This window comes from Adiantum capillus-veneris, chromosome 6, assembly GCF_014529385.1.
Source record: "Adiantum capillus-veneris isolate H3 chromosome 6, ASM1452938v2, whole genome shotgun sequence".
NCBI lineage: Eukaryota > Viridiplantae > Streptophyta > Polypodiopsida > Polypodiales > Pteridaceae > Adiantum > Adiantum capillus-veneris.
In genome coordinates, this window is record NC_140936.1 from 130,084,103 (window position 1) to 130,156,191 (window position 72,089).

The 72,089-nt window shown below is 42.5% G+C and overlaps 3 pseudogenes; 2 read left to right on the forward strand and 1 right to left on the reverse strand.

Moving 5' to 3' along the window:
* Positions 1–33,684: 33,684 nt before the first annotated feature.
* Positions 33,685–34,676, reverse strand: LOC147456277 (uncharacterized; annotated as a pseudogene).
* A 58-nt stretch (positions 34,677–34,734) lies between these two features.
* Positions 34,735–45,779, forward strand: LOC147456278 (pentatricopeptide repeat-containing protein At1g11290, chloroplastic-like; annotated as a pseudogene).
* An 18,335-nt stretch (positions 45,780–64,114) lies between these two features.
* LOC147456279 (uncharacterized) lies at positions 64,115–65,115 on the forward strand (annotated as a pseudogene).
* The last annotated feature ends 6,974 nt before the right edge of the window (positions 65,116–72,089 follow it).

Genomic DNA, 72,089 nt, shown 5'->3' on the forward strand with positions numbered 1-72,089 from the left:
TAGTTTAAAGTGTTTAGCATGTGCGTATGCTCAGATGATAAAAAAATATGTAAAAAATTTCCAGAAGTAAATAATCGCAATTATTTACTTTTGTTCTATTTTTAACTTATACCACAAGTTTTACCATCTTGTATTGAGCACTCACATCAAATTTGGTAAGATTTGGATCTATAAAGTGGAATTGTGGAGAGTTTATCCAAACTTGGTGAAAATTGGCTAAGGAGCTTAAGTTGAGTTGCTTTACCTGTTTGTAACAACATTTTGGCAAAAAGTTACAAAAATTTCCCATAAGTAAATAATCGCGATTATTTACATCTGCTCCAGAATTGAGAATTTTTGCACAACCGAGTATAACGCAAAGTTAAGCATATCAATTAGACTCCACATATCAATTTTGGTGAAATTTGGATCACAAAAGTGAGACTTAAGCCAGATTCTCAAAAATTGAGCCTGTGGACACTTAACAGTTGATAACTTGGGCAAATCTTGTTCAAATTCAGTGAAACTTGTCAAAAGACTACAACAAGGTGGTTATATGACAAAACAAGCCAGAAAAGTGAGTAAAATTGAGAAAAGTAAATAATCAAATTATTTACTTTAGAGCCCCAAAGACAAGATTTTGGACTTTTGAGCTTGTACAGTGTTAGAACAATATAATACAAGGCCAATGGTCAAGTTTGGATTCCATTGGGTCCAAATTAGTGCATGTTAACTCAGTTTCCAAGTTGTAGATTAGTCCTTTAGCTCTTTGCAAGAGTAGAATCTGAAAGTCTCATTTACTGACTCACTTAGTTCATATTGAAGTGTATACATAGACCAATCACAATAGTTAGCAAAAGTTGTACAAGTCTTTGAGAGAAAATAGCTAACTTGGTTACAATTGACACAGGAACCAGGTTGCAGGCAAAGAATTGAGAGCTTGACAGGAGTTGAATTCAAGTCAAGTGGAAAAATGGATACCAATTCAATCCGACAGTAAGTACTCTATTCAGGGCTTAACAAGTCTATATGAACCTTAGATTTGGTCGTATATTAGCAAATCAAGGCATATTTGGAGAGACCGCTAGTAGAGTATCCACCAAAGAGAGTGTGAATCTCGGGGGTTCACCTTTCAAAACCCCCTATAACGTGCGTTCGCGGGGTATTAAAAAAACCCCTCTTTTAACATGTCTGAATGAATAAAATGACCCATTATTGAAGGATTTTTTTCCAAAATTGAATATAAAAACCCCTTATTTTAATGTATTTCTATTAAGCTGCCTAAAATGTTTTCATTTTAAAACCCCTCCTTTCGAACTCACATTATACATTAACATGATTACATAGTGCACCCCCCAAGGTGTGAATCAAGGTGATCACTTGGGCACTATCTTTGAAGAAGTCTTAGATACTTATTCAAACTCAACATCTGAAATGTCTTCCTATTCAACTCAGTCAGGAATCGGACGACAGTGCGATATAAGCACATACTCATCTTTTATAAGACTAATGTCCATGGAGCACAGGTTTACATGGATCCTAATGAGGAGTATGCCATTCGCATTGATGACCATGACATAGAGTTTGAAGAGGAAATCAGGGCAAACAAACAAGGAAAAATATATATGGATAAAAATGGGACTCAGTTTGTAAAAGTTGAAAATCCTAATGTGATAGACAAATGGGGGTTTAAAGAAGTGAACACAGTAATTTCGGATATATTAGCAAAAGAAGGTCCACCGACTTTAAAATTCAAGGGATACGATCAAGTTGATCTAAAACCTTTGAAACGGCTTAGCATTGATAATCCTAGGATCAGAGTCTATGGTCGGGAGGATAGGAATGTCAAGGATCTTTTATGGACCTCTCATGCCAAATCAAGGCAATTAACACCCATGAAGATCATCTATATCTTCCAGCTCAAAGACAAGGGTGCATCATATCTACCATCTTATCTATTTAGGGATTGTTATAAAAATAACTTTGTTATAATGAGTGTCCTAAGGAGGTAGAGCATACCAGATATCAAGGGTACTCTATAAGAGATTGGATATTGGGCCAAGGACCAGAAACTATTCCAAGAGAGGAACTCCGTGAGAAATCTTTTGGGAGCAATGTTGAAAAACCCGAACCTACCTCATCACAAAGAAAATTGAGTGACATTAAAGCCAATCCAGGGCTACATGAGTCAATGTTTCCAATAAATTGGTTTGGAGGACTCGAGACATGACCAATTGCCTGAAAAAGTTGGAGATGAGCCAAACGGACATGTCAGACCAGTTGATTTTCAAAAATGGGTCTGAAAATACAGTGAATCTGGCGATCCATATGACCACTTATCAAGCTTCAAGCAAGTGCTAAGAGCAGAATGCATATTTGATTTCCACACTCAATTTGAGGGATTTGGAATGACTTTAGAAGGAAAAGTTTTGACATGATTCCAAAACATTCCACCAAGGTCAATCATGGATTTAAATACATTAGCTGGATTTATAGTTGCATGTTCCAAAACCAGGATCAAACATAATATGATAGCTCAAATCTATAGCTTCAAATAGAAACAAGGTGAGTCTGTTAGGGATTGTGCAACTAGGATGAAGCAATACATTGCAAGATGTCCGGAATTAGAAATACCAGTAGAAGAAAGATTCGTGTCATTGTTTCTAGAAGGATTGCTCAACAAAGAACTTCATGCTATACTGTATAGTAAGAAGCATATGACCCTAGAAGAGTGTGTATCAGATGCTATTGACTTGGGAGACAATTGTGATATTTTCAATGAAGAAGATGTCCCTAAGGATACTCATAGTGAGAAAACAACATCCACAAAACCAACACAAGTGGGAACGACTACTGCAGCACCACTTATAGCCATAGAATACATGCTCAAAAGGATGAACGAAATGATGAATAATATGCAAAAAGCACCTATCAGAGGACCACCAGTGCAAGGGATACCTCAACAGGGACAACCGATTAGGTTGCAAAAATGGTGTGCTATTGAGTGTAAATGGATCAACCATGATACCAATGAGTGCTATTACTGACCAAAGTACTATTGAAATATTCAATATGTGTTTATGAGGCCACAAGGACAACCCATGTATAGATATCAGCCTAACATGGCCCCATCACAAAGACCACCGTTGGGTATGGAAAGACCACAACCATTGTTGGGTCAGCAACCTCCATATCATGGACATAATGCAGTGCCTCTAAAGTACGTGCATTCAGAAGGAGTCATGGATGAACAAGCACTATTGTCTTTTACACCTTATGTTGAGCCTAGTCCATCTACATTAATGGTAGAAGGAGAGTGGTATAATTCACAGCCACCTTAAATGGAAGAGCCTATGACTTATGATAGACCAAAGCTTACACCGATGTACTTTGTAGCTAATCAAGGTGTGAGACCTCCAATGGTAAGACCCATGATTAATACAAGGACTAAAAACTATCATAATTATGGTGAGAATGATCATTGGAAAAATGAATGCCCAGAAAGGGATTGCATAGATGAAGCATATCTACATGAACCCTTTCCGGAGCATCTCTTTGAGCCATTTGAATGGACTCAAATTTTAGCAACAATGGATGTATGTGTGAATACGTCTATGCCTACTCAATTTTGCAATGAGGATGGCTATGAAATAATTCCCATACAAATGATCTCAATCCTTCACATTGAAGATGAAGTTCAGAAAGCCAAGGACTTCGTAAAAGCTCAACAAGTCTTTTTAGACCTCTATTATGATACTACTGACGATTTTGAAGAACATCTGATGATTTTGGGTCAGAAAAAGAGCATGTGAGAGCACAATTACTCCTAAAAGGAGGAGAGGAAAAGTTTTTGACTTCCCAAACCAAAAAACAAGAAGGTAGAAATGGTATAGAAGAAAAAGAGACACAAAAAACTTGAAATCTAGACCTATGCCATCAGTTTCTAGCCAGTTTCCAATATGGATAGATGCACATGATTGTGTCAAAGACAAAATCACGGGTAGATATACTTCAGACAACAAACAAGGAACATTAAAAACACCGAGGAAAACAAGAAAGGAAATTCAATCAAAACCTAAGCACCACGATGATGAATCATCCATGAAAAGAGTTGAACAAAAGAAAAAATATCAAGAGTTGAAGAAAACTCTAAAGGAGATGTATACCACTGAAATGGAAACAACTGAGGAAGAGAGTAAAGATGTAATGAATGTTCCATCCCACTACAAGAAATATGCTCTCCAAGACAGAAAGATCATAGTCGAACAACTTGTAAGGGAATTAAGAAAACAGGGTGAGTCATATGAAGGACCTGAAAATGCAAAGAAAATAGATCTAGCCGAACCAGGAGAAGAGCCTAGACGTGCCTACATTGCGAATGACTTGACAGTTCAAGAAGAAGAAGAGATTTTGCTAAGCTTAGTAAAAGAATACCAAGATATCTTTGCTTGGTCTTATAAAGATCTCATAGGTGTGTATCCAAAAATTTGTCAGCATACAATACCTATGAGAGATGATGAGAAGCCAAGTAGACAACATCCATATACTTATAATGAAACATTTGCCAAAAAGATCAAAGAAGAGATAGAAAAGCTCAAGGAAGCCAAATTCATTTATGAAATCAAACACACAGATTTAGTTTCTCCTATTGTGGTGGTACCCAAGAAAAATGGAAAATTAAGAGTGTGTGTCATTTTAAAAAAAGTGAATGCAGCCACCATTAGAGATAACTACCATCTTCCAATCATCGAGCATGTTTTAGAACGATTTGCAGAAAAGAAGCTTACAGCCTTTTAGATGGCTTTTCAGGGTACAATCAACTTTTGGTTGATCCCAAAGATCAGCATGAAACTGCCTTTGCAACAGAATGGGGTATTCATTAGGGAAAATTTGGACTCTCAAAGGGGCCCTATAAGAAGGTTTTCTTTTTTCCGAGAAAAATCTCCTTCTATTAGTTAATGAAAACTGCCCGTAGGGCTACATCCACCTCTGCAAGAGAGGGCTACAACAAGCATGATGGGGAGACTCTCCCAATGAAAAAACAACATATATACAATGAGGCTAAATCAAGAGATGGGAGGAGGGAAGAGCCACACAGGTGTACAGTAGTGCCATCTGAGCACCCCCTGGACTATGGTGTAGAAAGGCCCAGGGCGCCAGAGTCGAAGGACAGCCTTGCGGCGCTCCCGCATGCGGTCGGAGCTACCCTGTAGTCCCTCAAGCTGTCCTCTGAGAGTATGGATCAGCTCTAGCCAAAAGTCACGAAAAGTCTCTACTGGTGGCACAGGGCGAGCCTCAAAGATGCAGAAACAGCGGGCCCGCCAGATGAACCAAAGTGTCAGGCCATTGATGAGCTCCCAACACTCCTCTCTCTCACTGCACCACTCTTGTGGAGTAAGCTCTGTAGCAAGCTGGAGTGTAGGTCGCCCCCCCTGCATCACTATCATCCTGCTGGTGGAAGATAGCTCAAACTGAAGTGCCGGGCTCGTGAGGGTGAACCAAGCCGCTGCCCCCCAAGTGTACTGTCGAGCCGTGGAGAGGGCAGGCATCAGCCAAAGAACTCGTAGCCACACCTGCTGGGCCTAGGGACAATCCCAAAGAGAATGATGCTGACTCTCCACCAACTAGTCACAGGCTGCACATGCTGCCGAGAGACCACTATGCACTAGCCAGCTCCCTACTTCTGTGGCTCTGTGTGCAACCAGCCACTGAAACAAAGTGACGCGCCTCGGCTGTCTGGAGTCCCACAGCCTCTGCGAAAAGGCTGCCAAGAACTCGACTGTGAGGCCTTCCTCCTGCTAATGACGTGCTGCAGCGGGGCGGGCCTCTCTCTGTGCTGCAAGTATATGACGTCCAAGCCGAACAGTGTACTGAAAGAAGGGGACTCTTGGCCCGATGCACAGCAGAAGGTCTCCAAAGCCTGCTCACATCTGTGTAGATTGGCCTCCTGGCCCTCTAAGTACAAGGCTGAGTCATCGGCAAACTCAGCATCCAGAAGCTCATCTCCTCGTACAGGGAGTGCTAAGCCCCTCAGACCAACCTGCTGTGACACCAAAAATCTGCTCATCGCCTCCGCATAGAACAGAAAGAGAAAGGGGGAAAGAGGACAACCCTGTTTGACCGATCGTGTGAGCATGAAGCGCTCACCTCTACCTCCTGCCAAAAGCACCTGACTGTGAGTCTGTCTGTACAAAGCTGAGACCCCTTTGATCCAAGCATCTGAGAAGCCCATCCTGCGTAGAGTGCCCTCTAGAAAGTCCCAGTCAACTCTGTCGTATGCCTTCTCAAAATCGAAAAGAAGAATCACAAGGTCCTCCCCATGGAGCCGTGCCAGGGCAGAAGCCTCCTAGAAAGTGAAGATGTTGTCAAGGATACTGCGTTCCTTGACAAAACCTGTCTGAGTCCCATGTATAAGGCTCTCCAAAAGTGGTTGAATCCTCAAACTCAGAGACTTGGCAAGAATTTTGTAGACTGAGTTGAGGATGGTGATGGGGCACCACTGTCGAATCTCATCCAAGGAGCCACCCTCCTTTGGAATGAGGTAAATCAGGCCCTCACTCATGCTATCCGGCATCACTCCTGTGTGCATAATGTACTGAAAGGCACTACAAAGATCTGGGCCAAGCAGGTCCCAGTACTCCAAGAAGAAGCTGGGATTCAGTCCATCCTCACTTGGATAACTGCCACGAGGAAGGGCCCTAAGAGCCGTGTGTAGCTCCTCAAGTTGAAGAGGAATATCTAGCCTCTGGCGCATCTCCTCAGTCACAAGACAAGGCATCTGTGCCCAAACCTGCTCCCTGCATGCATCCTGCCGCTCTGACGGGGGCTCAGCCGATAGTAACTCACGGTAAAAGTCAGTAGCGACTGCACGCATATCCTGGGGCTCACAAACAACTGACCCATCGGGTCTCCTGAACTGATTGACCTTGGCATGCGAGTGCCGAGGTCCCACTGTCTCAAAAAAAAGCACTAGTCACTCTGTCACCCACCTGAGTCCACTGAGATGCCTGGCGGTGAAAGGCAAACTCATGACGCCTCTCCTCTGTGCAAGCAAGCTCCTGTCGAGCCTGCTGTAACTGCTCCTCCAACCATGGACTGTCTGGATGTTGCTCCTGCATCCTCTGTAGTGAAGCAATGACTCGTCTGAGACGCTCCTCCTCCTCTCTCGCTGCAGCCCGTCGAGCCAAAGACTCCTGGAGAAAAAAGTGGCTAAGTTGAGCTAGGCCTAAGGCCACTCTGTCTGCAGGTAGAGCCTGGTTGTCCATGCCCTCTGTCCAGAGAGCCTCTACACTCTCTCTGAGTGCTGAGTCCATCAAGACCCGCTCTGGGATGTGAAGCATCGTGCTCCCACTCCTCTGCCTGTCTACCACTGTGAGGATCACTGGTGCATGGTCCGAGAAGGATGTCCCTGCCAGGATGCCCACTGATCCCCCCAAGTCACTGAAGTGGTCACTAGTGTAGAAGCGATCTATCCGCGATAGATTCACTCCTCCCACTCTGTGGTACGATCTAGAGAAGGCAAGACTCTCTGGAGGCCTCACAAAGCCAGAGTGCTGCCATGTATCCAAGACCCTCAAAGTCATACACAACCTCTCCCAAGCTGCTAACTCGATTCCATGCACAGTAGCATGGCTGCCTCCAATCCTATCAGAAGGGTCCTCCAACATGTTGAAGTCCCCTCCTACACACCAATGGTCAGCCTGTGGCAAAGAATCAACAATCTGTGACCAAAACTCTGCAGGAGCACTTGCCACATTGGGCGCATAGATGTTCAGGAAGCCCACAAGGCCACCCTGAACCTGCGTAGTAATCCACTGAGCCCTGCCTGACACAATAATCCCTCTGCCCACAATGGCCTGCTGCAATGAGTCCGCAATAGTCATATATACCGCACCCTGGATGCCTCTAGGTCCAAAAGCAGCTGACCAAAAGGTATCATATCGTCCATGCAAAATCTGACCACATCGCCGAATGCGGCTCTCAAACAGATGGTGCTCCTGAAGCATAAGGAGATCAATCTCTCCTCCCACAAGGCAACGTTGAAGCTCCTGACGCAATCGGCCCGGCTTTCGTTGAAACTAAGGCTCACCGAGTCCTTGCACGCTCCACGAGACGATCCTCATGGGGAGCGAGAGAGAACAGATGTTGCCGCAGTAGCAAGACGGGCTATCTTCGAGGCTGGCTTGGATGGGGAGTAATCCGCATCCGAACGTCCTCTAGATAGGCGAAACTGGAGTGAGTGCCTTGCCCAAGCCCAAGCAGAGCGAGCCGTGCGTAAAGCAACCTCCTCTGTCCAGGAGTCCTCATGAATGTATACATAGCAAGGAAAACACTGCGTATCAGCAAAAAAGTACACCACAATGTGCCTACATCCTGCCGAGTCTGGGGGTGTCACCGCAAACTTGGCCAATGGGGCCACAAAGTCTGCAGCAAATCTGTAACTCCAAGTCTTTCTCCCATGTGGTGAGAGAACTCGAGAACCTGTGTATGCAACCATCCCACCACTAAGTCGAGGGACCACTCTCTCTCGGTCCTACCACAGAGGGGGAAGGAGAAACCAACTACTGAGTCCAAGGCCTCTGTCCCCCTAGCGGCAAGGAACAAAGCATGGACCCTGACGCAGGCTGCCTCGTGGTCTGCTGCGGAATTGCTGAGAAAGCGAGTGAACCCGTAGTCAAAGAAATCCTAGCGGCGTCGGAGGTCAATGCTCATCAGACCACGAGGGATAGCTGCAAGGGAAGATGTCTGAATCTACAGAGGGGGCCGCAAGAAGGGCTGACCCTCTCGCGCTAGGCTACTCGTGGCAAAGGCGCTGCCAAGAGATCTCCTAGCCGCCGACGAGGGACTAGTCTCCTGAGACGACTGTGGAACTGGAGCAGGAGGGGGGGGGCGGAGGGGAGGAAAAGCGGGGTGGGGCGATAGAGGTAGAGGGGCGAGGTGGGGAGTGGACGGGAGCAGAGGGCGGGGGGGAGGATGAGGAGGAGGAGGGGAACTCTGAAGGGGGGGCCGTTGACGAGGGGCAAGCAGGGGTGGAGGCTGGCGTAGGGGGCTCCTTCTGCTCAAGAGGACCAAAGTGGTTCCCCGTGGGAATCCACTACTGCTGAGTAGGCACCTGAGGGCCACTCTGAGTGCCAGGATGTCGCTGTGGCCCCTGGCGTGGACGACCACGGGCCTGCTGCCACCCCTCCTCCACTGGAGCCCCAGGCTCGGAGGGTGACTCTGAATCTGTGCGTTGTGCCGCTGGCTGTGGCTGCAGCCCAGCCTTAGCAGGCTGGGGCTGAGGCTGAGGTGCAGGTCGTGGCCTCTTCCGTGGACAGGCCTTCGCTAGGTGGCCCATCTGTTTGAAAATGAAGCACTGGTTCGGGAGACCCGAGTACCCCACACTTAGTCTAAACCAACCCCCACTCACCCGAGGCAGAAGGATGACCTTCGGGAGCGTGTAGGTATCTCTGACCAAAACTCGAACTGAGGGGATGCCAGCCGCCTTGGCAGCTACTGATGCTGCCGTACGAGGTGACTCCAGGACAGTCCCGATGGCAGAGCCAATCCTGGAGATAAGTGGTAGGTACTCCCTCCGTAAACCCCGAAAGCAGACTGAGATGGGGATGTCTGCCTCCTCTACTAGCACATTCGAAGTCGGGTCAAAACCATGTCGCCACTGTCGAAAGTGGGCGCTGTCGTGCTGTGACACGTACATAGTGGGAACGCATGCTACAAGATCTATCTTGTAACTTTTTAGATACATAATTATCTTTCCTATAATGTACATATGAATATTTAAGTATAATAATAATCCTTCTATCTCATCTTATTATTTTTCTCAAGGGTAACCTATCCTTACTTTACCATCAGAAAATACTATGGGAAAAGCTCAATAGCTCCGCCTCTTTAACTTGGGGCAAAAAGCATTGATTCTTTATTTCTACTATCTCATTATCATCTCATACCCTATCTAGATCCTATATCTAGGGTAAACTCCAATATATATATATTCTATGTATTTTTTATACTTTTTTTATATTTCTTTTTAAATAGCTACTAGGAGGGAATCAAATCCTAGTGGGACACTAGGTGGCATGATTTCAAAGATACACTTATTTTAATGCATTATTGCAAGTATGATTACAAAACTTTTTCAAGGAGCAATGTCATGCTTTCATATGGCATGAGGTGTCCTTTGGAATTAAATGAAAGTCTAGGCTAAGGGGACCACGGGAAGACTTTTGCTGCCAGAAATGGACCCTATTTTGATGAATTTTTTACACAAGGTTCCAATTCGAATTGGAAAATGATTTTAAAATAAAAATCATAGCTAATGAGCTGAAGTTTCTGCCCATATTTTTACGTTTTTATTTGGAGCCACGGTTGAGGAGATATGATCAAAATACTGGACCCCAGTCTGCCCACATCATGCAGGGACATCTTTTTTCCAACTTTTCCAATTCCTATTCACACTGGCTCTTCTCTTCTTGTGTAAACCATTGGGGGTTCCCTTCACCTATAAAAGGGGACCTCTTCTTCCTTGAAAGGATCTCAAGCATTCAAGCCATTGATGAGAGGAATTCTTGAGGGAGTGAGTAGTAATGCCTAATTGTACTTAGCCATTAACATAAGCCTAAGCCTACACTTTCTCCTAGAAGAAGACTAGCCATTCTTGCAACAAGCTAACCTTGGAAGATCAACTCTAATCAAAGAAGGTCTTGCACTTGATGTATCAATCAAAGTGGAATTATCCACTCTTCTTCTCTCTCCATCAATAATGGTGCCGAAGGGTTTGTCAAGTAAGATGTGTTCTACATTGATGTTTTCTTGATTTCTTGTTGTTTTCATTTTCATCTCTAATACAAAAAATATATATATGTATCTAATCTCATCTCCTTAACCAAATTTATCTCTCTCACTCTTAGTAATTCATCCTCTCTACAAATTTTAGGTTCTCCTTGCTACAGGTACATCTCTCCCCGCAGTATCCTTATTGCCTACGAGCAAGAATAGGGCTTGGGAGGGAAACTTCTCATCTCTTCACTTCTCTCATATCTAAATTTCTCTCATATCTACATTTCTCACATACTATCCTAGATGAATAACCCACATGATGATCATTTCTATCGCTTTCACTCTGTACGATCTATTAGAATTAACGTATGGATTAGCCGTAAAATACACTTTTAACAACGTATAGTGTTTCTCTTCGGCCCTGAAAGGCCTAATGAAATACTTCTATCACCGGATCCCATCATACTACCTCTCATAGACTATAACTTTTCTTTTGATGTAAGCGTAGTTATCTTGCTATGAACCAAGAGGATTTGTACACACAATTAATCCCAATCACTAGACAAAATATATATATTATGGTAAGCACAAAACTACAATTCCAAAGAACAATTCGTAGCCTATTTGGTCAGCCAAGATTGAATGCCATTAACTCATCTATTAACCCTTTCATACTACCCATGATACGATATGACCATAGCCTTGATGTTTTCATCTTTGTGTTGTTTTGACACTCTCTTTTGTGTTCTTTCTTTGTGTGTGTGAGTGCAAGAGAGAAAGAGTGTGTCTTCTTTGATTGCACTTCTTTCCAAACCCTATTCTTCATGGCATCTATGGTTTAACTCCTTCATATAGTTTTTGTTGAGTTCTCTCACAAACTCTCACATCCATAAGCCCGGTGCTTTCCTGGCAAGACCTCAAATTTCTCGACAGTGCGTGATGCTCGGATGGCCAGTGGACTCATAGCTATGACCTTGGAAGCCATCTCGGAGGTCTCGAACTCGATCTGGTAGTACCCCCGTCCGAGAATCTGAACATCCAAGATCTTGCCCACCTCTGCAAGAGGTCTCGCAGCTCTCCTCTGCTAGGACGGGTGCCGAGAATTTTGCAGATGATCGAAGTCGCCTGCAAACGCTTAACTGCAACGGCTAGGCTCGCTTGCTCTGTCGGCAATAGAGCAAGGCGAATGGTGGGCTCAGCGGGGTCGGGCGAGGGGGCTTCGGATGAGTCCCTCTGTGGTAGAGCTGGAGCCTCCATCTGTGTCTACTGCTGTGGAGAAGAAGTGGGCGGTGAAGAGACTCTGCAATCGAGCATGCCGAGCACTGTCCGAAGAAACAGTGTTGCAGAGCCAAGTGCATGAACCTTCGGGAATGACGAAGATGGGGGGGGGGGGGGGGATGGGGGCGCGAGAAGGGGCAGCGGAGGGGCTGGGGGCAGTGGGCTGCTGCGCGCAAGGGCAAGCGGGGCGGGTTGGGATGATGCACGCGGGCGGGCGGGCTGGGCTGGGCAGATGCGCGCAAGGGCAGGCGGGGGGCGGCGGGAGGCAGCAAGGGGAGGGGGGGGGGGCGAGCAGCAGTAGCGAGCGCTATGGCTAATACCTCTCAGTTGAATTGTTATTGAAGTCCTATAAGAAGGTTTGACTTTGCCTCTCTTGTTTAAAGTGGGAAACCCTTCCCTACCCTCATTCCCCGCTAGCTAACTCCACCTTCAAAGGTGTTTTAGGCCTTGGGACTTAGGCCGGGGATGGTTAATGCTTTTACAAGTTTATGGTATGCTCATGATGCATGAAGCTTTCCATCTTCATCACATCACCTAGTCACAAGGAACACAAAGATTGTATGTACCAAGTCTCTCTCTTGATGGGAGAATCTATAATACAAAAGCCTATTGGAGGGGGGACCGTCTCCACATAAATCCGGTCCTCAATTGTTGTCATGTTCTCTAATTCTCTCTCTTGCAAAAGTATTTTTCATGCCAATTTAATTAAGTATAATGGTTATTTTTCTACCGCTAAATAAGTTCACCCTCATATTCCCAAAGTAGTCTCATGAAAATGCTCAATCTAATTCTCTTAATTCCACTATTCTCAAAGTTCATAGGCCATTTCCATTACATTGGTATCAGAGCTATTGGTTTCTCTTTTCTTGCTTAAGAAGAGAGTTCCTTAAGTTGTCCATGAAAGGTTGGACCTATTCATTGCAATAGTACCGGTAAGTGGGGCAAGGATCTATTATATTGGTTGAGAAGGACTTAGTTCAAGGTACACCGTTGGGAACTATAGTCTTAATAATGGAGTCTCTCGGGGCTTGCCTTTGGCTTAGCCATTATTGAGCTATGAGCAAGCTCAATAGGAGCCATAATCAACCAAGAAATATTAGACCCTCTCCACTAGTCTTTGCAATCAACAGACTCTAAACCACGGGTGTGACTGCTTGAGAACTAATTTTAAAAGGTAAAGAAGAGTAGCGACTAAGGTTTTTAAGGGTACCAAAGCACAAAGTAATTTATACATAAGTTTAATTAGCATGGTTGAAAATAACCAAGAGAGTAGAATGAACATTGATAACTTTGATTTTGTACATGAAGGTGCTAATGATGATGCCCCCATGTTTGTTACTTATCTTGTTACTAGGTTGCAGCAAGCTATGGGCAACCCTGCTTTGCAAGCTGAAGTTACTCAACAACTTTGTGCTTATGGGATTTCCCTTCCTCTCCAAGAGGAGAGAGAGCTTAGGAGGCTTGTTGATGAGCCTCCCAAAAGAAGACTCTCTCCCATAAGAGAGGAGGAATCCAAAGAACGAGAAAGAAGCGAATCCCTAAGTTCCTCTGAAGATGTGGCTCCATGAAGAAAGCAGTCTAGACGGTCACCAACTCCTCCCAAGAGGAACGGTCAACCCATAATCCTTGTGGATGGTTTCCTAACCTCACTCTTATCTTATTGCATACATAGCGAGAACCACAAGCATAATTGTCAATCCATGGGACAAAGCTGACTCAACTAGTGCATAGAGGCTACAAGAGGGTGTCAATCTCTTGAAAAACAACAAACAACTTGCATCTAACACAAGCTACACTCAAATGACCTAAGTCATCAAAAGCTAGTCACTAATTGGTAAACAACACATGACCATTATAGCATCAAACGACATCCGAATGTTACGAAAGTTCTAGAACAAGTATATAAGACCTAAGTGCACATGCTTATAGTCTCAAATCTCACTTTTGATGAAGTGCAAAAAATGTGATCTTATTAACAGCAGTGAAATTTTGACCTAATTGTTTCTGACCTCGAATGCATCTAAATGCTTAGCAATGATGCTCCAATACCCTGCCTATGCTTACTTTGTGATTTCCTAGCTTAAACTCCTACTTATGATGAAATTAGGCCACGGGTTAGCGACACCCAAAAGCTACGATTTACAATTATATATCTGCATCAATGCGTAGATCTCTTACCTGTGGTTGCAATGCAACAGACGACACTGCAATGTGACAACCAACAAGGGAGAAGGAAGCATGAGAAGGAGAGAAGTGAGCATCGCTAGCTCACGCTGTGTATTTATTATTCAAAAACTTCATAATAACTTACAAAAATTGGATGTTATACCTTAGCCAAGGTTTCTTTGGTAAAAAACTAATCATCTGGGAGCTCTAACTAAGGATATATTAATACAATCTGGAAGCTTATAGCTCCGCCTCATTGATTACAATAACCACTCGGAAAATAGGAGTTACAATATTCCCGATTTATCAAAAGAATAAGTGTTTTTACAATAAAAGCTCCTGAAAGATGTTACATGGGTTAGTTTCTACTAACATTCCCCCCTCCTCGACTGTGTCATCCCTTGACACAGTTTCATGGACTGAAATAGTCTTTGGGTTGATGATTGGCGAGGTGGCTTTAAGTGCTTATAATGCTTTCTGATATCTAATTCGTCATTCTTTCTCAGGGACTTGCAAAAACTGAATAGTGACTTTGATTTTAAGTTTGATGGTAGAATAGATGACAAACCTTGCTATCAGATTGCTAATCACTGGCCCAAATATCTCTATGTGCCATGTGAAGAATCTTGTGTAAAAAGCCTCTTTGAATGCCAACATATTGTTGGATGGCAAGAACATACATCTGGCATAGAATCCGTAGAGGACTTCTTCTGAAGGTTGTCCACTCAAATCATAGCACAAGCCTTTGTTACCTTCCAAGAATGACATACACGGGGCTCTTGCTTGCTCAGGATCATGAAAAACTTGGATGCAAGTGAGCAGCATTCTGCATATTTTATATAGCATTGCTCATGAGAGGTTAGGGAGGCTTTTGAAGAAGCTCATGGTGCCCATTTGGGTTTTCACCATGTATTCCTTAGTTGCTGGTCCTTGCTCTGGAGCTGGCAGTCTCGGGTAGTTGAGCCAAGTTGGTCTCTTCTTCTTCATGTGTCGGCCATGTCCTTACCCTTGGTACAAGACAGAATGTTGGATCCTTCTGTATTGATGCAGGTGCTCTTGTAAACAAAATGAGGTACCTTGAGTTTTTGTTGAGCCAATTCTTCCTCCATTTGGGGTGGAGAGAATCTGACCCCTCTTCTTGTATATCCTTGTAGAGTCTTTCTTTTACTTGCAGTAACTCCACCTTTATCAAAGGGTAGGGTAGCGACTTTTGATGCCATTGAGAATTGATTTGGTTGGGAGTGAGTTGTGTTACATTGACAGAGTGAAGAACTCTCAACTCCCAATCCATAGCCGCTTTCCATTCAGCATCAACTTCATGAACAATCTACTCTTTAAGTGCATCTTCTTCAACTTTAGAGAGCTAGACCATTGGTACTTGTTCCTCTTCGGTGATTGGTACTTGGAATTCAAAACTCATGTCTGCTCTTCTGTTGGCTGTGTTTCCATTTCTGCAAAGGAGACTGATGGTATCTCTAGATTTGGCTGTTCAGATGTACCTGCCTGCTCCTAAGCTTCCACATTCCCTTCTCTCAGCAACTGATTGGCTCTCTTTAAGTCCTCTATCTCTTTTAATCAACTGCTCTTCTCTTTGTACCCTCATTAGGGAGAGGTCCCTTCTTTGTTCCTATTCTAGCTTCAACTCAAGTTCTAGGTCTTTGTTTCTGTTTTTCAAAGTCTTGTAAACTTCATATGTCCCCTTGAGTGAAGCTACAGGTGGGTTTTCCTTGATTTTCTTTAGAAATGCCGCTTGGTCATTGATTCTCTGCTTTGAGTATTTCAAAGAGGCATTTGCTACATTTAACTATACTTGGAGCTTTTGTACTGACCGAGTAGTGCTCAAAAGTTTGTTTGTTACTTCAGTCAGCTATTGGTCCTTGCTTTTACATGCATCTGATAGCTTTGTGAGAAGCTCCCCTAATTATTCCATCTCTTTTTGTTGCTTTTCCTTGACGTTTTGGTGTTGCTCTACTTCGTTCTTTAGCTCTTTGATATGGCCTTGGAGATTTTCAATGATGTTCATCCTGTCTTCAAGCTCTCCTTGGAGAGCATCAATCACTTGTTCCAACTCTCAAGCTTTAGCATTGCGGAAGAGCTGCTATTCACATCTTCTCCATCATCATTTGCATCTGATTTGCATATTCATTAACCTGGATGATAACTTCATTCGTTCTTTCCCATTCTACAGATTCTACCTGAGGCTGATTAGAAGGGCCAGTAGATTCAGCTTGTGGCTCTTTAGACGGTTCATCGAATTTTGCTTGAGGTTTTGTAGAAGGTTCAACCTCATCTTTGTCTTTTTCCTTGGGCTGTTCATGACTGGCTTTCTCCTCTTGTTTCTCTTTACCTTTTGTTTCCTCGCCTTCATTGGATTTGTTGTCTGTTAGTGAAGGGCTTGGACTAGGACATGGTTGATCTTCTTCTTCGGTAGCGGGTGAAGGTGGTCTTGGAGACATCTCTCCTTGTTCTTGTTGTGGTTCAGTCAGTTTTGCAGCTTCTGTTTGTTGTGTTTGTTGCACAATCAACTCTTCTCTCGCTTTTCTTTGCACTTCTAAAGACTCTTGTATCTCCAGGGCTTTGGCTTCCACATACATTCTCTCGAGCAGATCCTTTGGATCTTCTTAGATCTTCTTCTCAGGGTTCTTGGTTCTAGGACCCTTGATTTCCCTTGGACTCCATGATTATGGGTTCTCTCCTGCATCTTGGCGACTTCTTTCATAAGATTCTTTCTCTCTTTCGAGCCTTTATCTTTTCTGTTGACGTTCTTCTTGATGGGCCTCCACGGATTTTCTTTTCATTTCTTCTCTCCTTGCCCTTTTTTCTTCATTGTCAGAACTCTCTTCACTGCTATGGGCTTCAAATGAGCTTTCTGCTGATTCTTCATTTGATTTATAGATTCTTTTCTTCTTTGATCTAGTGGCTCGTGGAGAGGGTTGAGCTGAGACTATCCATGTATTCTGGTTTGGGGCTGGCGGCAAGTTGTCGCCCATCCCAATGGCATGGTATGCAATCCTTTAGAACTTTTGGAGCTCCTAGATATGTTACTATTCCATCCTTCTTTGTGCTCTTGAGTGTTGTAAGCACATACTGAGCATGATCTATTGTTTGTCTTGTTATTGACTTCAATACCTATGTGAAGGTGGTTGCAATCAAGCGATTTGGAGTAGTGTATCTTGGTAGTCTCTTTTGCGAGGAAGTGGAAGTGCTAGTGATAGAGACGGGTGGGATCCTCCACTTGCTAAAGAATAAGGTCGAAGAAGGTGCGGCATCTGCATCCTTTGTGAATGTACCAGATCTCTTCCTATCTTTGGCCCTCATTGTCATACCTTCAGTGGGAAATTTTAGTGCTTCAGCCACTATGTCTTTGTTAATGACCACTTCGACTTTATGTCCTTGCTGATCCGTGATCTGGGCAGATCCATCCTCTTTGATGGTTGAAAATAGTTCATAAGCTCGCTGCAAGTCCACTCCAGATGGCTCTTGATTGTAAAATTTTTTAAGTCCTAACCTTCTGTTGTATTCTTTCACTACTGGCTTTGCAGCTACATCATAGACTTCTTTGGGTAGCATCTGCAACTCTACCTGATTTCCATCTTCACTCTTGAATCTGCCGATGAAGACTGTGGTGTTGTGTTCTTCAAGCTATTCTTTTGATAGGTAGGTTACCTTGGCTGTTTTCATTTAACTCGGCTCTAATTGATATGGTAGCAATTCTTGAAGCTTTTCTTTCTGGGTCATTCTCTTCTTTGCTTTCTCAGCAGCTTGCATTGCACCTATTAGGAGAATGCAGTTTCAAAGATAGAAAATTTTACAAATCCCACTCTGAAATGCCCTGTGTCTGAATTGTTGGCAAATAATGTCCATTTTGCTTCAAATCAATTTTGGAGCATGTATAGATGCATAATAACATGTAAAGATCAAAACCATTCAATCCAAGCAAAATTTGCAACCAAAGTAAATAATCGCGATTATTTATAGCAGGGAAATTTTTCAATTTTTTTGCACTTTTGACTTCATAGGCTTGAAAAATATGTGGTTTAAATACTCCAAGTGATGTGTGGGCTCATTTGACTGCACATGGTGAAAATGGTGCCAGATTTAGTCTTCAAACTGTGAAACAGTAGATATGAAGGGATTTTGGGTTTTTGAGATCCAAATGTGATCAAACTTAATTGGTGGGCTTGTCACATCATGTACTTTGGTCCCATAAGGTCAAAGATGAATTTTGAACTCATTCTGACAAAAATGTAAATAATCGCGATTATTAACATTTTTATCAAATTGGATATTTTTTATTGCAAACTGGTTCTAGACATGCTATAGACCCTCTGTGTGAGATATGGGATGTTTTGGATCAAAAAATGTGACAATTGACTCAAAATTTGGACAGAAGAGCCTTTAGTGCGCTTTTTGATAAAATCTGAGATTTTCTTGATCTTTTGGGCTCATATTTGACATGTGGCATGAGATAGATGTGTACAAGTGATAGGTGAGGCAAAATGATGATTTTCAAGCCAATTGTGCACAAAAAGAAAATAATCACGATTATTAACTACAGCTGCATTTTTTGCTTGAAAAGATAATTTTATGACCTGCACATCTTCAATACATCTAAAACAAGTCCTAAATTGAGTTTGGTAAGATTTCGTTGTGTCGGCATCACTTTGTTCTCTTGTCGATTCTGAAATCATCAATTTTTGTTACTACTTGGTGTGTAGAGTTGTTTGGTCTCTTTTGAAGCCATGGACTTGTCCGCTACATAATCCTGATGCTGCTCATCCAATTTGGACTCATTCGGAGTCAGTTTGACTTCATATGTCAAATTTGACACTTTTAGTCTTTGAGATGTTTCCTACTGTTTGAGAGCTTGCCTTGATTATTTTCTTGAAACCATCTAGGTACATTTTGTATAGACCTTGTCTATAAGCTTCCCGTGGAGTCAGAATTCAATTCTGGCATGTGGCCAAAACCTAGATTATTTACTTGGGACCCTCTCGACCCCTGCCAAATGGTCATCTAATTATATGGAAATGTTCTACTATCTAAGGGCATGCTTTAGTTCAAGTCTTGTCCAATTCAGTTCAGCTGCTGACAGGCCGCTAGGGTCATTTTTGTGTCGTAAGAATCCGTACACAGCTGGGATTCTAGGCTTTTTTGGGCCTAGACCTGCTACCCGATTGTATAGAAACGTTCTTTGATGAGTTTAGAACGTATCCCTCATGTCTCGTGTGAGATGGCGTTGAAAATGGGCGACTATGGACTCCGAAAATTGCGCACGAAGAAGGTAGATAGCTCTCTTCTCCAAGAGTGACTAGTGAAAATGAGGTGATTTTGGGCTACCTTGGATATCTATACTCGAACTTCCCAAACTATTTTTCCCCAGATTCCCCTGTTAATCCTACTAGGCCGTGAAATCTACATTAGACTCAAAAATTTCCTCGATTGGACTCCGTTAGCTCATTTTGCAAGAATTTGCAAAAACAGGTCTTGGCGGCCTAATTTAGGCTTCCCGCTTCCGTTTGTCGTTTTGATTGAAAATTTTTGTGCATGTCCATCTTGTTCTTCTGATCATCAGCGTATCTTCAATTTCTCCATTTGAGCTCATTTGCTATTTACTATTAATTTTTGATATGTTTATTAAAAAATCAAAGAAAATAATAAAATACACTTAAAAAGCAGATTGAAAAATCAACAATTAAGAAAATCCATTGGAGAACACTATTTTATTACCTTTTGGCGGATTTTTCCATTTTTAAGCTCCAATATCAAGAAAAAATGATGAAAATAAGCAAAAAATACTATTTTTTGAATGTATTTTTTGATAGTATATACACTATTTACACTCATCGGGGAGATGTTATCAGCTAAAATTCCCCTATTGATGATTTTTAAGGGCATTATTAGGTAATTTTGCAAAAAACCACATGTTAACATCCAACTTTCCTTCCCTCTTCAAACATTGCCCTTAATTAATAAAATCCTTCTACCCCTCCTAGATGGAGTACTGCGGGACGACTATGTGCATGGGTTGAACAATTGTGTCTATGCATAGCCATGGTTGGCTCTATCATGCTTTGGAGGTCAATACAATTCAAACTAGTATGCGGTGCAAGAGTTGGGTCTTGAGTAGTTAACTCAAAGGTTTCCGTGGTCGAGGTTTCTTGTTGTTTTTTTCTAAATAGCAGATTTTGTAATTTGTGTACTCTTTGTCTGACTGTACCATCTCGATGCTTGGGCACACCAATCTCATGAGCTGTAGGTATCAATGATGACAGTTGTTGAGCTTTAACTCTCCAATGATATTTTGGTTTCTCGTTGATGAACTGTTGTGGTTGAGTTTTCTGAGATTTAACTTTCCATTGATTCATCGGCTTTACAGTTGGTGGAGAAGATAAATGCTCCTTTGGTTTTCAAACCCATCTAGTGCTAGTTTCTCTTCTGAAAGATGTTTTTCTCTGAGTTATCAAATGTGAAACTTTCTTTAGTATGGTAGATGAGTTTTTGGGCACCCAAATTTGAGACGGATTGTCCTTGATTTGTGCTTTTGGTACCCAAATCTGCATGACTCCTTGCATGCTACTTGTAGTATTTGCTTGTTTAGAGGTTGACGTATATTATTTATTCCCTGGTTTCTTTTGTGGGCGACCTCTTTTCCATTCCTCTTTTCTCGGTCCAATTGGGACTAAGAGTTGTCCCCCTTTAAGTGATAGATTGAGTTGATTGGTGTCCCAATCTAGTATTGCCTTGTATGTTTGCATGCATGAGATTTCAAGAATCCTCATTTCATTCATATGTTCATCTGTTATGCATACAAATTGATGTGGGCATGAAAATCCATCTACTATCACATTCAAGTTAACTACTCCCATGCCCGTGTTGGGTTTTTGTTGCTTCCTTCGATAGTAGATATTACCGATGCTAAAGACTGATTTGTAGATTTCTTGTAAGTGGAATAGCAGACTGCATTCATTCAAGCTCTGATCTACTAATGCATTTTTGATATGATTGTTTAGTTGTACCGTGATGCGAAGGTCAATTCCATCCAACCATTCATCATCCGTTGACACTGCATCATTCTATAATTCCCATAGTCTTTCATCTGGTTCAAAAGTGTTGATGGGAACATGTATTTGTTGAATTTTTAAATCAGCTTTCCTCTTGAGTACTCAAAGTCAAGCTTCCTCTTGAGATTCATCAATAACCTGCTCTCATTCAATCTTTCTTTGGTTTGTTGTGCATGCATTTTCTCTAGCAACTCATAGGTTAGTGGAAAATGATATATCTTGAAGCAGTATCCACTAATCCACTTAGCCATTGGTTCACCATCTAGAGTGGATAACTTAACTGCTCCACTTGGAGATACATCTTCAATGATAAACGGCCCATTTTCCTTTTTGTTGAACTTGGAAATGTGTTGCTTAAGGGAATAAACTAAAACTAGGTCCCCTTTTTCGAAGATTTTTGTGACTAGATGTGAATCAAAAACTTGTTTTTGCTTCCATTTTTGTGCATAGATGTGAGCTATAGCTGTTAGCCTTTTCTCATCAAGCTTTTCTAAATCTTCAAGCCTCTCTGACAATTCATGTCTGGTCCACTCAAGATCTTTAGCTACCCTTAGTGTCGGCAATATAAATTATATTGATAGTATGGCATCAAGACCATAAACAAGATTAAAGGGTGTAGCATTCAAAGTTGTCTTGAATGAAACTCTGTAAGCCCATAGAGTGGCATGTAGATTCATTTTCCAATTAGTTCGTCTTGAACTAACCACTTTAGTCAATACCGAGCTAAAACTATTATTCGTGTGCTCATCTTGTCCATTGTCTTGTGGATGATAGTAGATTTGTTATGGATGACCATAAATTCATTCAGCAGATACTCAATTACCTCATTGAGTAAATGAGTTCCCCTATCACAGAAAACTTCTATTGAAAGTCCATATCTAGTGAGTACATTCTCATACAAGAATCTGGTCGTGGTTCTAGCATCATTCTTCCTGGTTGCCTTAGCCTCTATCCACTAGGTCAAATTGTCATAATAATCCATATCTAATTCTCCTAAATGATTTTCTCATATTAAACTGATCATTTAATGTGGGGAAGTGCTAGGGGAGAAAAACTAGAATATTGGTTAAGCTAGCAGATCGGCCACGGTAGGGATCTAAAGGAGGGAAAATAGGGATCCAAAGGGGGGGGCATCTGCAAAAGAGCCATGTGCAACAATGGGCTAAAAAGACCCTAAGGTTCAGCCCATTAAGACTTCCAAAATGCTAAGGTTCCAAAATTCAAAGGTTATGTTCAAAGGTCAACCCTAGGGGAATTGGATACTTTGTGTGTGTAAAAAAAATTCTTTGCATATCCCTACATGGGAGGGGGCGAGCCTTTCTTCTAGGGGATGAGAGAGAAATCCACACACACACACACAAGCTCCCTTTACACAAAGGGAATGAGGGACACATGTCAGCTCCCTAGGCCAGATGCCCACAAGGTGTACCCAATTCCTATTGGATGGCCTTAGAGGCGGACCAATGAGAATTAGGCTAGAGTAAATCTAGTTTAATTAATTTAAAAACACTTAATAAAAAGAACCAATGAAAATTAAGTCTCCTGGATGATTATTGGACAGCCCATGAAGGGGTCCAATAGGAATTGAGCAGCCCAATGGGCTACTTAATTCCTATTGGTCAGAATGGGGAAAGGTCCAATGGGGATTTAATTCATTTAAATCAATTAAGTTTAATTGATTAAGCTCTCACAAAAGGGGAAAGGGGGACACATGTCAGAAGGCTATCACTTATGCTGCTTAATAGCCATTGGCTTGACTTGGGGAGGTCCAATGGGGAGCCTGCAAGAGTAAATAGCAAGAGGGCTCGCCCAAGAGAGAGAGGGGGCTGATTTTTTCAAGGCATTATCACACACACACTCACACAATATGATGTGTGAAGAAAGAGAAGACTATCTCTTCCCAAGCTTTAATGGAGAGCCCAACACCTACTCCAAGCTTGTGAGATAGAAGCCTACATCAACACACTCTTGGCATGTGGATGCAAATACAACCAAGATCCAAGCTTCAATGCATGTTCATCTCCTCTACCAGGCTAATTACTAAGCTAAGATATGCTAATATGAGTGATTATGTGAGGAGATGTACATCTTTCTCGTAAGATACTTCTTCTTCCTCTCAATCTACTCTCATACCCTGCTAGCTCTCACCATCTCCGAAGGTGTGTGAGCTCTTGGTTTTGAGAACGGGGATAATTAAAGTTGTGTTTGCTAAGTGTTTTGCTTAGTGCATGAAGCTTTCATCTTCATTGCACTAGCTAGTCTTGAAGGAACACAAATAATTGTATTGTACAATGTCTCTCTTGATGGGAGAAACCATAATACAAAGCCTTTTGGAGGGGGGACCGGATCCATGCAAATCCGGTCCTCAACTGCTGTCAATAGCTTAATTTCTCTCTCTTTTGAAAGTATTGTTGATGCTATCTAACTAGGTGTTATGCTTTTTGTTGCTCTCTCTCCACCCAAGCACTCTTTGAAATTCTCATTAGGAATCTATTCTAATGAAATCCCCACTATGTTCATGCTAATTTCCGCTACACACAAGTTTTTAGGCCATTAAATGTTACATTGGTATCAGAGCACAAGGTTTCTCTTTTCTTGCTCAAGAAGGGAGGTTCTCAAGCTAGCTATAAATGGTTGGTATTATTAATTGCATGTGAGTAAGTAGAATAGGGATTTTTCAGCCTTGCAATGCACCTGCCTTCGTGCAGTTAACGGGGCATCACCGTCGAGAGCTATGGTCTTAACACTAGGTTGGTAATGGGACACTTTTATGTCCTAGGACACTTTTATGTCCTGTTAAGTGACCATTTTCCTTGAATTATGTCAAGAGTTTCAAAATGGATTTTGAGGTGCTATCTGTCTAGAAATTTGTCTCATGAGCTGAAAAAAACTTGACATTTTTTTGGAATATCAATTCCATCTTTAACCTTGTCCGTGCACAACATTTCACAACCTAAACTGTGTGAAAAAACGGGTCTTGTTTTTGGCTTTTTTCAACTTTTTGCAACTATACCACTCTAGAATTCATGTTTGTGAGGTCTATAATGCTAGAGAACTATCTTTAGTAGTCCTCAACATGTCCTGATGCTTATAGGGAGAAATAAATGTTAGAGTTGTAAGTTATGACCAAATTACAAAAATTGTCAAATCCTGTTTTTTAGCCAATTTTAGCTCTTATATGATTTTTTTGGTGGCTTTCATGATATCCAAATGCAGTTTTGATTTTCTATGTCACATATTGTAACATAAAGCTAATATTCCTTGAGTTTTGGGGCACCTAATACCCTATTTTGCATAGTAGACGACGATGGTTGATTTTTTCAATTATAGAAGAAAACGAAACATTCTAGTATATCAAGTATAGCTTTTTCAATATTGTTAGTTTCTTGTGACAACTACATGCATTTTGTAGGTAGTAACCATATGTAGTCATAAGGATCAAATTTGGCTAGATATTGAATAGTTTCTATGGGATTCTACAACTCATAATGTTGAACCCAGTTTTTTCATGTTTGCTGTATTTAGCACTTCATCTTTGTCCCCAAGATTCCCCTTGGTAAGAGATGTATTATTCTTTTGACATGGTCCATGGCTCCTTATGAACCTAAAGGACAATAGGGAACTAAGAAAACATGCATATATTATTTGTATTGAGCGTGGCTATAGAAACTTTGATGATAAGTTTGCAGAATGGTAAAAAATCAACTTTTTGTACCTATTTCTTTTAGCAAAACAAAAAATAGTGAGTGAGAAGCAATCATATGTTCTGATCACCAACCCATTGAAGTTAACTAGGGAATTTATCTCAAGTCCTACAAAAATCCCTAATCTTATTTTTATGCAACAAAACGTAAGAAATGATCGTTTTGATGAAAATGTACTGGTCCATCAACTTTGGAGGCTTGGTGTGACCAAAAGATGAGAAATTTTACAAGTTTCTTATTTTTTCCATGTGTAGTAGGCCTCGAACTATAACCTCATGAAAGGATTTTACAAAATGAGTGGATCTACTATGGTTTTGGAGGTTTTTTTCAAAACCCTGAAAGGACACTTTTATGTCCTGTTAGGTTACCAACCTAGTGTTAATAGTGGAGTCCTACGGGGCTTGCCTACGGCTTAACCACTATTGAGCTATTAGAATCTTGACAGGAGCCGGTGCTGTTTTGGTGTCGAAAGACCCTCTCTTCTATTCCTTGCAATTAATGGTATTCGAGCCACGGGTACAGTAGCTTGAGTGCTTTTTCTAAAGGGGTAAAGAGGAGTAGGAACTAGGGCTTGAAGTGCCAAAGTACACCTAAAAAGTTTACACCTAAAAGTTGTTAGAATGGTTGACAATAGTAAAGAGAGTGAAATTAATGTTGATAACTTTGATTTTGCTAATGAGCAAGCTACTAATGATGCTCTGATGCTTGTTAACTATCTTGTTTCTAGGCTTCAACAAGCCATGGGCAATCCATCTCTCCAAAGCGAAGTGCAACGGAAGCTCCGTGCTCACAGGATTCTCCAAGCTCATCACCATGATGAGAGAACACCTAGGAAGCCTCCTTGTGAGACTCCCAAAAGAGGTCTCTCTCCGATTCGGGAAGAAGAAGAGAATCCATACGAAGGGCTCAAGAATTTACTTCTTGATGATGCATCTCCTTCCCAAAGGAGAACTCAAGAGCCTCCACCGAAGGAACGAGAAAGAAGTGAATCTCCCGCCACCTCGGCGGAGATGGCTCCACGAAGACGGCGGGCTAAACGCTCTCCATCACCACCAAAGCGGAGAAGACCATCACACTCTTCTCCACACCATAATTCAAAGAGGGATGATAAAAAGCAAGAGAAGAAAAAGGCGAGAAAGAGGACACCTTCTTCTCCATCTTCTTCATCCTCTTCCTCTTATGAAAGTGATGGTGAAGACAATGAAGATCAAGACAAGAAAAAGGCGAGAAAGAGGTCACCCTCTCTCCACCTTCTTCAAATTGTTCACCTTTTGAAGAAAGTGATGGTGCAACCTTTGAACCATAAAAAAAAAGAGGCCATAGGAAATCCTATGCCGCATGGAAGAGGTCGTCCAAGTTGAAGAAATTCAAAGAGGGAGGGAAGAGCATCTCTTTCCTTACCTATGATGGTACCTTTGGTGCTACGGACAAAGTCTTGGCCTTTTTCCAACAGTTCGATGCGGCGTTTGGAGATGAGGGCTTCACGGAGTCCTCTAAGCTACGCCATGTAGCTATGCACTTTCAAAAGTCCGCCAGGCAATGGTGGTCTAGCCTACGAGCCAACGGTGAAGCTCCACGAACATGGAAAGCTTTAAGAGCTTCCATTATGAAGCAGTTTTTGGCCACCGATGCCAAAGACAAAGTACTCACCGAATGGCGAAGCTTAAAGCTCTCTCCCAATGAATCCATCCACAAATATGTAGACAAGTTTTGGGACCTACAACTCAAAGCCACTGTCTTTAAAAAGTTGGATTTTGGAGAGCAAAATCAACAATTTTGTGTGGGCTTAACCGAAGAAATGGCGGAGTATGTCAACTCCCAAAGGCCACGTACCATATCGGTGGTAATACACCATACTATGGTGGCCTCACGAATCAATTTCCAAACGGGGGCTAAAAGAAATAATAAGCCCCCGGAAAACAAGGGTTCCAGTGAGCCTAAGGGGAAGGACAATGTCCAAAAGTCTCCTGAGGGAAACTCCAACAAAGCTAAAGAGAAGGGAGTTTACAAAGGTAAGAACAAACTCTCTCCTGAAGAGCTTGAGCGTTATCGCAAGGATAACCGGTGTTTCAAGTGCGGCGAACAAGGGCATGTGTACCGCGCTTGTCCCCAAAAGAACAACCGCCAAGATCCTCCTAGAGCTTCCTTGGTTGAAATCCAAGAGGAGGAGACTCACCAAACTCATCACAAAGGATCTCCTCTATGCCATGCTTGGGAAAAGGTAAGAGAACATGATGCTTTTATTCTCTTTGACCCTGGTTCTACTCACAATTTTATATCTATAGAGTTGGCCACCAAGCTAGGCATACAATCCTACGGGATGGGAGATGTCTTACCCGCAGACAGTGCCTTCAAGGGGCAAGAAGCTTCAGTCACTCCCTTAATCGGGAAATTGAGGCTTCATGTCCAAGGCTATGTGGACAAAGAGGACTTCTTTATCTCTCCTCTCAAGCATGAGGATGTAATCCTAGGGGCACCATGGTTTGACCGCCTGGCAGCCGATGTTAAATTTCCTGAAAGGAGAATCTCCTTTAAGTTCAGGGAAAAAGACATGTATATAGATGCTAAGGAAATGGGTAACACTATTCCCATTGTACATACACCAGCTTTCAACAAGTCAATAAAGAGATCTATTTCCGTGTACATGATTTTTGTTAAAGATTCTCAAAATGAACCTAATGCTTTAGCAAAAGAAAATAAAAGCAACCAAAAGGAATTAGAGTTATCCAATTTTCTCAAGGGGTTTCAAGATGTTTTTATTGACGACATCCCTTGTGAGCTACCTCCTAAACGAGGTAATGATGACCATGCAATTGAACTTCTTCCAGGAAGTTCACCACCTAACAAACCTCCTTATAGTGTTTCTCAAGCTCAACAAGAGGAGATTATGCGGCAAGTGCATGAGTTAGTTGAGAAGGGCATGGTAGGGCCTAGCTCATCTCCATTTTGCTCACCTGTGCTATTAGTGCAAAATAAAGACGGCACATATCGTATGTGTGTCGAATATAGAGCACTAAATAGGATCACTATCAAGAATAGGTTTCCCGTTCCACGGGTAGAAGACCTATTTGATAAGCTACAAGGATCGACCTACTTCAGTAGGATTGACCTCAAAAGTGGCTATCATCAAATAAGGATAGTTGATCAAGACATTGTAAAGACCGCATTTCGCACTACATTTGGTCTTTACGAATACAGTGTCATGCCTTTTGGCTTGACCAATGCACCAGCCACATTCAACTACTTGATGGAGAAGCTGTCCAGGCCTCATCGAACCTTCACTGGAGTGTTCTTTGATGATATTATCATCTACTCTAATTCATTAGACGAACACAAGCAACACCTCCAGGTAATATTTCAAGTTTTAAGAGAGAATAAACTTTATGTTAATTGAAAGAAAAGTGAATTTTTCTTGCAAGAGATTCAGTATTTAGGTCACACTATCTCTCAAGATGGCATCCAAATGGATCCATCAAAGTTAGAGGTAATAAAAGAATGGCCTAAACCAAGGAATATTCATGAACTAAGAAGCTTTATAGGTATGTGTGCATACTATAGATGCTTCATAGAAAAGTTCTCACAAATTGCGGGACCATTACATGACCTAACAAAGAAAAGCGTTAGGTACACATAGTCTGCTAAGGAGAACAATGCTTTCGAAAAGCTTAAAGAAAAGCTTATCTCTCAACCTGTGCTTACACTACCGGATCTCTCAAAACCATTTGAGGTCCAATGTGATGCTTGTGGTGATTGCCTTGGAGCTGTTTTACTCCAAGAAGGGCACGCCATAGGCTATGAGAGTCGAAGGCTCGACCCTGTTGAGCAAGCTCTAGTCATATATGAAAAGGAACTCCTTGCAGTTCTACATGCCTTAGACTCATGGAAGCACTATTTATTGGGGACTCCTTTCATTCTGCGAACGGATCACCAAAGTATTAAGTACTTCATGATGCAGACCAAGCTCTCCGACAAACAAATGACTCAATAGACTATGTGTTACTAACTCACTACGTGAGAAAGTAATGTATGAATCTCATGATCCACCTTATGCGGGGCATAGGGGGACTCAGTCTACCTTAAAGGGAATTGAAACATATTTCTATTGGCTTACCATGAAAGTAAACATACAAGAGTATGTTTCTAAATGTGTGGTATGCCAAAAGACAAAATTTGATAGAGGGAAGCAACTTGGATTGCTTCAACCCTTGCCAATCCCTAATTCACCATGGGAGAGCATATCCATGGATTTTATCTTTGGATTGCCTAAGTCTATCCATGGGAATACGGGAATATGGACGATAGTAGACAGGTTCCGTAAACAAGCTCATTTTATACCTGTCAAAAAGACTATCAAAGCCCATCAAATGGCAACCCTCTTCATTTCACAAATTTTCAAGTACCATGGCTTGCCAATGTCCATAGTGTCGGATAGAGATCCTAGAATGACCAGTAATTTCTGGAAGGGTCTCTTTGAGAATTTAGGGACAAACTATACTTCTCTTCGGCCTATCATCCTCAAACGGATGGCCAAAGTGAAATAGCTAACCTAACCATTCTCGATCTACTAAAAGCCTATGTAACGGAAGTAGATCAAAGATCCCAATGGGAGAAGTACTTACCCTTAGTGGAGTATGCTTACAATAACACTGTACATACTTCCACGGGAAAAGCACCTTTCGAGGTAATTGAGGGAAGATCAAAAAGTCCCTTGCTACTTAAGGTACATGGGCAGATCTTCGTTGTAGATGAGTATAGCTGAGACCTACAAGAATCTTTTCAAAAGATTAAGGATGCTATCTATGGGAGAAACCATAATACAAAGCCTTTTGGAGGGGGGACCGGATCCATGAAAATCCGGTCCTCAACTGTTGTCAATAGCTTAATTTCTCTCTCTTTTGAATGTATTGTTGATGCTATCTAACTAGGTGTTATGCTTTTTGTTGCTCTCTCTCCACCCAAGCACTCTTGTAATTCTCATTAGGAATCTATTCTAATGAAATGCTCACTATGTTCATGCTAATTCCGCTACACACAAGTTTTTAGGCCATTAAATGTTACACAAATAGTCTGTAGCTACAATGATATATTGAGCTTGAGGTCTATAAGCAGGTGGTTTTATTGGCCCAACAAAATCTATGCCCCATTTTGTAAAATCTTTAGTCCCCCATCATTGGTCTTAAAGGCATGCTATCTACCTGGCATCTTTGATTGTTGGCATGCATCACATCTTCAAGTATATTCTTTAGCATCTGTAAAAAGGGTTGGCCACCATATGCCTACTATTAAAATTGCTCTAGTAGTAGTTTCACTAGAAAGTGACCTCCAGTTAATTGAGCATGTGCTTGTTCTAGAGTGGGTATATATTCATCTTCACTTTCACATAGACGCAAATGATGATCCTTTCCTCTTCGATACAATTGGTTTCATATAAGAGCATAGTCTCTTGCTTCAGCTTCAATAGCTCTTTGGTGGCGTTTACCCATACCCTCTGGAAATGTTGCACTTGATAAGTAAGTAACTATATAGTTACTCCACTTAAGAACTAGTGAGATTTGAAATAATGTCACATGAGGTATGGGTGTTTGTTTTTGGTATTTAAGACAATCTTTTACAAATGAGTGAAAATCACTCCTCACGGTTGGCCAAAATACTCCAAGTCTCAAGATCTGTTGCATAGTTTGGTCTTTCGCAAAGTGAAGTCCTACTATGGTAATGTGTGCTTGGGTTTTCTCCTTAGGATTAATACACAAAAGCAATATCTCATCTCGATTTCTTTTTTATAGCCTTCCAGCTAGTAATTGATACATAGCTGATTGCCCAAGTAATCCTGGTGTAATATACAGTGGTATTTGAGAACCCACTTGAGCTATGGTCATCAATGAAACCATATTTTGTGACCAACGGGGTATCATTTCCACGGAGAATAGATATGAATTTGGTAGATCATCGTCTACCCCTTTTGGTGGTTCTCCTAAAATAATCCTTGATAAATGATCTCCTCTTTGGTGTGTGGTTCCCTTTTTTACAACTATAGTGAAATCAAATTCCAAAATAATGATGAACCATCTCACTATTCTCCCTGTGTTGCATGGCTTGTTGACCAAGTATAATAAAGCTTGGTGGTCCACAAAGAACACAAATTTGTTGGCTAATAGGTAATGTCTATACTTTTTTATGACATAGATCATCCCTAATCCTTCTCTTTTGGTGGAGGTATAATTCTTCTCTGCCACATTCAGCTGTCTACTAGCATAAGATTCTTGCATAGAATATCATAATAGCCTAATAATGATGATGAAGAAGATGGAAAGCTTAAGCATTGAAGCATGGCTCTTGGTTGGATTTGCATTCCATAGCCAAGAGTGTTGGCGTAGGCTCTCAACTTCTTAACAAGCTTGGAGAAGGAGATGGAGCTCTTGCACTTGTGTGTGGGAGAGTATACCCCCTAAGCTAGCCCCTAGCTTCCTTGGTCGACCCCCCCCCCCCCCCCCCCCCCCCCCCCCCCCCCCCCCCCGCCCTTGTAGCTCATGCTTAAAGTTGATTGGACCCATTCAAGCCTAGCCAATCACATGCAGAGTGCATATCAAGCAACCATGCTAGCCTTGGTACAAGTGTCCCCCTTTTCCCTTTGAGAGAGGACTTGATAAATGCATAAACAATTAATTAAATTAGCAAAATTACATTGGACCCCTTGAAAGGCCAACCAATAGGCTTTAGGCACCTTATGGGGACAACATGGAGAGGAACTTGACATGTGTCCATGTTGCTTCTTTAGGCAAGGCTTGACTTGTGTGAGGGTGTGTATGTGCTCTCTCATGCTCCTACAATGAGGGCTTGCCCCCCCATGAGTAGGGATACTTGTTGACTTTTGGAACACCTTGAGCTCCTCAAGCATCTTAGTCATGGATCAGCTTAGCACCTTAGTCATTAAGCACCTCAAGCACCTTAGTCAGCAAGCACAACAAGCACCTCAAGCTTGGGGCGGGTTCCCACCTTATGCACAACTCTAGTTTTCATAAGGTCAAAGGACTTTTAACACTAACCTTTGGAGGTCGTTAATGAAGTTAACCCTAAGGTATTTAAGCTCCATTAGCTAGCCTTGCTCTTTGACAGACCATCTCTCATTTGGACCCCTTTAACCTTGGCCAGGTGTAGAGATAGATCCATAATCACATGTCTATATTTTAACCCTTATTCCCGTTTACTCTCCCACATTAAATGATCAGTTTAATATGAGAAAATCATTTGGGTTGGCTAGATATTAGATTTTACGACATATAACTTATCTTGACAAATTAGGATTTCCAAGGGATTCCAGGCCCATCGCTTGGATTAGGTGTGTCAACCCAATTCTAAATGATCTCAAAGAATACTCTGACCAATAAGGAGCTCATAGGCCCAAACCCATCCGTTTGGATTGAGTAAGTCAGGTCATGTTAAAGAGGAGAGATCTATCATAAACATCTGTATACTTGACCAGAAGAAGGACCTGGAAGAGTCCCAAACCATCCCTTTATATTAGGTAGGCCAAGCAGAGACATCTGGTTTGGTCCATTATACAATGCTATCCCAACCAAAGGCTAGCTAGAAAAAGAGTTTATGTATTCAAATTGATTATCTAACAATAGTTTGAATTATACAAATTATTAAACTATATAATGGACCAAACAAGACTTTATATATGTATAATAATGTATCATTAAAGAAGTTAAAGTTACATTACATATGGGCAAGAAATAGAACATCTATATCTGTCTATTGAATTTATTTGATCTACTAACATTATTATAATTTTTCTACACACTATACGTTTTCAGCTCTTGAGACAGGCCATTGGAGGATGTGGGCTTGGGAGAGCTATCCACTAGCACAAGGGCAGCGGGATACTACAGATGGTTTTGGAGGGACCCTTTCTCCTCAGCCGACCATCTATGTGTCCCTTTCTTTTAGTACATTGTTCGTTGACTGGGATGTCACATACTAGCAGCACCGAGTTTTTATAGTATTGGGTGCCCCAATACCTTCCTCTGAAATCCAATAATGTCAATGGACGGGGACGTTTGGTGTGCCTCCTTAATGCTCAATGAGATGGCACCCGTCTGACTAGTCAAGCTGACCCCATTTAGGCCAGAGTAGAGGATTCGTTCTAGGAGGGGCTTGGGGCACTCGTCTCCCCACTTGTACATAACAAAGGAGTAGAAGGATCCGGACTTGTATGCCTCCCATGTATTAGGTGCCTTAGTCTGGCCCATGAGGCCCGCATAGATGCTAGTGTGGCATGCCACCATGTCGATTTCCTCCAAGGTAAGCTCACTGTGGAGAACTAGGTGGTCAATTACCCGCCGAACGACCCTCTTAATGTTGCATCTTAGGTTTGCTAGGGTGGCTGCACCAAAGCCGTTCTTTGGCAGGAGTTGTGAGCAACTGGGAAACTCTGCATATGAGGTGGCAAAGAGATGTTACACGGGGCATTTACGATTGAAATAGGGGCTATTTTCCGAGCTAAATAAGCGAAATAGTAGGTAACATGTGCTGCTTATAGCCTTGCTCTCCTCATTGAGAAGTTTAATGAGCTCTTCGTATCAATAGGGGGTGGCAGCTAGCCTCGATAACCCAGAGCCCAACTGGCCCGATAGAGGATAAGGCAGGCCGGCCAAGGTAGTACTAGGCAATAAGGGTGGCAGTCCGTGACCTGTTCGCGCGGGGGATTTCTCCGCCTATAAATAGATCCCTCCCACCTGTTCCTTTAGACCCTCCCTTACCTTGATGCAAGACATTGCCCACTTAACCATCTAGTCCTCCGTCCATACTTCCATTTTGCAATAGGCTTCCCTAAGCTCCGGATACTGTCTTAAGAATTCCAAGGTCTTCTCCACTTCGGGGGGGGGATGAGGCAGAGGCTTGTACTCATTCACTCCCACGACCGGTCCTTCTTCTAGGATTGCCCCCCTTGCGTTGTATAGAAGGCACCCTCTCGTTTTGGGCTCATTATCCTTTCCCTCTACGTATTCCCCACTGGATAAAATATCGACACTATCGACATCGTCCACGCCTTCAACATGGTCGACCGTCTCGCAGCCTCCTTGTTCCCATCCTTCCTTGTCCTCCCTAAACCCAGGCCAAGGATCAGTTTTCATTAGGTACCTCATCGAACCCATTATTTTGTTCTTCCTTATGGGTTCCCCATAACCGAGCCTTAGCCCTTGCACTACTCTCCCTGTAGATCTCCTCCTAATAACAACGTCGCAATATCCTTATGACCGTATAATTTCGTCTAACGCATCCCCAAATTGGTTAAATGGGATCGGTCCTATCCCATTCGCATCTACATAGAGAATATAATCCTCGTAGAGAGACCGGGGAATTGGCACCTTCTTTGCTCCTAGTGGGATTTTGGCACCCGGGTCATACCTCACTTTTTTCATCACCCACTCTATCAGCCGTGAGCAGTCCACCCCGCCTTTGGTTAACTCAATAAGGGCTTCTACATTGTGACCTATTCGGGTCTTGTCGGCGGCATTCCCAAGGCCCACCTAACTAGCCCGCTGGAACCCCCCTTGAGCATTTCAATAAGAAAGGGATTGCAGCGTGTCACCGTTCTAGGTGTCTGTATAAAGAGGAAGCATCTCCTCCCCCCGCTAGATCAGTCCACGTCGGGCCGCCTCCAGTTGGCCGTAAATAAAGAGTGGGCACCGGGCTTAACCGACATAGCGGGCCTCCCTTTAGCCTCCACTGTTACCCTCTCATTGGAGAGCAACCTTTTTAAGATGCTAGGAGTCGCATTACTCGGTTGTCGAGTAGCATCTGGGAAGAGCAGCGAGTTCTTTCCTTCTACAAGTGTCAGCTCAAATCGATTGGTTATCCGGCTCATGTCCAGGCTCTCGCACCTCTCCCCTAGGATGTACTCCAAGAGCGCCGTTAGGGTCGACTTCCTCGTGGCCCCGGTCCGCCACAGAAAGAGACTGAACTGCTCTCAAGTATCTAATGTAAAGACTAGCCTCATGAAGGCTCTCAACAAGTTTAGCTTTAGGACGTCTCCATCCATCAGGGTAAGGAGGAAGCTTTTTTGAATGGGGGTCATTGGTGTACACATATCTAGCTCAATACCTGCATAGCTTGTGCAGACCCACAAGGGACTGGGCGGGTGTAATAGCGGCCCTGACTCGTGAGGGACGAGAACTCTATTGAGAAAGGGGAGCCCTACATCAACCGTCCTGGCCCGCTTAAGGAGCCGACGCAGGTGCTCCTCTACTAATTTAAGAAGACGTTGGGAGCTCATTCTCTTACTTTGGGGTCGTGTGAACGTGACCCCCCTTCCCTTCATCTCCTCCTCTATCTTATTAAGCATCTCGTAAGCCCATCCAGGTGGGCTATCCCACCTCTGATTTTTATACTCATACCACTTCTCGTCTGGAAGCAGGTAGGGTTAGGTATCCTTAAACTGATCGGCCAGTCACGCCCCTATGTGGGTGTCCAGCTCGAGGTCCAAATCGGCCGCCTCTCCTCTCTCTTCGCCTGCTTGTTCTTCTGCTCGCTTTTCAAGGATCTTCAATAGGTTGAGCTCCTTTTCCTTCTCAAAAGGGGGTTCATAAAGATAGCGAGCTTGAAAGAGGAGGGTCTCCTTTTGCATAGCCCGGTTACCCATCACCTGCCCGTAAAGAGTGTTCCATCGGGTACCCTTAAATATAGGCGCTCTAACCTCATCTATGCAGCCCTCTTGGGCGGGCCAGAGAGGACGCGGGAACACGCCTAACCCGGCAAGGGGGGTCCTCTTATATACTTCACGGTCCTCTCCCAAGATGGTTATTCTTCCGATGGAAAAGTACTCCACGCGGGGCGCCTGCTGAACACAAACCGACCTTCATAGGTTTCTCCCAGAGGGGAATCCCTTGCCCCCACAGATGAAGGCCACCTGAGGGAGTCCTTTCCTGTATAAAGGGACCGTCATCCCCAAGGTAGTTTCTAATTGCGCACGCAACAAAGGGGTCGTCCACATCTATGAGGCTGATTCCTTGAGGGAGCGAACCCACCTCCATCCCTATAGATCCTCTGGGATGTGGAGCCCTTACTGCACAATCTCCCACTAAATCTTCTCTGAGAACCCTATGTTCTTTATCTGCTGGGAGACGATGTTTTCCCTTCTGGAAAAACAGATGGCACCCGCATTTCAAAAGGTCGCAGATCAACTCAAACTCTAAAGACAACAGGGGGATCAAGCATTGAGCCAGTGGCCCCCCCTCTATTCTATAAACCATTAGTTACCTCCCTCCACCTGTTTTAGGCCTTGTTAATGAAATCCCATGCAAAAGGCGGCTGAGAAATGGATGGGCACAATCTTCTCGTGCCACTTAGAATCCCGTTGCCATGCCCTCCTTTCCGCCTCTGGGATTTTTACGTATCGTAGGATCATGACCTCTTTGTCCCTCTCAATGCTGCTTGCGATCGAAAAAATCATTAGGGTGACCAGGGACCTCTCAAGGATCTGGGCCTCTTTGATTATTTAGGGTGCATTGAGGTCATGGCGGTCAACTTGGTTGTAGGCCTCAGCTACACCCCGAAGGTGGAATGTCTTTGTAGCTTTAGACCCCTGGTTAGGAATAAGGCTAACCTCAAACATCTTTTCGGTATTCTGAGGCCCCTCAAACTTACCGTACTTGCCCACCAAAGGTATTTGGTAGGTCTTACCGCTCGCAAGGTAAAGGGTCATCTTGTACCATCTTATCTCAGACGATTGCAAGGAAGCAGCACCGTCTCGAGCCAGTGGGAAATGAAAGAGTATGCAAAACACGTAAGGTTGGATGAACCTAATGGCCAACGAACCACCTCAAAATCCATTCTTAAGGAATATCTCATTGCACTAGTGGCACTCTTTAAGCCGTAGTAACCCGTTATTGTTGTTGTCTCGCCCTTCTGTAGTCTAAGTGGAACTTCATCAAATCGATCTATTGGCATATCTTATCCACCTCCTTTTAAGGGGTCCACTGGGGTGGGTATTCATAAAGTGCAGCGTAGTGTCGCGTTGGCAACATCCTTGTAGGGGGGCAGTTATTAGTAATTGCTCAGCGGGATTCTCCTTACCCTTTTGACGATCCCGTTCTCTCCTAAATTGCCCTTTAGTTATATACAACACGCGCCCGCGAGGCGTTCCATAGTCAAAAGCAGAGATGGCCACCTCAGGTGTGCCTCGCACTTGACTGTCGTACAATAGGTATACCAAAAAAAGCACAAGTAGGACAAGCAATAATAAGGCCCCTATTTGCAAAAGAGCCATCTGATCAAGGCAATTGAATTGCCCCGTGCGAATGAGTGCCGAAGTGCTTTTCGTCCTAAGGAGCGCTGGTCGGGGCGCGCCATAGAGAGAGGCTCGTCCTGCTGTGCAGCACCTCATTGGTAGGAGGAGGGTCTCACAGATGAGTTCTTGTCAGCTTTTTGGGTGAGTTTGTGGGATGCCAGACAGCCGTGGTGAGTCATGTAACATTTAATGCACTAATAGCTTGCATGTAGGGGAAATTGGTAACATAGTGATCATTTCATTAAGAACAAGTTCCTAATGAGCATAGAGAGAGTACTTAATTTGACAAAGCAACCTAGAAATTTACACCTAGCTAATTTGGCATTGACAATACTTGAAAAGAGAGAGAAATAGAACAATTGAAAACAATTGAGGACCGGATTTACATGGAGCCGGTCCCCCCTCCATAAAGGCTTTGTATTATAGCTTCTCACATCATAGGAGACTTTTGTACAATACAATTCTTGTGTTCCTTGAAAAAAGTAGTTGGTGCAATGAAGATGGAAGCTTCATGCACCAAATTATGCTTGAAAAACACACCTAGTGTCCCAAGCCCCAGTCCCAAGACCTCACACACCTTCAAAAATGGTGAGAGCTAGCAGGGAATAAGGATAGATTGAGAGGAAGAAGAGGTATCTTACGAAAAAGAAGTATTCTCCTCACATAATCACTCTAATAGCATAGATTAGCTTGGTAATTAGCATGGTAGAGGAGATGAGCATGCCATTGAAGCTTGGCTCTTGGTTGGATTTGCATTCCATAGCCAAGAGTTGTTGGTGTAGGCCTCTACTTCTCAATGTTTGGAGAAGGAGATGGAGTTCTTCTTTCACACATGAGTTGTGTGTGTGTAGCAATGAGTTAGAGTAAAATGCAGCCTTCTCTCTCAGCTTGGTCGACCCCTCTTGCTATTTGCTCATGCTGGCATCCCATTGGCTCGTGTAAAGCTTAGCCAATCACAACTTAGAAGCATAATTGATAGTCTTTTGACAAGTGTCCCCCTTCCCCCTTCCCATTGGCTCGTGTAAAGCTTAGCCAATCACAACTTAGAAGCATAATTGATATTTTTTTGACAAGTGTCCCCCTTTTGTGAGAGCTTTAGGTAATTAAATAAATCAATTAAACTCTCATTGGACCTCTTAGTCTTCTGGCCAATAGGAATCATGCAAGCCATTGGGCTGTTGAATGTTCATCGGACCCCTTGGTAGACTGCCCAATAGTCTTCTAGGTAGCTTAATTTCTATTGGTTCTTTTATCAAGAATTTTTAAATCGATTAGACTAATTTTACTCTAGCCTAATTCTCATTGGTCCACCTCTATGGCCATCCAATAGGATTTGAGGGGAGGTTGGGGGAAACTGGCCTAGGAAGCTGACATGTCTCCAGTATTCCCTTTATGTAAAGGGGGAGCCTTGGAGTGTGTGTGTGTGTGTGTGTGTGTGTGTGTTTCTCTCTCATCCACTACTAAAACAGCTCGCCCCCTCCTTCCCTCAACACTAAAGGACACGGAAATTTAATGAGGTCAAGCGGTGGGATCAATGGTGGGGGGCTGTGCGCACGAATCTCAAGGAGATTTAAGGGCTCAAAAAAATGGGCGTCAGGTGTCGCATACGGGATTTGAATCGGGGTGGGGGCCATGCAAGGCTTGTTGCCTATCTAAGACTCCCATGGGCACATGTTGAACATGATGCCAAACCTACGCATGATAAGTAAATGTGTAAAGGATCCTTGCTTGTCCAAGTTTACTTTTTTGTGTCCTAGTTTACTATGGGTCATCCTACGACTGTGTGCATCCCGATCTGCATGTCCTAGTTCCCATGTCGTAGATCCCACCGCTTGGGCTTAATTAAATGGCCCGTGCCCTTTAGTGTTGAGGCCCTCCTTCCTAGGGATGTGGGAAGAATTTTTAGTCTTCCCATGACCATCCAAATTTCCCCTTGCTTTGGCCATTGGATTAATGAGTTAATGTTTGGAACCTTAGCCTATGTAAGTCTTAATGGAGTTGAACCTAAGATCTTTTAAGCCCCATTGAAGTACATTGCTCTTTTGCAGGCTGGCCCCCTTTGGATCCCTGACAGAGACCGGTCTGGCAGCCTTACCAATATTCTAGATTTTACTCCCCTAGTACTTTCCCATATTAAATGATCAATTTAACATGAGAAAATCATTTGGGAGTATTAGATATTAGCTTTTATGACATTACCTCTCTCTTGAAATCATAGTTGTCCTCGACTATGAGGTAGAGAAGATAAAGCCTAGTCATTAGTCCATTTGCTAGCGGGTAGAGGATCCCTGTTTTACCTTAGGACACCGTTCCAAAATGGATGACTAGTCCATTTGGTGCTTGAGAGCCTTAGCTGCCGCAAGCATGTTTGCACATTAGTCCGTATCAATCTTCCATAGTAGAGTGACAAGATCTACTTGGTGTTCGGGAGACGTCGTCTCCACAAACATGATCCTAAGCATGCATACTCATTAACATGTGCACACAATACAGGAAAAGAGAGTCTTATAAGACAAAAAAAAAATCATTTATACACATTTACATTTGCTTACTGTAGGGAGTCATTGTAAGCATTGACAAGGTTTAGGTTATCCTTTAATTGTATGCCTTGCATCCATCTAGTAACTTCAAAAGGATAATGTTTAAACTTGATAAGATATCATCGGATAGTCTACCACCTTGTAATACCTTGTCTTTGTGTCGGGAATGGACTTGGGCTATAGCACCTCTTCTTGGTCCTCGATCTCCGGTGGGTCTCAATGATTGCTTCTTCATTTGGCTCTCCTTTATACTAGGCTTTAATAGGATCACGTGGAAAGCATTGTGCATGAGCCAATGGTTGGGAAACTTAAGTTGATAGGTCATCTCATTAATTAGCCTAAGAATCTGAAAGGGATCATAGTACCTTTTTACTAACTTAGCATAGTACTTTTGGTGTCCTGTAGGATTCTTGCCCGTTGTGTGCCTTAATTGAGCCTTGGGAAACTTGAGTAAGACCCAATCATTTTGTTTAAAGGCTAGGTCTCTTCGGTGCTTATCAGCAATAGCCTTTTGCCTTTGCTAAGTGATGGATATAGCATCCTTAATATTTTGGAAAGATTCTTGCAGGTCTCAGCTATATTCATTTGCAGGTGAAGATCTTCCCATGTACCTTGAGTAGCGGAGGATTTTTTGATCTTCCCTCTATCACCTCAAAAGGTGCTTTTCCCGTGAAAGTATGTATAGTGTTATTGTAAGCATACTCCACTAAGGGTAAGTACTTCTCCCATTGGGACTTTTGATCTACTTCTGTGACATAAACTTTTAGTAGATCAAGAATTTTTAGTTTAGCTATTTCACTTTGGCCATCCGTTTGGGGATGATAGCCCAAAGAGAAGTTTAGCCTTGTACCTAAATTCTCAAAGAGACCCTTCCAAAAATTATTGGTCATTCTAGGATCTCTATCCAACATTATGGACATTGGCAAGCCGTGGTACTGTAAGATTTTTGATATAAAGAGGGTTTCCATTTGATGGGCTTTGATATTCTTTTTGACAGGTATGAAATGTGCTTGTTTTCTAAACCTGTCTACTATCCTCCATATTCCTATATTCCCATGGATAGACTTGGGCAATCCAAAGATAAAATCCATGGATATGCTCTCCAACGGTGAATTAGGGATTGGAAGAGATTGAAGCAATCCAGGTTGCTTCCCTCTATCAAACTTCGTCTTTTGGCATACCATACATTGTGAAACATACTCTTGTATGTTTGCTTTCATGGCAGGCCAATAGAATTTCTATCCCTTTTAGGGTAGATTGAATCCCTCTATGCCCTGCATAAGGAGGAGCATGAGATTCATACATTACTTTCTCACGTAGTGAGTTAGTGACACATAGTCTATTTCCATAGAGAAGATAACCATCTTGTAGGGTAAATGGTTCTTCTTTCTTCCCTAGTGCAAGGGCTAAAATCACATCTCTAAAATCAAGATCAAGGAGGAGCATGAGATTCATACATTACTTTCTCACGTAGTGAGTTAGTGACACATAGTCTATTTCCATAGAGAAGATAACCATCTTGTAGGGTAAATGGTTCTTCTTTCTTCCCTAGTGCAAGGGCTAAAATCACATCTCTAAAATCAAGATCAATAGTATACTCATCTATCATAGAAGATAGATCATTGTGAGTTGCTATGTATACCGCATTCGCTCTCAGCCATCTTGAGAGTGTATCAGCTACTTGAGTATGCTTGCCAGCAAAGTGAGCAATATGAAAATGAAATTGTGAAAGGAAATTTGCCCGCCTCATTTGTTTGTCGGAGAGCTTGGTCTGCATCATGAAGTACTTAAGGCTTTGGTGATCCGTTCGCAGAATGACAGGAGTCCCCAGTAAATACTGCTTCCACAAATCTAGAACATATAGAACTGCTAAGAGTTCCTTCTCATGTATGCCTAGAGCTTGCACAGCAGGGTTGAGCCTTCGACTTTCATAGGCTATGGCGTGCCCTTCTTGGAGCAAAACGGCTCCAAGGCAATCACCACAGGCATCGCATTGGACCTCAAATGGCTTTGAGAGATCCAATAGTGTAAGCACAGGTTCAGAGATAAGCTTTTCAAAAACATTGTTCTGCTTGGTGGACCATATATACCTAACGTTTTTCTTTGTTAGGTCATGTAATGGTCCCGCGATTTGTGAGAACTTTTCTATGAAGCGTCTATAGTATGCACACATACCTATAAAGCTTCTTAGTTCATGTAGATTCCTTGGATTATGCCATCCTTTTATTACCTCTAGCTTTGTTGGATCCATTTGGATGCCATCTTGAGAGATAATGTGACCTAACTATTAAATCTCTTGTAAGACAAAATCACTTTTCTTTCGAATAATGTAAAGTTTATTCTCTCGTAAAACTTGAAATATTACCTGGAGGTGTTTCTTGTGTTCATCTAATGAATTAGAGTAGATGATTATATCATCAAATAACACTCCAGTAAACGTTTGGTGAGGCCTGAATAGCTTCTCCATCAAGCGGTTAAATGTGGTTGGTGCATTGGTATTACGAGACTAGGCACCCTCCTCTTGTAGTGGTTAGCTGCAATTGGGATAGCTGGCGTAATGGTTAATTATGTGTTGTCAATTTTATTTTTTTAATTGAGTTGATGATGATTTTGTAGAGTGGAATGTGGGGAGTTGACGAAGAGGCACAGGCAATAACTCTCGGCCGTTTTATACTTGCACAGTATTTTAGATTTTCATTTCAATAAGCCAATATGGCTCTATAAATAATTGTAGTGGGAACTTCCCCTTATGGGACATGCAAGAACTAATGAGCTTCACTCATTTACAAAAGTGAAGTGGTTGTAGAAGATGGGCCTCACATATTGGCACCTTAAACTCACAAATAATATATTAAATACCAACTCCACAAGAGAGGTGCCGTGGAGTTTGGGGCTACATTTAGGCCTTTCTCTTGCAGATTCTCTTCTCTACACTCTTATGCTATGCTTAATTTGTTTTGTACTCTCTAATCAAGTCTCTATCTCTTAAAATTCTCTTACACACTCTTACAATCTTGTCTACGTCAATTCCATGTTCTTTGTGTGTGTGTGTGTGTGTGTGTGTCATTGTTTAGGTGTGTGTGTGTCTGTGCTTGGAAATTGGGAAAAGAGGTGGACAGGTTGATGGTGATGTCTGTGACCAAGGTTGAATGGTTTAAGCAACCGGTCTCCCTCTCTTTGTCCCTAACAGTGGTATTAGAGCTTCTGGTTCGAGGAAAATCAACACCAAATTCAAATTTTAAGGATCAAATTACGAAATTGCAGCACCGAGTTTGCAAAATCAAGGCTTACCTGACGATTGATTGGCAAATCAGCTAATTATTTCCACTTATGGATTATCAAAATTTGATATGTTCCACACTTGATTCAAAGAAAATTGTTGAAAGTTGTGGCTTGCGACGGTGGAAGGGTGATAATCAGAGAGACAAGAGATTTCCAAGATATTAGAGAAGTAATAATTAAGAAATTCGGCATCGGGACGCCTTGAAGGAGACTTTGAAGGGCGAACCTAGCATACATAAAGAGAAAATCAAGAAGTGGCTTGAGCTTGAGCAACCCATTGACGGTTGAGGACAAATTTCGAGATTAAGAGAAGAATTGATTGAAAGGTGGCTTGTGTGAGAGATTTCAAGGATTCTTTGAAGAAGAATTGAATTTTGAGTTGGTTCAGAGGTGAAGCCGACGGCCTTTGATCTCACCAGAAGAATTTCGGTTGGTTCAACACTCCAAGTTGAAGTTGCAAAGAAATATTCCATTAAAATTATCAACTATGCCATTCGAATACTTAGTTAATTACGGACTACCATGGGATCATCTCTTGCAAGCAAGACATCATGACCGTCGATCACATCAAAAACTTGCAAGATTGAGACCAACAGGGGCGCCTTGGGGTTAGGAGCATTTCTTCCTTCTGGCACGTTGGCCGAAACGGCCTCTACCAGGTACGATCTCTCCTTTCTCCTTCACGCAGCCGCTGTCTGAGAGAGAGGCAGCTGCCTTACGTTTTTTTACTTGGTGAGCCTAATGAACTTTTTCACTTTCTGGATCGTGGAGTGAGCCACTTGTCTCAAATTTAACCATCCGATGATTGAAATCTCGGCTGTTCGTAGAAAAGCAGACGAGAATGCAATTTAACTTTAAGCGAGACATCCTTCGAAACGATGGTGAACAGGCGATGCAACAAGTGAGGCCGAGGGTACAGTCCTACAGAACCCACCGCATGCTTGTGTCAGAAGAGGGGTTTGTCTGTATGTAGCTGATGTTGACCTCGCCGAGAGCAAGGAGACGATGAATTCGTCACATCCTGAAGAAGGGCCAGCGGCCGGCTGGATGAGGGGAAGAAGGAGACGGTTGAGATACAGAGAAAAGGGCTGGTGTCAGGATCCATCAAGCCATACAAGATCACATTTGTTTGTGTTCTGAATGCATGCTCCTATCTGGCACTTTTGAAAGAGGGAATTGCGGTGCATGCCTCTATAGTAGCTGAGCAATTTGAATCTGACATTGTATGTGGAACTGCGTTTATAAACATGTATGGGAAATGTGGACAAGTGCTCTATGCAGCTAATGTTTTTGACTGCATGCCTATCCGTGCTCTGATGAAATCTTATACTCAAAACGTCCATAACCAGCTGCTCTTTCTCTCTTGAAAAGCATGCTGACTGAGGGGATTGAACCAGCGAGCATTTTTCTTTTAGGTGATGTCGAAGCTTGTGTAGGGCACTGCTTCGTTTAAGAGGGACAAAGGATTCATGCCATTGTTAATGGGAGTGGGTTTTTGCCAGACTGTACATTAGAAAACGTGCTTCTCAACATGTATGGAAATGTGGGAGCCTTCATCTTGCTGGGGTTGTTTTTGAGAGTATGCCATTCCAAGATACGGTGTCTTGGACTTCCATGGTTGTTGCTCTTTATCACAATGAGAAATATTATGAAGCCCTTCGTTTGTATGTGGTATGCAAGGTGCAGGAGTTGGACCCAATAACATGGTCTTTGTACCTGCTCTTAATGCTTGTCAAAGTTTGCAGGCCTTGGAAAAAGGGCAATCAATCCAACACCATTGTGGTCGATTGTGTTTGCAGTGAAAGCATGGTTGAAATTGCTCTTATACACATGTATGGCAAGTGCAAGGCTTTATGTAGTGCAGAAAATATCTTCTGGGGAATGGTTTCTATGGATGTGGTTGCATGGAATATGACGATAGCATCTCTTATTAGTAACAATAACATTGAGGATGCATTGGAGTATTTTCATTCCATGCAGAACCAAGGGTTTATCCCGATGATATCACTGATGCCTCTGTCCTCGATGCATGTTCCTGCATGAATCACTTCCAAAGGTTCTCTTTTATCTTGGGTACCAACTTGACAGTTTTATTCAAGCTTTGTCAGCATGTATGGAAGATGCGGGGACCTTTGGAAGGCAAAGACTGCTTTGGATAGTTTTTTTGCTCAAAACATCGCACCCTTGTCTGTATTGATAGAGAATGGACATGAGAAGGAAGCACTGAATTTTTTCCATTTCATGCTATCTAGTGGTGTCACGCAAGACTAATATCTAATGTCTTGGAATTTTGTCTCTTGGAGTGAATTGATTGTGGGATTTGCCCAACAGGGACAGGGCCAGGAAACTTTGGGCTGTTTTCAGCAGATGCAAAGAGATGGGATCTCTCGAGATGCAATCACCTACGTACACTTGCATCTTAACGGCATGTGGCATTACATAAGATGTCTTTGCTTGGTTGACATGTATGCCAAATATTTCATATGGCTTAGAAAGTGCTTGACGAGCTTCCTATTTGGAATGTCGTCTCTTGGAACACATTGATTGCGAAGCTTTGGGTTGTTTTTAGCGGATGCAAAACCAGGGCGTTTCTCCAGGTGTAATCACCTATGCTTGCACCTTGAAGGAATGTGGCCCTACACAGGACTCCAATATGGGCAATAATGACATTGTGAGATGGGAAATGATGATATTGTGAGACAAGCTACGTGCTTGGCACTGCCTTGATCGACATGTATGCCAGATGTGGTGTGCTTCAAAAAAGTACAAAAGGTTCTTGAGGAGTTGCCTTTGCGGAATGTTAACTCTAAGAATGCACTGATTGCAGGATATGCTAAATAGGAGGGGGGCCAAGAAGCTATGGGATGTTTCAATTGATACAAAGCGAGTGCATGTCTCCAGATGCAATAACCTATGCTTACATCTTGAAGTCATGTGGCAACTTGAAAGACGCTAAGATGGACAAAAGAACTCATGACGATATTGTTAGTCAGGATCTATTGGAAAAAAAACTTGGCATTGCCTTGGTCAACATGATGTTGAATGTGCTGGGAGAGGAAGCCTTGGGCTGCCCCAACATTAGGCCGGCTAATATATCCAACTGCTACGATGCCCTAGATCTCTAGCAGTGTTTCCTGACTTGAGAAAAAGGGTCTTCTCCAATTTTTGCATCTCGCAAACAGTTTTCCATTGGCTCCATGCACTTTTGGAACAGGTGCATGCTCAGCTCCTTGAATTGGGCTCTTGTGATAGTGGAGTAGAAGTCTATACCCTCATAGAGAGAGTCGATTTCAATAGTTGTATGAGCGGCGAATGACAATACCCTCTTTGCCCTCTGACAAGCTGTCCTCAGCCTGCACAGGGCCCTGGCATTGCTTGTTATATCCTTGTACTTCCTCTTGAAGTCCTGCACGAGGTGGTTAACTATGCGATGCTCAAAGTCCTTGTCTACCAGTCTTCACCTCCTTCACCTCAAACATACCTTCTTCAATTGTAAGACGAGGGACATCAAAGGTTCCATCTCCAAGGTGAAAAATCAGGACTTGTCCAAACCATAAGCAATCGCAACAGCACTAGGTTCATTGATGATTCTCATCACATTTGAGCTGGGAATGACACCTGCATCCTTGGTGACTTGCCTCTGAGAATTTTGAAATATGTAGACACCATAATCGTGACATTCTTAACTGTGGCGCCCAAAAACACCTCAGAAATTTATTTCGTCTTTATCAACACCATAGAATATATTTCCTCTACAGCAAACTGCTTTTCTTCACCCTTGTAGTGCACCTCAATCAATGGCTTGTCACTAGGCCAGCAATTACTTTGAAAGGCCATAGCTTCACATCTCTCTGCACACAAGGATTGGAGTATTGTCTTCCAATGAGGTGCTTGGCATCTGTAAAATATATCAACAGAAAGAGCAAGTCAGATATATTTTTCCCCAGCAAATACTATTGATACATCGCTAGGGCAAGAGCTACAGGATGTGCGACATACTCCGATGAGAAACTACTTGCCGCACATAGGTACATGGAAACAACAAAATACAAAAGTACCTATGTGTAACCAGGTGATTGTAATACACCTGAACATGGAAGAGTCTAAGAGCAGAGCAAGATTGCATGAATGAAAAGTAAAAGAGCTACAGATCATGCATGGAAATCCAACCAACAACTTGTAAAACCATATCCATGCGCATACTAGCTGCAGATCATGCATATCCTAGAAATCAAATCAAATCAAGATATGAGAATGTACCAAAACCGGTATTGATGGGATTCATGGCAACCTGGTTCTTGGCCGGGTTATTGAGAGGTGCTCAGTTTTAGTGAAGGCCATCTAGAAAGACATGGTTCGATTTCCTTGGTCGTTGATGTTGATTTCCACACGATCATGATGCCACACACCTACACAGGAGTATGTGGTACCCAGGTCGACAGGAGTTTGTGGTACCCAGGTTGATTAGCAGAACCTTCCTTTGCCGTAGTTGACTGTGAGGGATGTGGTTTGAATGTTTTACTTGGTAAGCAAAGGTGCTTTTTTCAAATAATCCCACAGCATTAAGCCACTTGGCTCAATCCTGAGCATCGAATAAAGAAATCAATCCAATGTTGCACATGTGACATCACCAGCCTTGCAACACTGCCCCAGGTTTAAAAAAACCACTGCCATCAGCCTTGTTGTCGTTGAAAAAAGGAAATACTCCGATTTTTACCCTTTGGTAGGGTCTCGTCCTCTTCATAGGAGATGTCATGGTGACTTAGGGACTTCCATGGTGGAGAAAAAGCTCAATTGAACCTTATCTTTGCGAGCGGGTCTCGTGGTTATGGGATGTGAGGTGGATGGGTCAACTCGAGTCTAGTGCGCAACAACGGTGTGCTATAGATTTTATGTTTCTGAGTTACAACATGGAGCAGTCAATGCATGTCTCTCTCTCAAGGGACGAGGTTGTAAGCGATTTGGAAGAGACTTATTAGCAATGCCAAGCAGATCTAGGCTATTGTTTCACCCTTGCATCAACGCCATGTTCGTTTGATGGCTCTCCACACGATCTAGTTGCTAGCAACTTGTGCCACATATGAAAACCCTGTGCTACATATTGTCCGTCTGACTTCTGCATCTTTTTGGAGGGATCACACCTTGAGAGCCTTCAAGTTGCATGTTTTGACTAGAGCTATTAGTTTCTAATGGATGGCTGTTGCGTCCCCTGCACGCGGAAAGTGGTTATTGGAGGCCCGAAATCGATGAATCTTTAGAGTTGTTTTTTGATCGCTATATTGCTCAAAGCACGGGACTCACAGAAGTTCAACAGTAGACGCTCAATGCAGAAAACAAATATATTGCTCTTGAAAATGAGATCGTTGTCAAAGGAATCAATAGATCTTTTACAGTTGTTAATGACGAGCTTGAGTATACCGTCTCTATGGCAAGAAGACATAATTGCTAACAAAAGCAGCTTACAATATACACGCGCGCGCGCACACACACACACACACACACACACACACACACACAAGGTAATATTGATCAAAGGACATAGAACATAAAGTTACAGCAGCGTGTTTTGTGTATGGCAGGGAGGACATACATTCACAATACTACACGATCCAATTGCACAAGCGCGCGACTCCAGCTCGACAACACTGCAAGGTTCGTTATCTGCATCCAATTTCCCACACGCATGCGTTTGCTTGGCGCAACACATAAATGCTACAGGGCAGGGCACGGCTTCCGTTTCTTATAATTTTTGGAGAGACCACAGTGCCAACTCTCCACCATACTTTTGTATGGCACCTCTGTATGACGTGCACTGTATACTTTGCACTTCCAATCTATGACATTTCATTGCAAGACGATATGTTTAACTATTCACCTTGATTTTTTGTAGCTCGACTCAAAAATCCGCCTGTAGATTGGACACTCGAAAAGCAGCAATACAACATTGCAGGTCAGTAAAGCACCTCATTTATTGTTGCAGGTCATTTATGCTTTATCTATTTGTTTGTTTTAGAATTTTTTGCATTACTTCCTTTGCTTTAATTTATTTGGATCTCGTTTTCAAGACTATACACTTGATGTCGATCTTTGCACATGTTAGTTACACACACAACTCTTTCAATGCAATTGCTAGCCAATGCATGTGATGTATTACAATAGTGAATGAGGTGTCGAAATAATTAATATCTACTAACATAATATGGCGGAAGGGGGAGCCCTTTACACGTGTCGCAATCTGCGACCTGAAGGCTAAAGTCCAAAACTAAAAAAGCCCCTATGCACGCGATAAAGAGGGAGAGAGGGGGAGAGAGAGAGAGGCCGCCGAAGGCGGCCGGCCGTTCTAGTACTATATATGTCCTCGTTTCTCTCGTACTAGGTGTCAATATGAAGTTCTCAAGACCTAAAAGATTATAGTCCAAGTATCAATAAGCTAGGGAGCAAACTGCGACCAACTTAAAACTAGCTTACCGTCTGTATGCTAGGTCATGGTTTACAATTATTGCATTGTAGAAAGATTGGAGCATGTAATCTGATATCTTTGCTCACAATCTAGAAATATGTCCCTTTTGCACAGTGGCATACCTCACATATATAGCGATAAACCAGGTCGGCAAACAAATAAAATAGACACTCCTACTGTCCTCACTTCTGTATTATTGTTGGGTGCTTTGCCATCATTGCGGAACAACAAAACTTGACCGCATTGCATCTAAAATGCATTACCATTTCAAGATACCAACCACGAATCAATAGTAACCCCTCTCTATTCATGACGCCGATGATTGATATTTGGATAGATACTCCTACTGTCCTCACTTCTGTATTATTGTTGGGCGCTTTGCCATCGTTGCGGGAACAACAAGACTTGATAGCATTGCATCTAAAATACATTACCAGTTCAAGGTACCAACCATGAATCAACAATAACCCCTCTCTATTCATGACACCGATGAGTGATATTTGGATAGATATTATAATTATAGAGGAGCTATCCATGTTAATCCAAACGACTTTTTACCTTATCGTAAGACAAAGTGTCAACATAACAAGCAATACATTGGCAGATCCCTTCAACAACAAATGTGTTCTCTTGCTTGGTGATCTTGCCCAACTACCCCCATTTTGTATTCACGCACGGGAGCTTTGTAACACATGTCATATCACAAGCTCGGTCCACTGTCTACATGCAACTTTCTATAGGATGTCATGCTCTGTAAGACATGCAACGGAACCTGAATTGCTTCAATTCTTGACCGTTATTTGTGAAAGAAAACCAGCTGTAGATAAGATCAATTGTACCTTGGGTGCATGTATTAGAGATGAAGCACATATGCATGACTACATCAACAACTCCACTCCGATAATTTGTACTCACAGATGAGACTTCCAATATTATAACAGCGTGGCCTTGAATAAGTTGTACAATCAAACAGACATTACAAAAGTTGAAACAAAGACGAACGGGGGTAACATAAATGTCCTTCAGTAGTGGCTCCAAGACCCTAAGTTCAACGAGCTAGATTTGATCGCAATTGGCGTGTGTTGCATGATCACTGAAAACATCGACTTGACAATCGGTGTGGCAAACAGTGCAACATGCTTTGTCGATGCCATAACACAAAACAAAGAAGGTGAGGTTACATGTATCGATGTCCTCATTCATTGAACTCATAATAACTACAAAAGAAGAAAGTAAAAACACAGTCAACATTTACCTTCTATGCTACCAACCATTCCATGAAAATTTTCTTTTTTAAATACTTTCCGTTTTTAAGAATTTACATGTAGTGTGGATACTAGCAAAAAACATTCATCAATAGACAACTTCGTCTCGATATAATCTCAACTATAATTATCCCTATAATCTCGAATAATTAATGCACTTAACTTTGTCTCCTCCCATAAACATTATTTCAAATGTATATCCCTTTCACGCAGTGCAGCCCTTGCCAAATTAGTCATGCTCTTGTTTCCTTCAGTGCTAGATACTATATGTCAATTTGCATATGTCCTATTGTATTCTATTCTATAGATGTTATATAGCAAGGCCCACCAAGCAAGACTAGTTTTCTATTTACCCCATGCATTCATACCTTTTAAGTTTAAAAAGTTATGGCCACCATTTAATAGCCTCAGTCATTGGCCCAAGGATTTTAGTCCCTAAGAGGATAGTCACCCCCCACCACCCTTGCTTCAAATTCTTTTGGTCAGCCACCGAGCAAGAGAAGAAAAGAAAAAAAAAACCCAAACTCTTTTTTGCAGCCACCGAGCAAGAGAAGAAAATAAATAAATTGCTAAATTTTCTTAATTTCTTTAGCCGCCTATCATCAACAAATCTTGGCCGCCCAGTTCAAGAGGTCGCCCACAAACTCCTTCGATCGCCCACCGCTCGCTACTGAGTGTAATCTCGTTCTCTTGCCACTTAGCAAGGCCACAACCCAATTTTCTTGATTACCCTCACTACCGTTGGCCGCCCAAACTCCACAAATCTTGTCCGATCAACCCTAGCCAAAATCAGGTCCCCCACAATCCTTAAATTTTTTATCATTCATTTTTGAGAGCCTTCAAGGCTTACATGAGAACTTCAAGCCAACAGTTAATTAACAACCATCAACAAACGAATTCCATTGATGATTTCCACCTACGGAGGACGGGTTTTCAAAAGTGAAAACCTTCCTAGCAAGTAATCTTACTCCGGGTAAATTAATTTAAATTTAATACATTTTCTTATGTTTTCTTGATTTTTTTTGCAAAAACCGTAACTTTTGAGCATATTTTGGAGCCGAGTTCTCACTCGGATCTTATATTGATGGAATGGTATTTCTATCCATGATTTTTAAACAAGTTTTATCAGATGAACTTTGCACTACTAACACTCCATGGAGTTTTCTCTAGTTGTAAGTTATAGAGAAAGAAGATAGTACAAGAATCCTCTTACTCATGTCTATATCTGAAGCCGTTTGGACAAGCTGACCGCCTCCAATAGTCAATCCAAAGATGAAGAGGTGCCGATATCACATTCTAGCTTGTGGTTGGAGATGCATTTACCACGACTGATAAGTTCTATTCTTTCCTACAATTTATATATGTTTCCTTTTACAATCAATTTCACTAGTTGATTACTCATAGTCAAGACAAAAACTGCTTCTTTAGATATATTTTTTAGATAATGCTAGGGTGGCAACTCACTCTGAGCAACTCTATGCCCCTCGATTTGCCAAGTTTGATCATGCTACGCCAAGGATCATCTCAGCACGACTCTACATATCAATAGACACTTATCAATTGAATTGTTAAGTGTCTATTCTAACTTTCAAAATTTTCCAAAAGACCTGCTTTGAAGTTTACAAGGGTTTCAATTCATAGTTTTTATGTCAAAGTTCAAGTACTAAGAATTGTAAAATTCTCTCTCTTCTCTACCACTTCATAGCAAAATTCATATACATTTTATGTCATTGTTTCTAAATTATTCCATCCACCATGCTTACTAGCCAATCACAACCAACTGAGTCATGGAAAAATTCATTTTCTTTTTTTAAATTATTATATATGGATCCTTACTTGACAATTGTAGTTAATCATTGATGATTGCATGCTATATATTTTTCAATCTTTATGCTACTAATCAAAGCACAAAGGCCACTATTAATCCTAATGCTGACAGATCACAAATGCAATCACTTGTTAGTACAAATTCTCTCACAAATTGTGAGCTTCAACTCCAGATTTACAATGGTTTACACTCTTTTCAAAAAGTTGAATGCCAAGTCATTAAGTTGTTAAAATGACATTATTACTACTAGTATGCTAACTCTATTTCTACAGAGAAACGTGTCTTTATAATACACCATTTTCTTCATAATAGCATTTACTAATTTGATGAAAAAGTGAAATTTAACAAGTTGATATGGTATTGCATATCTTGTAGCTTTGGGCTTACTAGCCCTAGCAGGTACTAAATTCTTGGTAAAGTTTTATTTTCAGATAATCACACTTGTGGCCACCTTATGTGTCACCTTCTATGGTTGTAATGTAGGATATGTTGGGCATGAGGACTCTTAAGATCTTGTGCATTCTCTGTGTCCTCAGCTGATGCATGGATACTCACTATATTTTGGATCATGGTGTTTATTTAAACAAGAAGCCTAACCTTGTGATGTATTTTACTAGTTAATTACCTTCACATTGGCACATTCATAATGCTTTTCACATTAGTCTTTTAACACCATTCAGAGGACCCCTACCTACACATCACATTTATGAAGACCCACCTTCACTTGTAGACCAAGAAGAGCAACTCATCCCTGACAAAATACTTGATCATGAGACCACCACTACACGCATTGGTATGGTTTATAACCGTTAACTTTTGACTTTAAAGGGCCACCCTAGAGAGAATGCCAAATGGATGCCTAAAAAGTTCTTTTACAACTTCCTAGATCTTCTCCACAGTTTCCATCACTCATGGTCCAGTTGATTTCTCTATTGATCAATTGAGGACAGTTGCTAGCCCTGGTGGGAGGGATGTTACGAGACTAGGCACCCTCTTGTTGTAGTGGTTCACTGCAATTGGGATAGCTGGCGTAATGGTTAATTATGTATTGTCTATTTTTTTTAAAATTGACTTGATGATGATTTTGTAGAGTGGAATGCGAGGAGTTGACAAAGAGGCACAGACAATAACTCTTGACCATTTTATACTCGCACAATATTTTAGATTTTCATTTCAATAAGCCAATATGGCTCTGTAAACAATTGTAGTGGGGACTTCCCCTTATGGGACATGCAAGAACTAATGAGCTTCACTCATTTACAAAAGTGAAGTGGTTGTAAAAGAGGGGCCTCAAATTTTTGGCACCTTAAACTCACAAAAAATATAAAGAGAGGTTCCTTGGAGTTTGGGACTAGATTTAGGCCTTTCTCTTGTTGATTCTCTTCTCTACACTCTTACGCTATGCTTAATTTGTTATGTACTCTCTAATCAAGTCTCTATCTCTTACAATTCCCTTACACACTCTTACAATCTTGTCTACGTCAATTCCATGTTCTCTCTCTGTGCGTCTCATAGTATAGGTGTGTGTGTGTGTGTGTGTGTGTGTGTGTGTGTGTGTGTGTGTGTGTGTGTGTACGCGTGGTTGAAAATTGGGAAAAGAGGTGGACATGTTGATGGTGATGTCTGTGAGCAAGGTTGAATGGTTTAAGCAAACGGTCTCCCCCTCTTTCTCCCTAACAATTGGTCAAGCCAAAAGGCATGACAATGTGCTCGTAAAGACCAAACGTAGTGCGAAATGCGGTCTTTACAATGTCTTGATCAACTATCCATATTTGATGGTAGCCACTTTTTAGGTCAATCCTATTGAAGTAGGTCGACCCTTGTAGCTTATCAAATAGGTCTTCTACTAGTGGAATGGGAAACCTATTCTTGATAGTGATCCTATTTAGTGCTCTATAGTCGACACACATACGATATGTGCCATCTTTCTTTTGCACTAATAACACTGGTGAACAAAATGGAGATGGGCTAGGCCTAACCATGCCTTTCTCAACTAACTCATGCACTTGCTGCATAATCTCCTCTTGTTGAGCTTGGGAAACTCTATAAGGAGGTTTATTAGGCGGTGAACTTCCTGGAAGAAGTTCAATTTCATGGTCATCATTGCCTCGTTTGGGAGGTAGTTCACAAGGGATATCGTCAATTAAAACATCTTGGAACCCCTTGACAAAATTGGATAACTCTGTTTATATTTTCTTTTGCTAAAGAATTAGGTTCATTTTGAGAATCTTTAACAAAAATCATGTACACGGAAATAGAGATCTTTATTAACTTATTGAAAGCTTGCTTATGTACAAGAGGTATGGTACTACCCAACTCCTTAGCATCTATGTACATATCTTTTTCCCTGAACCTAAAGTAGATTTTCCTTTCAAGGAAGTTAACATTGGCAGCCATGCGATCAAACCATGGTGCCCCTAGGATTACATCCTTGTGCTTGAGAGGAGAGATAAAGAAATCCTCTTTGTCCACATACCTTTGGAAATGGAGCCTCAATTTCCAAATTAAGGGAGTGACTGAGGCTTCTTGCCCCTTGAAAGCACCATCGGCAGGTAGGACATCTCCCATCTCATAGGCTTGGATGCCTAGCTTGGTGGCCAACTCTATGGATATAAAATTCTGAGTAGAACCAGGGTCAAAGAGAATAAAAGCATTGCCCAAGCATGGCATAGAGGAGATCCTTTGTGATGAGCATCCTCTTCTTGAATTTCAACCAAGGTAGCTTTAGGAGGCTCATTACGTGTACTCTTGTGGGGGCAAGCCTAATAGGCATGCCCTTGCTCCCCGCACTTGAAACAATGGTTATCTTTCCGATAACGTTCTAGCTCTTCAGGAGAGACTTTATTTTTACCTTTATAAACTCCCTTCTCCTTAGCTTTGTTGTTGTTGGTGTTGCCTTTGGGAGACTTTTGGAAGTTTTCCTTCCCCTTAGGCTCGTTACGGTCCTTGTTTTCCGTGGGCTTAATATTTCTCTTAGCCCCTTGTTCGAAGTTGATTCGTGAATCCACCATGGTATGGTGTATGACCGCAGATATGGTGCATGACCTTTGGAAGTTAACATACTCCGCCATATCCTCAGTTAAATCCGCACAAAATTGTTTTTTTTTCTCTCCAAAATCCATCTTTTTGAAGAAAGTGGCTTTGAGATGTAAATCCCAAAACTTGTCTACATATTTGTGAATAGATTCGTAGGGAAAGAGCGCTTCGCCATTCGGTGAGTACTTTGTCTTTGGCATCGGTAGCCAAAAACTGCTTCATGATGGAAGCTCTTAAATATTTCCATATTCGTGGAGCTTCACCATTTGCTCGTAGGCTAGACCACCATTTCCTGGCAAACTTTTGAAAGTGCATGGCTACATGAGTAGCTTAGAGGACTCCGTGAAGCCCTCATTTCCAAACGCCGCATCGAATTGCTGGATAAAGGCCAACACTTTATCCGTGGCACCAAAAGTGCCATCGTAGGTAAGGAAAGAGACGTTCTTTCCTCACTCTTTGAACTTTTTGAGCTTGGACGACCTTTCCAGGCGGCATAGGATTTCTTATGGCCTCTTCTTTTAGGTGGTTCAAGAGCTGCACGATCACTTTCTTTAGAAGAGAAAGAATATGAGGAGGATGGAGAAGAGGGTGACCTATTTCTCGCCTTTTTCTTCCCTTGTTCCTCCTTGTTTGCACCATCATTTTCTTATGGCCTCTTCATTTAGGTGGTTCAAGAGCTGCATCATCACTTTCTTTAGAGAAATAATATGAGGAGGATAGAGAAGAGGGTGACCTCTTTCTTACCTTTTTCTTCCCTTGTTCCTCCTTGTTTGCACCATAACTTTCTTCAGAGGATGAAGAAGATGGAGAAGAGGGTGACCTCTTTCCAACCTTTTTCTTCTCTTGTTTTCTCTCATCCCTCTTTGAATTATGGTGTGGAGAAGTATGCGATGGTCTTCTCCGTTTAGGGGATGTTGGAGAGTGTTTTTCCCGCCGTCTTCGTGGAGCCATCTCCATCGAGGTGGCAGGAGACTCACTTCTTTCCTGTTCTTTCGGTGAGGGCTCTACCGTTGGAACTTGGGTTCTCCTTTGGGAAGGAAATGCGTCATCGAGTAGTAGATTTTTGAGCCCTTCGTACGGATACTCTTCTTCTTCCCTTATCGAAGAGAGTCCTCTTTTGGAAGTCTCACTAGGAGGCTTCCTAGGTACTCTCTCTTCTTGGTGGGGAGTTTGGAAAATACCATGGGTGCGCAATTGCTATAGCACTTCACCTTGGAGGGATGCGTTGCCTAGGGCTTGTTGAAGCCTAGAAACAAGATAGTTTACAAGCATAGGGGCATCATTAGTTTCTCTTTCATTAGCAAAATCAAAGCTATCAACATTCATTTCAATCTCTTTTTCTTTGTTAGCCATACTAGCAAATTTTAGGTGTAAACTTTTACTTGTACTTTGGCACTTCAAGCCCTAGTTGCTACTCCTCTTTACCTTCAAAGATAAGCACTCAAGCATCTGTGCCAGGGTTTGGTAGCCCTCAACACTGATGACGCATAGAGGCATACTAAGCTAAGCCATAGATTTTCATGATCTACACACCAAATGTTGGTGAAAACTTCTCTCCCATATGTTGCATCAAATTTTTCAATAGTTGGCAACCTTATGCATGCGATCATACCTTCCAACAAGGAGAAAAAATTCATACTCTTTCTCTTTTTTCAAACTCCTCAAAGCATTGTGCTCTCTTCCAATGAACATTTCTGGAAAAAGGAATGGAAAGCGATTCTTTCCTTTTAACATTGGTAATGTAAAGAAGTGATAGATCAAGGCCTGCCTCTTAGAGGTAGACTAGTATGTGATCCGTGTTGCTGCAGCTAAGAAAAGCATGGCAATTGGATCTCTCTCTCTCTCTCTCTCTCTCTCTCTCTCTCTCTCTCTCACACACACACACACACACACACACACACACACACATAGTCATTAATAGGTAGGTCTGTGTGTGTATGTGTGCCCCCACGTGTGAGGAGAATGGAACTGTAGTTCTTAGAATCACTTTAGGAAGGTAACAATGCATAGGTATGCCTTCTCTCTCTCTCTCTCATATTAGATCTTGAGATCATGACTCATTAAGTAGTTCTTTGATATCTCTTTTTCCACCTTCTTTACCCTCTTTCTCTATTCTTTTGAGTTGAAGACTTGTTGGGTAGCTCTCTCTCTCTCTCTCTCTCTCTCTCTCTCTCTCTCTCTCTCTCTCTCTCTCTCTCTCTCTCTCTCTCTCTCTCTCTCTCTCTCTCTCTCTCTCAATGAGTACATGAGATGCTTTTATCTGACCGATTGTGACCGACTCATCCTTCACATGACTTCTAACAAATTCAAGCTACCCATATCTCCTTGTCGTCAACCAATGTCAATGTACCAGATTTCTACCAACTTGCTATTGTTGCACAATGGCTTGCCAACTAATGGGCTTCTCATGACCCTCAATTGGCTTGAGCCGGTTAGGTTTTGGTTGGTGACATGCTCTGGGGTCACTTTTGGAGGGCTACTTGCAAGGAAAGACTCTCTTTTGGAGGGCTACTTGCAAGGAAAGACTCTCTCTAACTCTCTCTCTCTCTCTCTCTCTCCCCCAAATGGTGGCAAAAAGAAACTCTTTTTACTGCAAGTTTTCTTCCAAAATTATTTTTGGCTAATTCTCTCTCCCTCTCCCTCTCTTTCTCACTTTCTCTCTCTCTCTAGCTCAAAGACTGGATAGTTTCTCCACAAAGGTCTACCTCCAAGATATTTTCCTTTAAAACAAGTCCCTTGAACCCACCTGATTATAAAACACAAAAAACAGCCTCGGCCAAAATTACCCATAGTAATTGGCTTCGTCATTTTTTTTATAAACCAGGATACAGTAGAAACATTTTTAACCTACCTCGGGATAATTTCCCCGCATAAATATCTCTCAAAATATTAAAAATAGTTTTTTCATTAGTTGTATAAATCCAAAAAAACGGCTTTATAAAAAAACACTACAATTAAACTTGATCACTCTCTTTCTCTCTTTTTCTCTCTATTCAGTCTCTCTTCCTATGATCGAGAATAGTAGGTAGGTCTAAAAATCCCTTGAGCTCTCTCGCACTTGCTATCACCTGCTAAGTAGCACCTAGACAAATGCAAATCCATTCCCAACAAAAAAAAATCCATTTGTAAATCCTTGGAGTGGTTAAAACTTAGTAATACGGGATGGGGTTTTGTAATCTCGTGCTCACTCTCATGAGTTCAACTCTCCTCGTCCGCTAGATATTTAAGGACTCTTAGGATAGTTTCCTACGACGTTTAAAACTCTCATCTTCTTCCTCTTCTTCTTGTTCTTCTTTCTCTCTCTCTCTCTCTCTCTCTCTCTCTCTCTCTCTCTCTCTCTCTCTCTCTCTCTCTCTCTCTCTCTCTCTCTCTCTCTCTCTCAAAATAGTGACTTGCTGTTTTTCAAACCTACGTGTGCTCTCCCTATCTCGCTCTCTTATCCTCCCACCATATACAACACGCTATCTAATCGGTGCCAACCATAGCCAGCTAAAAAAATTACTACGATAACCTATTAATAGCATAGGACAAAACCATAAAGAGACTACAACGCCCTCTGTAAAACGTACCCGAAGGCACTGCATAGGAGCGATTCTGGTCTGCGCTACTCTCTAGCCTATGATTAGGAATGTTTTGAAGCACTCTCAGGCATAATTATACCTACTACAATATATACACCAACCTCCTCCTCTCCATAGGATATTCGTAGAGCTTGAAGCCTATTACATACAACTCTGTACACTCACACACCAAGCTTACACACACACACATACACAATCCATAGGGCTTGGGCTGATTCTCAGAGAACTAAACCTACCTATATGAGAACACACGCTAGATTACATACTCACACACACACACACAATCCCTAGTTTTTGAGTTATTCTCAGAAAAGAAAATTGAGAGCTACACACTATGAGAAGTGAGACTCGTACACGCACACAATGATACTCAAATTGCGATTAGCACTAGTTGAATATGCAAAAAACAGCGTGAAGGTATCTCTCTAACCACACACGATTGTGGCGAGATTTGACAAAACGGTACACGCCTTCGAAAGCAGCCCTAGGCTTCTCAGATGACCCCACCTTTCAAAAATTAGAGAAATCTATGTGCAATTTTTTTTTTTGAAATTATTCCACTTCTTCCTCAAAGACAAATCGAACTGGACGCAATCCGTCTAGAAAATAAACTTTGGGACTTTGAGATCTTGAATCTGTGTGCGCACTTTACTCTTGAATCCTTAGCTGTACTCTGCAGTCTTCCTCCTAAAGTTGTGGAACAATGCAAAACTTCAGCCTTACAAGCTAAACACCTACTATCACAAGATAAGTCCTTTACTTTAAAACAGATCAAACTGTCAGACATTGACAATAAGAAGTGTGCAAATGTATCGGTGGTTGCTCGAACAAAGGGTTTATCTCTCAACGACAAAGAAAACGACATCCAAAAATTCCTAAAAAACTGTTGGAATATATACAGGCCCTTCATAAAATGCAACTGTAAACGGAATTTGGGGTCAAACTTCCCCTCAACCATCATATGGTTTGACCACATGCTATGGTTTGTATTTCAAAATCTTCCAAGCTTTTTTCCTTACTCTTCTGGACCTACACAAGCATATGCCTTTATCAGCTGGGTAACATCATTTCCCATTGAGGTTCGGCATGCAGTGGTGGTTTTTTATGCTATTCATGAGCATTTATTAGATGCAGCTAGAGGCTTAGTATTATATACACCAGGGACACCATTTCTTCCTAGCATACAACATCACCCACTCGGACAGACCATCTACACTATTTTCAAGCCTTCAAAGAGTAAAGAGCAATTAAAAAGGATTGCAAGCACTCCAGGTAATACAACCTTATCATCAAAACAACCAAGGCAATTCTATGGTTCATAAGATCTTGGAGATACTCCTAGGATGTTGGAATATAGCATCGAAAACCAGGTACGACATTTATCGACACGAACAAATGGTTTACATTGTTTAAAACAAGCTAATAAGGTAAATAATAGATTCATTCATTTAACTTTTTGCAATAAGTTTATAGAATTCATACACCCATGTAAGTTCTTTGATAAACTGCTAGAAGATCTTGGATTAATAAAAATTTTAGATGATTTTTGTATTAATTTCTGTTGGGGTATAAAGCCCAATGTGGTCGCCAAGGTAAGTGGGCGGGCCGCCAGGTATGTACACATATTCTTTTGTAAAAACCTAATAAGAACTCACTATGCTCTGTACATTACAACAGAGCGAGTTCACCATATCGTCGTGCTCTTCTTCTCTCACTCTCTCTCGCGTCGCACTTCCGCTCGTACTCCTTCAACTAGTATCAGAGCTCAGATCGAGGCCCGGGGCAGCATTGCAGGAAGCTAGGGTCACCTGCTCAAATTGGAGTGAGATTCGACAGGCAAAGACACGGCCCCAATAGGCCAGTTTCCCCAACCTCCCTCAAATCCTATTGGATGGCCATAGAGGTGGACCAATGAGAATTAGGCTAGAGTAAAATTAGTCTAATCGATTTAAAAATTCTTGATAAAAGAACCAATAGAAATTAAGCTACCTAGAAGACTATTGGGCAGTCTACCAAGGGGTCCGATGAACATTCAACAGCCCAATGGCTTGCATGATTCCTATTGGCCAGAAGACTAAGAGGTCCAATGAGAGTTTAATTGATTTATTTAATTACCTAAAGCTCTCACAAAAGGGGGACACTTGTCAAAAAAATATCAATTATGCTTCTAAGTTGTGATTGGCTAAGCTTTACACGAGCCAATGGGAAGGGGGAAGGGGGACACTTGTCAAAAGACTATCAATTATGCTTCTAAGTTGTGATTGGCTAAGCTTTACACGAGCCAATGGGATGCCAGCATGAGCAAATAGCAAGAGGGGTCGACCAAGCTGAGAGAGAAGGCTGCATTTTACTCTAACTCATTGCTACACACACACAACTCATGTGTGAAAGAAGAACTCCATCTCCTTCTCCAAACATTGAGAAGTAGAGGCCTACACCAACAACTCTTGGCTATGGAATGCAAATCCAACCAAGAGCCAAGCTTCAATGGCATGCTCATCTCCTCTACCATGCTAATTACCAAGCTAATCTATGCTATTAGAGTGATTATGTGAGGAGAATACTTCTTTTTCGTAAGATACCTCTTCTTCCTCTCAATCTATCCTTATTCCCTGCTAGCTCTCACCATTTTTGAAGGTGTGTGAGGTCTTGGGACTGGGGCTTGGGACACTAGGTGTGTTTTCAAGCATAATTTGGTGCATGAAGCTTCCATCTTCATTGCACCAACTACTTTTTTCAAGGAACACAAGAATTGTATTGTACAAAAGTCTCCTATGATGTGAGAAGCTATAATACAAAGCCTTTATGGAGGGGGGACCGGCTCCATGTAAATCCGGTCCTCAATTGTTTTCAATTGTTCTATTTCTCTCTCTTTTCAAGTATTGTCAATGCCAAATTAGCTAGGTGTAAATTTCTAGGTTGCTTTGTCAAATTAAGTACTCTCTCTATGCTCATTAGGAACTTGTTCTTAATGAAATGATCACTATGTTACCAATTTCCCCTACATGCAAGCTATTAGTGCATTAAATGTTACATGACTCACCACGGCTGTCTGGCATCCCACAAACTCACCCAAAAAGCTGACAAGAACTCATCTGTGAGACCCTCCTCCTACCAATGAGGTGCTGCACAGCAGGACGAGCCTCTCTCTATGGCGCGCCCCGACCAGCGCTCCTTAGGACGAAAAGCACTTCGGCACTCATTCGCACGGGGCAATTCAATTGCCTTGATCAGATGGCTCTTTTGCAAATAGGGGCCTTATTATTGCTTGTCCTACTTGTGCTTTTTTTGGTATACCTATTGTACGACAGTCAAGTGCGAGGCACACCTGAGGTGGCCATCTCTGCTTTTGACTATGGAACGCCTCGCGGGCGCGTGTTGTATATAACTAAAGGGCAATTTAGGAGAGAACGGGATCGTCAAAAGGGTAAGGAGAATCCCGCTGAGCAATTACTAATAACTGCCCCCCTACAAGGATGTTGCCAACGCGACACTACGCTGCACTTTATGAATACCCACCCCAGTGGACCCCTTAAAAGGAGGTGGATAAGATATGCCAATAGATCGATTTGATGAAGTTCCACTTAGACTACAGAAGGGCGAGACAACAACAATAACGGGTTACTACGGCTTAAAGAGTGCCACTAGTGCAATGAGATATTCCTTAAGAATGGATTTTGAGGTGGTTCGTTGGCCATTAGGTTCATCCAACCTTACGTGTTTTGCATACTCTTTCATTTCCCACTGGCTCGAGACGGTGCTGCTTCCTTGCAATCGTCTGAGATAAGATGGTACAAGATGACCCTTTACCTTGCGAGCGGTGTAAGACCTACCAAATACCTTTGGTGGGCAAGTACGGTAAGTTTGAGGGGCCTCAGAATACCGAAAAGATGTTTGAGGTTAGCCTTATTCCTAACCAGGGGTCTAAAGCTACAAAGACATTCCACCTTCGGGGTGTAGCTGAGGCCTACAACCAAGTTGACCGCCATGACCTCAATGCACCCTAAATAATCAAAGAGGCCCAGATCCTTGAGAGGTCCCTGGTCCCTAATGATTTTTTCGATCGCAAGCAGCATTGAGAGGGACAAAGAGGTCATGATCCTACGATACGTAAAAATCCCAGAGGCGGAAAGGAGGGCATGGCAACGGGATTCTAAGTGGCACGAGAAGATTGTGCCCATCCATTTCTCAGCCGCCTTTTGCATGGGATTTCATTAACAAGGCCTAAAACAGGTGGAGGGAGGTAACTAATGGTTTATAGAATAGAGGGGGGGCCACTGGCTCAATGCTTGATCCCCCTGTTGTCTTTAGAGTTTGAGTTGATCTGCGACCTTTTGAAATGCGGGTGCCATCTGTTTTTCCAGAAGGGAAAACATCGTCTCCCAGCAGATAAAGAACATAGGGTTCTCAGAGAAGATTTAGTGGGAGATTGTGCAGTAAGGGCTCCACATCCCAGAGGATCTATAGGGATGGAGGTGGGTTCGCTCCCTCAAGGAATCAGCCTCATAGATGTGGACGACCCCTTTGTTGCGTGCGCAATTAGAAAACTACCTTGGGGATGACGGTCCCTTTATACAGGAAAGGACTCCCTCAGGTGGCCTTCATCTGTGGGGGCAAGGGATTCCCCTCTGGGAGAAACCTATGAAGGTCGGTTTGTGTTCAGCAGGCGCCCGCGTGGAGTACTTTTCCATCGGAAGAATAACCATCTGGGAGAGGAGAGGACGTGAAGTATATAAGAGGACCCCCCTTGCCGGGTTAGGCGTGTTCCCGCGTCCTCTCTGGCCCGCCCAAGAGGGCTGCATAGATGAGGTTAGAGCGCCTATATTTAAGGGTACCCGATGGAACACTCTTTACGGGCAGGTGATGGGTAACCGGGCTATGCAAAAGGAGACCCTCCTCTTTCAAGCTCGCTATCTTTATGAACCCCCTTTTGAGAAGGAAAAGGAGCTCAACCTATTGAAGATCCTTGAAAAGCGAGCAGAAGAACAAGCAGGCGGAAGAGAGAGGAGAGGCGGCCGATTTGGACCTCGAGCTGGACACCCACATAGGGGCGTGACTGGCCGATCAGTTTAAGGATACCTAACCCTACCTGCTTCCAGACGAGAAGTGGTATGAGTATAAAAATCAGAGGTGGGATAGCCCACCTGGATGGGCTTACGAGATGCTTAATAAGATAGAGGAGGAGATGAAGGGAAGGGGGGTCACGTTCACACGACCCCAAAGTAAGAGAATGAGCTCCCAACGTCTTCTTAAATTAGTAGAGGAGCACCTGCGTCGGCTCCTTAAGCGGGCCAGGACGGTTGATGTAGGGCTCCCCTTTCTCAATAGAGTTCTCGTCCCTCACGAGTCAGGGCCGCTATTACACCCGCCCAGTCCCTTGTGGGTCTGCACAAGCTATGCAGGTATTGAGCTAGATATGTGTACACCAATGACCCCATTCAAAAAAGCTTCCTCCTTACCCTGATGGATGGAGACGTCCTAAAGCTAAACTTGTTGAGAGCCTTCATGAGGCTAGTCTTTACATTAGATACTTGAGAGCAGTTCAGTCTCTTTCTGTGGCGGACCGGGCCACGAGGAAGTCGACCCTAACGGCGCTCTTGGAGTACATCCTAGGGGAGAGGTGCGAGAGCCTGGACATGAGCCGGATAACCAATCGATTTGAGCTGACACTTGTAGAAGGAAAGAACTCGCTGCTCTTCCCAGATGCTACTCGACAACCGAGTAATGCGACTCCTAGCATCTTAAAAAGGTTGCTCTCCAATGAGAGGGTAACAGTGGAGGCTAAAGGGAGGCCCGCTATGTCGGTTAAGCCCGGTGCCCACTCTTTATTTACGGCCAACTGGAGGCGGCCCGACGTGGACTGATCTAGCGGGGGGAGGAGATGCTTCCTCTTTATACAGACACCTAGAACGGTGACACGCTGCAATCCCTTTCTTATTGAAATGCTCAAGGGGGGTTCCAGCGGGCTAGTTAGGTGGGCCTTGGGAATGCCGCCGACAAGACCCGAATAGGTCACAATGTAGAAGCCCTTATTGAGTTAACAAAGGCGGGGTGGACTGCTCACGGCTGATAGAGTGGGTGATGAAAAAAGTGAGGTATGACCCGGGTGCCAAAATCCCACTAGGAGCAAAGAAGGTGCCAATTCCCGGTCTCTTACGAGGATTATATTCTCTATGTAGATGCGAATGGGATAGGACCGATCCCATTTAACCAATTTGGGGATGCGTTAGACGAAATTATACGGTCATAAGGATATTGCGACGTTGTTATTAGGAGGAGATCTACAGGGAGAGTAGTGCAAGGGCTAAGGCTCGGTTATGGGGAACCCATAAGGAAGAACAAAATAATGGGTTCGATGAGGTACCTAATGAAAACTGATCCTTGGCCTGGGTTTAGGGAGGACAAGGAAGGATGGGAACAAGGAGGCTGCGAGACGGTCGACCATGTTGAAGGCGTGGACGATGTCGATAGTGTCGATATTTTATCCAGTGGGGAATACGTAGAGGGAAAGGATAATGAGCCCAAAACGAGAGGGTGCCTTCTATACAACGCAAGGGGGGCAATCCTAGAAGAAGGACCGGTCGTGGGAGTGAATGAGTACAAGCCTCTGCCTCATCCCCCCCCGAAGTGGAGAAGACCTTGGAATTCTTAAGACAGTATCCGGAGCTTAGGGAAGCCTATTGCAAAATGGAAGTATGGACGGAGGACTAGATGGTTAAGTGGGCAATGTCTTGCATCAAGGTAAGGGAGGGTCTAAAGGAACAGGTGGGAGGGATCTATTTATAGGCGGAGAAATCCCCCGCGCGAACAGGTCACGGACTGCCACCCTTATTGCCTAGTACTACCTTGGCCGGCCTGCCTTATCCTCTATCGGGCCAGTTGGGCTCTGGGTTATCGAGGCTAGCTGCCACCCCCTATTGATACGAAGAGCTCATTAAACTTCTCAATGAGGAGAGCAAGGCTATAAGCAGCACATGTTACCTACTATTTCGCTTATTTAGCTCGGAAAATAGCCCCTATTTCAATCGTAAATGCCCGTGTAACATCTCTTTGCCACCTCATATGCAGAGTTTCCCAGTTGCTCACAACTCCTGCCAAAGAACGGCTTTGGTGCAGCCACCCTAGCAAACCTAAGATGCAACATTAAGAGGGTCGTTCGGCGGGTAATTGACCACCTAGTTCTCCACAGTGAGCTTACCTTGGAGGAAATCGACATGGTGGCATGCCACACTAGCATCTATGCGGGCCTCATGGGCCAGACTAAGGCACCTAATACATGGGAGGCATACAAGTCCGGATCCTTCTACTCCTTTGTTATGTACAAGTGGGGAGACGAGTGCCCCAAGCCCCTCCTAGAACGAATCCTCTACTCTGGCCTAAATGGGGTCAGCTTGACTAGTCAGACGGGTGCCATCTCATTGAGCATTAAGGAGGCACACCAAACGTCCCCGTCCATTGACATTATTGGATTTCAGAGGAAGGTATTGGGGCACCCAATACTATAAAAACTCGGTGCTGCTAGTATGTGACATCCCAGTCAACGAACAATGTACTAAAAGAAAGGGACACATAGATGGTCGGCTGAGGAGAAAGGGTCCCTCCAAAACCATCTGTAGTATCCGCTGCCCTTGTGCTAGTGGATAGCTCCCAAGCCCACATCCTCCAATGGCCTGTCTCAAGAGCTGAAAACGTATAGTGTGTAGAAAAATTATAATAATGTTAGTAGATCAAATAAATTCAATAGACAGATATAGATGTTCTATTTCTTGCCCATATGTAATGTAACTTTAACTTCTTTAATGATACATTATTATACATATATAAAGTCTTGTTTGGTCCATTATATAGTTTAATAATTTGTATAATTCAAACTATTGTTAGATAATCAATTTGAATACATAAACTCTTTTTCTAGCTAGCCTTTGGTTGGGATAGCATTGTATAATGGACCAAACCAGATGTCTCTGCTTGGCCTACCTAATATAAAGGGATGGTTTGGGACTCTTCCAGGTCCTTCTTCTGGTCAAGTATACAGATGTTTATGATAGATCTCTCCTCTTTAAATGACCTGACTTACTCAATCCAAACGGATGGGTTTGGGCCTATGAGCTCCTTATTGGTCAGAGTATTCTTTGAGATCATTTAGAATTGGGTTGACACACCTAATCCAAGCGATGGGCCTGGAATCCCTTGGAAATCCTAATTTGTCAAGATAAGTTATATGTCGTAAAATCTAAATCTAGCCAACCCAAATGATTTTCTCATATTAAACTGATCATTTAATGTGGGAGAGTAAACGGGAATAAGGGTTAAAATATAGACATGTGATTATGGATCTATCTCTACACCTGGCCAAGGTTAAAGGGGTCCAAAGAGAGATGGTCTGTCAAAGAGCAAGGTAGCTAATGGAGCTTAAATACCTTAGGGTTAACTTCATTAACGACCTCCAAAGGTTAGTGTTAAAAGTCCTTTGACCTTATGAAAACTAGAGTTGTGCATAAGGTGGGAACCCGCCCCAAGCTTGAGGTGCTTGTTGTGCTTGCTGGACTAAGGTGCTTGAGGTGCTTAATGACTAAGGTGCTAAGCTGATCCATGACTAAGATGCTTGAGGAGCTCAAGGTGTTCCAAAAGTCAACAAGTATCCCTACTATGGGGGGGCAAGCCCTCATTGTAGGAGCATGAGAGAGCACATACACCCCTCACACAAGTCAAGCCTTGCCTAAAGAAGCAACATGGAACATGTCAAGTTCTCTCCATGTTGTCCCCTAAGGTGCCCTAAAGCTATTGGTTGGCCTTTCAAGGGGGTCCAATGTAATTTTGCTAATTTAATTAATTGTTTATGCATTTATGGCCTACCTACTGGAGTAAAGGTCCTTGCTAGAGGGATTGGATTTGATAGTGTAGAAAGGTTAGTGAGGACCTCCCTCACCTATTCAAGGATTTCTCGGCTATCTGCGACCTAGCAGGGAAGGTATGCAAATGGGTCCAACAGACCTGGTAGATAGGTTTTTACAAGAACAATCTCTTTTTGTGAGAAAAGGTGTTCAAGAGCCAAGCACTTCTTGTCAGTACAAAAATCGTCATATTTTGCTACTTCAAACACATTTGGAAGGCCAAGAACAGTTGGGTCTTTGAGAATGCCTTGATAACAGCTGGGTTCACAGAGATTATTCAAGAAAGTAGGGAAAATCTCTTTGGGAAGCGAAGCAAATTTGAGAAATGGATTAGGGCAATTGATGCCATAATGACTGGGTTAGCTAAGTTCTCCCCTGGTGTACTTCATAGTGACGCAGGGTGGCTCCCCTATCAGCCAATGTATCTTTGGCCAATGGGAGATGTCATGGCTTGGCAAGAGCATGACGTGAAGCTATAATTTATACTTCTTGTTAATATATTTTACTCATCATTATGAGTTTTGCCACAAAAAAAAAAAACAGAGATAAATTTCAAAACTGTAGATGGGATTACACTAAATAGGTTTGCCAAATTCTTTTTGAGCTTCTTGATTAAGAGGAATCTCAAGAGATCCTCCCGATCCTTCGAGGAGAGAGAGAGAGAGAGAGAGAGAGAGAGAGAGAGAGAGAAGAGAGAGAGAGACCGTGTGTTGAGGCAAAGGCGGTGGAGATAGACGTATGGGCGGAGAGATGGGTTGAGAGCTCCTAGGCAGCTTCTGATGGGAGGCGTCGCGCTTGTATGCAAGCTTGTAGACAGAGAGAGCGAGAGTAGATGGCACATACATAGAGAGATATGGCATGCACGTTGGCCGATGCCAAGAAATAGAGGGAAATATATATATTTTTTGCACCGCTTAGTGAACTCAAATCACTAGCATCCTTGCAACAGGGATGGGATGAATAGGGAGGCACACGGGGTGCTGCAATTGATGGCCTGCATCAATCTTGTAGAGGAGTCAATCTACAGAGGAAGGGGGACGAGGGAGGGAGGGAGGGAGGGAGGGGTTGATGGCCATAGCCGAACTTGCTTCTTTTGCTTTGGAATTTGTGAAACAAATTAATTGAGTTTTGTGACCGATCGGCTATAATATGCTTTTTCCAAAAAAATTAGAGGCAAATTTACTATATTTGAAGGTTTTTGCACTAAACTTATGTGCACTTTGTAGACTCTCTAAACATCACAACATTCTATACTATATATAAATGGAGCTTAAAAATTTAAACTTAAAGGTAAGAATTCCTTTAAAGTTCAGAGCTAGATTGGTTGGTTGAGCATTTGTCAAGGTTAGATTGGTTGGTTGAGCATTTGTCAACCTTGACCTGGGTCATGGGTTGGAATGTAGCCAAGCAACCCTGATAGAGCTCACGGACATTCTTTGTGACATGTAAGCGAAAATGCCCGTGTTGCTACCCAAAAAAAGGATTGTTATTCTTTTTCTCTATTTTCTTTGTTCAAGAAAAATCTTTGTTGCAAGGGCTCCCGTGTTTGGTTTCTTGTAGCCTATGAGGCACACATAAGCAGGGAGCGGAGCTTCAGGTGGCCTGCAACAAGCCAAGGGTGTCTTGGCGCAAGTAGGTCTGCTAGCGAGGTGGGGAAAGGTCAACGCTTGAGGTGTTTGGTGTGCCTCGATGAGCAGGAGGCTCTAATAGCCCCGCCCATGGAGTTAGGCAGACTTGCGGCCTCCCTTTGAATTTTTTATCAATAGGAGAGATCTTTGGGGGAAACATGGAAATCGGTTTCATGGGATCTCGGTTTGGCGTGGTGGGCTACAGGGGTGGAAGCTCTGCTTCTTGCTTGTGACGTTGCCAACTCGAGATTGACGAGGCAAGGCTCCCCTCTCTTCAGATTGTGTGGATTTCTTGCCCTCAGCTACATATCGGCTCTGCTTGGCTCACCAATAACATCCTACTATGGTGATTCACCGATGTGTTGCTTTGAATGACAGGCTCTTGTGCTTTGGTGCTTTTGGGTACTGTTCTCTTGGGGATGGTGGATGGCTCTTCTCAAGGTTTTGATTCTTGATTTGATGTGGGGGTGATGTTGCAAACATCGGCATGGGTAGTGGCAATCTCCTGACCGTGGTGGCCTCCTAGACTTTCCCTTGCTCTTTTCGGATTGTGTACTAGTTGGTTCTATTTCCTTGCTTGCTCTTCTTGGTTTTCTAAAGTTTATGCTTGGTTGTAGTCGAAGATAATCTCTGGACATGTTGTCTCTCTGCATGTGACAGGCAACAATATGGTGGCATCCCGACGTGAGGATTCTTCTGATGATGGGGGATAAGGACCCCACCCTTTCAATAGATTATAGAGTATATTATTGAGTCCATGCTTGTCATCCGTCGTTTGGGGTTGGCCTCCCCTATTCTAGCATGATTTTTTGAAATGTTGTTGTGGTTATCCTAGATGCCATGGCTCCTTGTGAGCATGGCTCACTTTGTAAGTTTTTTGGTTTTAATACATTTATCACGCATAATTTGTGAGTTTTGCAAAAAATAAAAAATAAAAAATTTGCATCCATGGCTCTTTTGGAGCATTGGGATGATATGGGATGATACATTGTTTAAGTTTCTAATTCATTACAACTCACTCTATTCTATTGAGTGTGTTGCTAAAAACAAAATTTTAAAAAGAGTAACCTCGAAATTTGTAAGTGGGATTATAGTAAACCTAAGTTTTTTGTTCCAATTGTTGTGAGTGTCCTAACCTTCAAATTAAATTTCACGAGTATGTGGCTCGTCCTATGGAAGAGAGAGAGAGAGAGAGTCTCTCTTTTTGGTACCTAATCCACTCTCTTTCTTTTTTGCATTGCCTTGCCCTCCCCCCCTCTTCCCTCCTCACACACAACACACATAGGCCTTTATTTATGTCATGTGGTAGGGGCCTCCAAGGTGCATTAGATATAGTTGAAAAATTTTGTAGACAGGATTACAACAAACCCAGTCAATCTCGAGCACCCTGGTACACAATAGATATTGCTATGAACTATTAATCAATAGTCCATTATCTATACTCTTTATATTGGAGCTTGAAATTTAGAGGAAGGAGAGGGCCTCCATGCGTTGCCTTTTGGTTAATTTGCATGACACTGAAACAGATATGTTGAGCCCCTGTTGGGTCGTCCTCCTTGTTGTAGATGCATAAAAAAGCCTTCAAAAATTGTGTGGTGGTCCATATTCTACGCAAGTCCATCCTTTTCCAACGACCTACAATTCTCAAAATCATGTGCATGATAACCTATTGTCAACCTGTGTGTGTGTGTTCCAATAACAATATAACACATACACCAAAGAATCCTTACAAATTACAAAAGACACTCGAGACTATGTCAATGAAAAGGTGGTACAAATTCCATTCATAATACAGAACAATCTTTATACACAAGTAAGAGAGAATCAAGAGCTTGAAGATATATAAGTCTGCCATCTTCAAGCCAAGGAACTTTGAATATTAGAGTTGAGAAGGTAACCCTCACCTGCACTCATGGAAACAACACGACATATAGTTAGCATTGGCACCGTATGCAGGTGATGCATGGGTATCCCACATGTTATAGATTTTACCCAACTAGATTGCTTTCAAAGACTAATAGTAAGAAAAGGTAAAGCTAATATCAACATGTATTCAGAGCTTGTTTCTTTTAGAGAGGGTTGTAGGGAAAACATTGAGTCCCTTTAGCTTTGCAAGCTCTCGTGAGATAAGGCCGAAGACGAGTTTTATGAGGCTTTTTAGCCCAGACGTGGGCCACATATACCTATTTCTTAACTTTACAAAGTTTGGCATTAATTGCCGCTTTTTTTTGGGTCAATAATAGTGTTTATAAGTGCAATCAATCTATACTTTGGAGTCTCCTGTAACACAAAAAAATGTTAGTAAGTATGTACTAC